The sequence below is a fragment of the Lagenorhynchus albirostris genome, chromosome 7, assembly GCF_949774975.1.
Source record: "Lagenorhynchus albirostris chromosome 7, mLagAlb1.1, whole genome shotgun sequence".
NCBI classification, from domain to species: domain Eukaryota; kingdom Metazoa; phylum Chordata; class Mammalia; order Artiodactyla; family Delphinidae; genus Lagenorhynchus; species Lagenorhynchus albirostris.
This window is the reverse complement of record NC_083101.1, coordinates 19,439,269-19,511,357: the sequence shown is the minus strand read 5'-3', so window position 1 is coordinate 19,511,357 and position 72,089 is coordinate 19,439,269. Positions and strand designations below refer to the sequence as shown.

General features: G+C 42.5%; 1 protein-coding gene across 1 annotated transcript; it reads right to left on the bottom strand.

Annotated features, from left to right (window-relative positions):
- Window positions 1-43,883: 43,883 nt before the first annotated feature.
- Window positions 43,884-63,545, bottom strand: TNFSF15 (TNF superfamily member 15). The gene is made up of 4 exons (XM_060153318.1): window positions 63,306-63,545; window positions 48,818-48,860; window positions 47,824-47,871; window positions 43,884-44,392 (listed from the first exon to the last, which is right to left on the bottom strand). The coding sequence occupies exons 1-4, from the start codon at window positions 63,528-63,530 to the stop codon at window positions 43,938-43,940; spliced, it is 771 nt and encodes a 256-aa protein (XP_060009301.1). The 5' UTR covers window positions 63,531-63,545; the 3' UTR covers window positions 43,884-43,937.
- Window positions 63,546-72,089: the final 8,544 nt, after the last annotated feature.

The following is a 72,089-nucleotide window of genomic DNA, read 5'->3' as shown; positions in this document are numbered from 1 at the left end:
CTCCACATCCTCTCCAGCATTTGTTTGTAGATATTTTTGGTGATGGTCATTCTGACCGGTGTGAGGTGATACCTCATTGTAGTTTTGATTTGCATTTCTCTAATGATTAGTGATGTTGAGCATCTTTTCATGTGTTTGTTGGCCATCTGTATGTCTTCTTTGGAGAAATGTCTATTTAGGTCTTCTGCCCATTTTTGGATTGGGTTGTTTGTTTTTTGATATTGAGCTGCATGAGCTGCTTGTAAATTTTGGATATTAATCCTTGGCCAGTTGCTTCATTTGCAAATATTTCCTCCCATTCTGAGGGTTGTCTTTTCATCTTATTTATGGTTTCCTTTGCTGTGCAAAAGCTTTGAAGTTTCATTAGGTCCCATTTTTTTACTTTTGTTTTTATTTTCATTTCTCTGGGAGGTGGGTCAAAGAAGATCTTGCTGCGATTTATGTCAAGAGAGTGTTCTGCCTATGTTTTCCTCTAAGAATTTTATAGTATCTGGCCTTACATTCAGGTCTTTAATCCACTTTGAGTTTATTTTTGTGTATGGTGTTAGGGAATTCTAATTTCATTCTTTTACATTGTTGCTGTCCAGTTTTCCCAGCACCACTTATTGAAGAGGCTGTCTTTTCTCCATTGTATATTCTTGCCTCCTTTGTCATAGATTAGGTGACCATAGGTGCGTGGGTTTATCTCTGGGCTTTCTATCCTGTTCCATTGGTCTATATTTCTGTTTTTGTGCCAGTACCATACTGTCCTGATTACTGTAGCTTTGTAGTATAGTCTGAAGTCAGGGAGCCTGATTCTTCCAGCTCTGCTTTTATTTTTCAAGATGGCTTTGGCTATTCGGGGTCTTTTGTGTTTCTATACAAATTGTAAAATTTTCTGTTCTAGTTCTGTGATAAATGCCATTGGTAATTTGATGTGTACGGCCCCGGGCATCCCCGGGAGTCCCGACCAGCAGGACAAATCCTTGTGAGTCCGAGGAGGAACCTGTGGGGGTTGAAAAAAGGGGGAAGGGCAGGAGACGCGAAAGAATGGAGGCAAGACAGAATCCTGATCAAGCCTCAAACTTTTATTGCTGCGGTAGCTGTATTTATACACTGCAGAGAAAGGGGGGCGGGATTCAGAATGAGGGAAGTACTTGGCTAATCATCATTGGTGCTGCGTGCGCGGGCTTTCATTTTAGGCGCGAACTTCTATCTCATAAATCAGGAAGAGAAGCAGGGTGTCGGCCATCTTCTAATGGCGAAAACTTCTTGGCTCCCAACAATTTGATAGGGATTGCACTGAACCTGTAGATTGCTTTGGGTAGTATAGTCATTTTCATAATATTGATTCTTTGAATCCAAGAACGTGGTATATCTCTCCATCTGTTTGTGTCATCTTTGATTTCTTTCATCAGTGTTTTATAGTTTTCTGTGTACGGGTCTTTTGCCACCTTAGGTAGGTTTATTTCTAGGTATTTTATTCTTTTTGTTGCAATGATAAATGTGATTGTTTCCTTAATTTCGCTTTCTGATCTTCCATTATTTGTGTATAGGAATGCAAAAGATTTCTGTGTGTTAGTTTTGTATCCTGCAACTTTACTAAATCTATTGATTAGTTCTAGTAGTTTTCTGGTGGCATCTTTAGGATTTCCTATGTATAGTATCATGTCATCTGCAAACAGTGACAGTTTTACTTCTTCTTTTCCAATGTGGATTCCTTTTATTTCTTTTTCTTCTCTGATTGCCATGGCTAGGACTTCCAAGACTATGTTGAATAATAGTGGCAAAGGTGGACACCCTTGTCTTGTTCCTGATCTTAGAGGAAATGCTTTCAGTTTTTCACCATTGAGAATGATGTTTTCTGTGGGTTTGTCATATATAGCCTTTATTTTGTTGAGGTAGGTTCCCTCTATGCCCACTTTCTGGAGAGTTTTTAATCATAAATTGGTGTTGAATTTTGTCAAAAACCTTTTCTGCATCTATTGAGATCATCATGTGGTTTTTATTCTTCAATTTGTTAATATGGTGTATCACATTGATTGATTTGCATACATTGAAGAAACCTTGCATCCCTGGGTGCAATTCTTGTAAAACAAAGAAATTTGAAGGGAAAAAGATATATACACATTCCTAAAATTCCCAGTACATATCCATATCCAAACTACCTTTCTATAAGCTCTATCCAGTCTTTCTGTCTATAATTCTGCTCCATATCTGGCAAAAATAAGAATTCCTGCTTCTGATAAAACTTACGTGGTTAATCCTCTAATAAAAATATTTCCCAAAGGAACATATATTTCTCTACTTTGATATCTAGGACCTTCTTATTTTTTAGTAGCCATTAGTGCTATTTATCAAATATTTCCAGATCTTTGCTTTCTGGGTGTATGGTAGAATTATATTTCCTCTAACTTTGAGTTTAAATGTGGTGATATTACTTTCTTTGACCAAAGAAATATGACCAGAAGTGATGCATGTCAGACGCCTGCAGATCCACACTGAACATGTCGTGTGAACCAGAAATAAACTCTGGTTGTGTTAAGCCATTGAGATTTTGATTCTGTTTGTTAATGCAATGTAGCCTAATTTATTCTGATGGTTACAGCTCAGTCTACATTTCCAATTTTCCCTCCTGTAATTTTCCATTGTAGAACCTTTACTCCATTCGTATTCCTTAAGAATACTTTATAGCCTCCTTTCTCTGACCCTTTGCCACCCTCCTTTCTGTCTTTTTAAATCATCCTTATTTGCTATGGCCATGATGAAGTTATACCTCTTTCAGGAAACCTCTCCAGACCTCCCAAACCGTAGGTAAAATATGTGGCTTCGGTAAACCTAAATTTAAATAAATCTGTTTTCTGCCACTAACAAGTTGGTTGACTTTGTGCAGGTAATGTGGTGTCTTTGAAATCTTTTGTGTTCATTAACAAATGTTAGCTACAGTAATGGATAAACCCCTGAACATTGGTGGCTTATGACAATAGAATTTTCTCACTAACCATGCAGAGATTCCAGGAATCAGACCCAAGGTGTCTCTGTCATCTTCAACATGTGGCTTCCAGGATTCTTCTGGCTGTGACAGAGAGATGAGGGAAAATGAAGGATCACACAGAGTTTCTGTGGACCAGAGTTCCTCTTGGTCAGGACTCATACCCATAGCCATACCTGCAAGGGATTTTGGGAAATGTAGTCTACATGTATGAACAGGTAAAAGAGAAATGAGTTTCCTCAAGGTTTGTCAGTCTTTGCTACACTGAGTTTCTTCTCCCACTGTATATAAAATATGGAAAATAATTTCTATTTCATGGCTTGTTGTGAGAATTGAATGACATGCCACATGGAAAGCACTAATATAGTATCTGGAGTATAGTGGGTGCTCAAAAATGTTTGGTTTCCCCATCTTTTGAATTTATGACTTTAACTTGGGTTCTGTAGACAAAACTGCCCTGGCCGATAATGAGTCTTCTTTATCCTTGAGCTTTCCATTGTGCCAGGCACGATGACTGGCATATGGTAGGTGTTTGATACAGATCTGGTAGTTCATTGCATTTGCTGAGAAAGGGAGAAGGTTGAGGCCTGCAAACTCCAGAACTCCAGGAGTTACAGACATCAGAGAGCATTAGTTGATCTAAGCCCAGCACTGAGCAGAGAGAAGTGGTTTAATAATTGTGGTGGCATGTTACTTCTTTTTGGCGTGCTTTCCTGAAGAAGCAAGGGGGATGAACATTGCTGTGACACCAAGACCACAGTGACCAAGGAACCATGGGTGTGCAAGGTGGAGCTAGGGAGTAGGTGGGGACAATTCCCCCATAAGAGGAAATGCTACCTTTTGCCTGATGTTTCCTCCCTATGTACAGGGACTGTTTTAACTGTGGGTGAAGGGTTGGCAAATTGTGTGGTGGAGATAAAGAAAGTCCAGGCCCCAACCCAGTCTGGTGGGGAATTTGAGCTGGACAGAAATGACTCCGGGTGATGTCTCTTAGATTTTCTTCCTTTGCTCCCCTAAAGGGGAAGTGCGAGCTTCCAGGGTGATGTTAATGACGAGCAGCCCCAAGGTGATCTTGGCAGTTTGGCCTGTTGGGGATCCCTTGTTCCTGGGGGCTCCTACAGTCAAGAGGAGTTCTGTCCCAGCTCCACGTCCTCCTGACTTTATGACTTTTCGCCTCACGGACTGTTAGTGTCTCCATTTATGAGATGGGAAGAGTGTTATCTATCTTACAGGGTTGTTGTGAGTGGTATATAAATAATGTATGATATTAAATACACCACCTTGTTATTCCCTGAGCCAAACACGTTTTACCCCTGGCACCATCTAGCTTTGAAAGTAGCACTACTATGCTTCAGTTGCTCCAGCCAGAACCTGGGCATCATACTTGCATATTCTTCTCCTCCAACCACTACATTCTATCAATTGTCAAAGGCTGCTGAATGCGCCTTCTGCATGTCTCTGGTCTTCATGCTTTTCTTGGTCTCTCTGATGATACTTTAGTCCAGGCCACTAGCCTCCAAATAGATCTTCCTGACTCTACTCTTGTTCCTAACCAATTCTTTATCCTGAGTGCAGCCAGGATAATCTTCCCAAGCTGGAAATCATATCAAGTTCTACCCCTGTTTCAAGCCCATTCATGGCTCCCTAGGACTCCTAGAGAGAGTCCACAGTCATTGACATGGCCCACAGTACTTCTCATCCGTGGTTCCATCTACCTCTTCAGCCTCATCTTTCTTTGTGCCCTCAATCTCTGCCTCTCACCCCAGTGCTCTTCTCTCAGTCAGATTGAATCCCTGTCAGTTTCCCAAACACATCAGCCTGCCTTGTACCTTTAGGCCTTTGGCTGGGCTCTCTCCTCTACTTAAAACTCTCTTTGCCAGGCTAACTCTTATTCAGGCTGGGAGGACTAGCTCATGGTCCGTTCTGCTGGGAAACTTGCCTGTGATGCTCCCTTCACTCTTTCCCGAATCATCTGGTTCCTTGTTATCTCCCACACTAGGGCATAAGCCCCTTGAGGTCATGGCTAGCCATGTGTCTAGGGCACATAAGGTCTTGAACTGATAATTGTTAGAGTGAACTGAAATGAATTTAACAACCTATAGTCTCTTTTCTGAAAGAGTCCCCAGTCAAGACAAGGACAATAACTGCTGGTGTTAATGATCATACGCTAACACTGCGCTCGGTACTTGTTTTCTCTTTCTGAATGAAGCAGATTGGTCTGAAACAGCATATTTTCATGTCACTGGAAGTTGCCAGGTAACATTGGGTTTGCAGTAGAGATAGCACCCTGTTGAGTTGCTAGATTCCTCCAAACCTCGTTTCCAGAAAGTGCAGCTCTTGGTGAAGGACTTCCCGTGTGCTTCCAGGTGCCAGAGCAGAGCAAGTCTGATGGCCTTCATCAGTGAGAAGTGACGGGATGGGGCATAGAGCCCAGAGAGGCACTGGGAGGGGAATCTTGATTCTGTGTGCTCTCAGCTCTCCTTCCTCTCCCCCTTGTCATGGAAGGCCATTTGACTTGGGAATGGGAAGATACTGGGAAAGCCCAACATCTTTTCCCTCACCCTCCTCTCAAAGTTGGGAGGGCAGTTTATTTCACTTCTGAAATCTCTGTGAACATCTGGACCTGTGTAGAACCTAGAACTCTAAGGCTGATGCTGTTGGTTGTAGAGAAAGGGGTAGGTGAGAGTTGGTGGGTCGGAGAGAGGAAGTGTGGGTGAGCTGCGTTCTCACTGTAACGATAGGGGATTCTCTCTTGGGTGAAGTGAACCTCAGAAAGGTGCCTGGGGCTTAAACCTCTGCCCACAGGGGCTGTAGGATGGACTTACCCGGGGGTGGGAGGGTTGAAGGAAGAGGAAGATGTCAAGCCTCAGCTGGGCCTCCCAGCCAGGGGCCTGGGTAGAGAGCAGTCCCCAGAGAGCCCCCCTCCGCAAAGAACTACAAACAGCCTGTACAAGAGAGCCTGCATTTGGACACTGGCCCCTAGAGAGAAACAGCCAGCACTTCCAGAATCAGACTGAGAAGCCGAGACAACCAAAAAGAAGGTCACCCACCTTCACCTCGAAAGATCCCTGTGGGTTTGCTCACAAAAGGGAACAAGAGTTATGAGCAATGTAGAAGAGAAGAGAACAGCCACTCACTCACCAATAGTTGGGTGAGAACAAACATCAACCTCTTTCTCCCTCCTTCCCACCCCAACAGAGGAAGAAAGCCAGGGAAGAAGGAAGAGCAGAGTACGTACCGCATGCAACTCCTGCCCCAGGCTACTGAAAGCACGAGCACAACCTGGGCTGGGGCCCAGGAAGAGAACTTTTAGGAGGTGGCTTCAAAACCAGGTGGACCAGGCTGTAAAAATAGAAACTAGACCATGTTTAATATTTAAGGTGACTGAGAAGTAGTAGAACAGAAGTGAACCATATTTAAGGAAGCTTATTATCCAAAGGGAAGGGAAAGCTGGACAGAGTATAAAAGTAGCAAGAATTAGAAAAATAAAATCTTTCACTGTGTATGTACCAATAAATCGAGAGGCTCTTAATCCTTCCCAAAGCCCTGCAGCATAGGTATTATCGCCTTCATTTCCAGAGATAGAAATTGAGCGTCGTTTAAGCGACTTGCTGAAGATCACCCAGCTGAAAGGCGGATAATCATATTACAGTGTGACAGCAACACACACTGGAGAAAGGCGCAAGGTGGGATTGCTCCTGTCTCGGAGCGGAGTGGAAGAATTAACTGGAAGAATTAACATCTAAGCTGGCTTTAGAGTGACGAAGAGCGTTTTCCTGCAATGAAGAGTGCTGGAGTCAGGAAACCCAGAGAGGTGGAGGGGGTCTGGCAAAGGTCGGATGATGCCGAAGAACAATGGTCTGTGTTTGTAGAGCAACAGTACATCTTACGCAGCTGGATTTTTGATACGTATGTGCTAAATTTCTCTCCATGCTTTCTCTGGCAGTGTATGGAAGTGCCTTTTCCCACGAACCTTGCCTATTTTGCTGTTCACATAAAAGACACTGCCCGTGAGATTTTCAAAACATGCCATTCTCTGATTGCCAATGAAGTTGAAATGTTTTATTAATCTGTTTATTGGCTATTTTATTTTCTTCTTTTGTATATATGTATCCTTTGCCCATTTTCCATTGGGGTGTTTGTTTTTCTTCTTGCTTTGCAAGAATTATTTAAATAGTGATGTTCCTAATACATTTCCTAGTTTTTGGTTGACTTCTTAAATTCTAGTTTTTGATGAATAGAAATTTAAAATATTCATCTGGTCAAAATGTCTTTCCCTTTGTGGCTCCCATTGTCAGAGTTTATAGGAAGGTCGCCCGCTATATCTTCATATGACTTTATCCCTATTTTCTCCTAGTACTTTTGCTGTTTTATATTTTATCCCTACCTAATTTTATACTTCTTAGTTTTGGTAGGTTTGTAAAATGGAAAGTTAAACTTAGCAGAACTACTAGTAGGGTCATAATGAAGGCCTTGCCTTTTTTTCTTTTTTCTTTTTAAGCCAAGTTCGTGAACTTGAGTGCAGGTAATTTTGTTATTTGTGGTTTCTCTCTCCCCTTCCTTGCCTCAAATTCTCCTGTCACTTCCATCAGGCTGTGGTCCTGTGGAAGATTAAAGATGGCCACAGTTTCTTTGCTAACCTCCTATTGGAAGATGAAGACTATTTTCCCTCCCCTTGATTCTGGGCTTACTTTGATTAGTAGGACATTGTAGAAGCAGTGCTTCGTGACTTCTGAAGCTAGCTCATCAGAATCCCTGCAGTTTCTGCCTGGGTGTGTCTCGTGGTCTGGTCCCTCTTGCGACACTCCTTCTCAAAACTGAGATGCCGTGAGAAGCCTAAGCTACGTGGAGAGGCCACATGTAGTCAGTTTGGTCCATAGCCCAAGTGGAGCTCCCAGCTGACTGCCAGCATTAAATTCCATCCATGCTGGATGTTCCAGCTTGATGATTCCAGATGACTGTAATCATCCCAACTCACCACCCGATACTACGTGGAAGAGAGGAACTGCCAGTCAACGCACAGAATGATGAGAAATAATAAATTGTTCTTTTCAAGTTCTTTGTAAGTACTTGGTGATCTGTTACTTAGTGACAGACAACTGAAACAGATTCCCACCACCACACTGAGACACTGCTTTTCAAGTGTACCAACCATCTTCATGTTGTCAGATCCAGTGGTGGGCATTTCTTGGGTTTTACGTTGTGTGGTCTCCCGGAAGTATCCCTTCTTGAAACGCTCTATTTCCCTTGGCTTCTGTGACCTCTCACTCTCCTGGCTTTTTCCCTACCTGACTGGGTGACACTTCTGTTTCTTTTGCCTTGTCTTTCACTCAACCTCTAAATCTTGGGATGTCTCAGAGCAGTCTTGGGCTTCTTTCTCCATCTATATCTATATGAGTCTCTCTAGGTGACCTCATTTAGCCCTGTGGCTTAACAACTATCTCTGTGCTGATGGCTCCCCGACATATAGACTGGTGTTGATTTCTCCCTGGGACTGTAGATTCATATTGCCCATTGCTTGTCTGCCACCTCCACCTGGCTGTTCAGTAAGCGTCCCCAAACTTACACAGTGGAATATAACTCTGGGCTCTCCCCACAGCCAAGGCCATTCCTCCATCTGTTGACTCTAGGAAATGGCAGCAACAGCCACCCAGATGCTAAAGCCCAGAAAACTAGGTGTTAAGGTAACCTTGACTTCTCTCTTCCTTTCAGCACCCACATCCAACCCAGTGTTAAGTCATGTGGGATCTGTTTGAAAAACGTGATCCAAAAGAATCTCCTTCTCTTGAATCTACATCTATAGACTATGGCCCCATTTTCTCTTGCCTTGGATCATCCAAACAATCTCCTAACTGGTGCCCTTTCTCTCCTACTCTTGCACCTCTATCATCTATTCTCTAAACTGCAGACAGATTGCTCTTTGAACATATAACTCAGATTATGTCACTACCTTGTTTACTGTTAATGGATTCCAACTGCCTATAGATTAAACCCCAACTCTTTTCCCTTATACAGAGCCCTACATGACCTGGCCCCTATCTTCCTCTTTGACCCTATCTCCCACTGCATTGCCTCCCTCCTCATTCTTCTAGGGCTACCCTGGCTTTCTCTTGGCTCCTTGAACACTTCAAGCTCATCACACTTAAAGTCTTTGCACTGGTTATTCTCTGTGCCTGGAATTGTCTCTTGTTTGATCAACTCTAATTGGTTCCTTTCTGCCCACTCAATCACTCCTGATTCCATCCATCACCATCTTTAGTTCTCCTTGTAGTGGCTGCTTTGTTACCAGTTTCCCCCACTAGAATATTATCTCCATGAGACCACAGATGTTATCTGTCCTGCCCACTATGGTGTCTCCAGTACTTCCACTAATATCTGGCATATAGTATATACTCAACAAATATTCATTAAAATAACTCTTCTTTTTCATTTTTTCATTCTTCTCTGCTCCCTTTGAGCCAGAGATAAATAAAATGCTGTTTAAAAAGGAAAACAGCAGTGAGCTGTCAGGGCAGAGAGCTCACTAGAAGAAGGGAATCTCCTGGACGCACCATCTTGCCTTGACTCTTATAACTCCTCCAACAAAGCCCGGAATCAAGGAGGGCCACACCCAGTTCCACCTGCCACTTCGATCTTATCCACCATTGCTGCTCTGTGTCACTCTCTCTCCCCAGTAAACTCATCTTCTTCCCTAAATAGCCAATTCTTCTCCCTGTTTCTGTATTTTTCCCATTGGTCCCCAAACCGAAATGCCTGTTCCTTTTGTCTCAACATATCCTGCCAAATCCATCTTCAGCCCCACCTCAACAGGTTGGCACACCTTTATTGAGCTCTCACCACAGGTCAGGCCTGTTTAGTCATTGCTGTCTGGCAGACTCAACAGTGGCAGCCACACCTTACCTGCATTCAACAGATGGCCCAGGACTTGGTCTCTAGAGAGGTGAAGAGAGTCAGGGGAAGCTGCATCAGGGAGGGGGAGGCTCTTGGAGTTTCTCCCAGGTCACTTCATCAGAGCCACTCTGCTTTATCTGTTGTATAGTAGAATCCGATCCTAACCAGGGTGGGGTTTTAAAGTCAGCCTGTGAAAACCCATTCAGAAGGCATGGCTCTGGAGAGAAACTCTCATTAAGCACTGAACAGCCAGTTTTATCTCCGGTAGAGCCGCTGTCCCTTTAGTTGAGCAGCACTGTCCTCCACTGACTGGGCATGTTTTATGGACAGTGCATATCTATACCTTTAAATGACGGAGCTGCCTTCAGCTCACACTCTTAAAGGAAGCGTGGGCTGAGACCACCCCCTGCCCCACGGGTCCAGCAGCATCACACCTGCTCACCTGGTGGAATGACTGGCAGAGCCCCACACGATGAGACTTGCTGATTTTGTGTTTGTGGGCAGTAACCAAAGTAGTTTGGGATCTTGCCCAGTGACTGCCTTGCTTTCAAAGCATCTTATGTTTCATTTAAATATAGGGCTCTGCTATTAACATGTTGCAACCACATGTTGATAGCTGTACTTCAGCAAATTGCTGAATTTGCACTATGCAATATGCATATGTAGTATGTCTTGGAGATGATCTGAGGCCCACAGTGAAATTATTGCTTTCAAGTTATGGGAGCAGGGAATTCATCACCTTGTGCCATAACTACAGCCATGAGAAATGTGGATACATAGGATTAAATCCAGCTGTTTGGGCTAAAAAGAGTGCTATCGAGGTGCTTTTTTTCCTTTTTATTCTAAATTCTCAGAATGTAAGGTTATTAGATCGGCAAGGTCAAGAAAAAAAGGTTCTCAATTGAATAAATTGAAAGCAGCTTCACTAAGCATTGTGTGAACTGAGTAATTAGGATTTCCAATCTCTTGTTAAAATACCTCAGTGACTTTCAGGAGGGAAATTTTCCTGAAATTTACAACATATCAACAGAAAGGACTTGATGATGGGCTTGACTATGCATTTTAGAAGGCCAATGCATTCATTTCTTCATTCACCCAATATTTGTTGAGTGCTTACCTGTTCCAGGCAGTGTTCTATACACATTAGGCTATAACCATTAACAAATAGGCAGGGTCTCAACTCTCAAGGCGCTTACATTCTAGTGGGGATGGAGAGAGGCAATAAAAACAAACAAACATGATTTTTTTAAATTGAAGTATAGTTGACGTACAATATTATGTAAGTTACAGGTGTACAATAGAGTGAGTCACAATTTTTAAAGGTTATACTCCATTTATAGTTATTAAATATTGGTTATATTCCTTGTGTTGTACAATATATCCTTGTAGCTTATTTTTTTTTAAACATCTTTATTGGAGTATAATGGCTTTACAATGGTGTGTTAGTTTCTGCTTTATAACAAAGTGAATCAGCTATACATATACATTTATCGCCATATCTCCTCCCTCTTGCGTCTCTCTCCCATCCCTCTAGGTGGTCACAAAGCACAGAGCTGATCTCCCTGTGCTATGCGGCTGCCTCCCACTACCTATCGATTTTACATTTGTTAGTGTGTATATGTCCATGCCACTCTCTCACTTCGTCCCAGCTTACCCTTCCCCCTCCTGTGTCCTCAAGTACATTCTCTATGTCTTTATTCCTGTGCTGCCCCTAAGTTCTTCAGACCATTTTTTTTTCTTTTAGATTCCATATATATATGTTAGCATACAGTATTTGTTTTTCTCTTTTTGACTTACTTCACTCTGTATGATAGACTCTAGGTCCATCCACCTCACTGCAAATAACTCAGTTTTGTTTCTTTTTATGGCAGAGTAATATTCCATTGCATATATGTGCCACATCTTCTTTATCCATTCATTTGTCGGTGGACACTTAGGTTGCTTCCATGTCCTGGCTATTGTAAATAGAGCTGCAATGAACATTGTGGTACGTGACTCTTTTTGAATTATGGTTTTCTCAGGGTATATGCCCAGTAGTGGGATTTCTGGGTCGTATGGTAGTTCTATATTTAGTTCTTTAAGGAAGCTCCATACTGTTCTCCATAGTGGCTGTATCAATTTACATTCCCACCAACAGTGCAAGAGGGTTCCCTTTTCTCCACACCCTCTCCAGCATTTACTGTTTGTAGATTTTTTGATGGTGGCCATTCTGACTGGTGTGAGGTGATACCTCACTGTAGATTAGATTTGCATTTCTCTAATGATTAACGATGTTGACCATCCTTTAATGTGTTTGTTGGCAATCTGTATATCTTCTTTGGACAAATGTCTATTCAGGTCTTCTGCCCACTTTTGGACTGGGTTGTTTGTTTTTTTTGATATTGAGCTGCATGAGCTGCTTGTCTAATTTAGAGATGAATCCTTTGTCAGTTGCTTCCTTTGCAACGATTTTCTCCCATTCTGAGGGTCGTCTTATTGTCTTGTTTATGGTTTCCTTTGCCGTGCAAAAGCTCTTAAGTTTGATTACGTCCCATTTGTTTATTTTTATTTCCATTTCTCTAGGAGGTGGGTCAAAAAGGATCTTGCTGTGATTTATGTCATACAGTGTTCTGCCTATGGTTTCCTCTAAGAGTTTTATAGTGTCTGGCCTTACATTTAGGCCTTTAATACATTTTGAGTGGATTTTTGTGTATGGTGTTAGGGAGTGTTCTAATTTCATTCTTTTACATGTAGCTGTCCAGTTTGTGCAGCACCACTTATTGAAGAGGCTGTCTTTTTTCCATTGTATGTTCTTGCCTCCTTTATCAAAAATAAGGTGACCATATGTGCGTGGGTTTATCTCTGGGCTTTCTGTCCTGTTCCATTGATCTATATTTCTGTTTTTGTACCACTACCATAGAGTCTTGATTACTGTAGCTTTGTAGTATAGTCTGAAGTCCACAAGCCTGATTCCTCCAGCTCCGTTTTTCGTTCTCAAGATTGCTTTGGCTATTCGGGCTCTTTTGTTTTTCCATACAAATTGTGAAATTTTTTGTTTTAGTTCTGCCAAAAATGCCATTGATAGTTTGATAAGGGTTGCATTGAATCTGTAGATTGCTTTGGGTAGTATAGTCATTTTCACAATAATGATTCTTCGAATCCACGAACGTGGTATATCTCTGCTTATGTTTGTGTCATCTTTGATTTCTTTTATCAGTGTTTTATAGTTTTCTGTGTACGGGTCTTTTGCCACCTCAGGTAGGTTTATTTCTAGGTATTTTATTCTTTATGTTGCAATGGTAAATGAGAGTGTTTCCTTAATTTCTCTTTCAGATTTTTCATCATTAGTGTTTAGGAATGCAAGAAATTTCTGTGCATTAATTTTGGATCCTACTACCTTACCAGATTCATTGATTAGCTCTCATTTTCTTCTCTGATTGCTGTGGCTAAAACTTCCAGAACTATGTTGAATAACAGTGGTGAGAGTGGACATCCTTGTCTTGTTCCTGATCTTAGAGGAAATGGTTTCAGTTTTTCACCACTGAGAACGATGTTGGCTATGGGTTTGTCATATATGGCCTTTATTATGTTGAGGTAAGTTCCCTCTATGCCTACTTTCTGGACAGTTTTTATCATAAATGGGTGTTGAATTTTGTCAAAAGCTTTTTCTGCATCTATTGAGATAATCATATGGTTTTTCTCCTTCAATTTGTTAATATGGTTTATCACATGGATTGATTTGCATATATTGAAGAATTCTTGCATTGTTGGGATAAACCCCACTTGACCATGTTGTATGATCCTTTTAATGTGCTGTTGGATTCTGTTTGCTAGTATTTTGTTGAGGATTTTTGCATCTATGTTTATCAGTGATATTGGCCTTTAGTTTTCTTTCCTTGTGACATCTGTGTCTGGTTTTGGTATCAGGGTGATGGTGGCCTCGTAGAATGAGTTTGGGAGTGTTCCTCCCTCTGCTATATTTTGGAAGAGTTTGAGAAGGATAGGTGTTAGCTCTTCTCTAAATGTTTGATAGAATTCGCCTGTGAAGCCATCTGGTCCTGGGCTTTTGTTTGTTGGAAGAGTTTTAATCACAGTTTCAATTTCAGTGATTGTGATTGGTCTGTTCATATTTTCTATTTCTTCCTGATTCAGTCTTGGCAGGTTGTGCCTTTCTAAGAATTTGTCCATTTCTTCCAGGTTGTCCATTTTATTGGCATAGAGTTGCTTGTAGTAATCTCTCATGATCCTTTGTATTTCTGCAGTGTCAGTTGTTACTTCTCCTTTTTCATTTCCAATTCTATTGATTAAGTCTTCTCCCTTTTTTTCTTGATGAGTCTGGCTAATGGTTTATCAATTTTGTGTATCTTCTCAAAGAACCAGCTTTTAGTTTTATTGATCTTTGCTATCGTTTCTTTCATTTCTTTTTCATTTGTTTCTGATCTTATTTTTATGATTTCTTTCCTTCTGCTAACTTTGGGTTTTTTTTTTATTCTTTTTTCTCTAATTGCTTTAGGTGCAAGGGTTGGTTGTTTATTCAAGATGTTTCCTGTTTCTTAAGGTAGGATTGTATTGCTATAAACTTCCCTCTTAGAACTGCTTTTGCTGCATCCCATAGATTTTGAGTCGTTGTGTCTCCGTTGTCATTTGTTTCTAGGTATTTTTTGGTTTCCTCTTTGATTTCTTCAGTGATCACTTCGTTATTAAGTAGTGTATTGTTTAGCCTCCATGTGTTTGTATTTTTTACAGACCTTTTCCTGTAATTGAGATCTAGTCTCATAGTGTTGTGGTCAGAAAAGATACTTGATACAATTTCAATTTTCTTAAATTTACCAAGGCTTGATTTGTGACCCAAGATATGATCTATCCTGGAGAATGTTCCATGAGCACTAGAGAAAAATGTGTATTCTGTTGTTTTTGGATGGAATGTCCTATAAATATCAATTAAGTCCATCGTGTTTAATGTGTCATTTAAAGCTTGTGTTTCCTTATTTATTTTCATTTTGGATGATCTGTCCATTGGTGAAAGTGTGGTGTTAAAGTCCCCTACTATGAATGTGTTACTGTCGATTTCCCCTTTTATGGCTGTTAGTAATTGCCTTATGTATTGAGGTGCTCCTATGTTGGGTGCATAAATATTTACAATTGTTATATCTTCTTATTGGATCGATCCCTTGATCATTATGTAGTGTCCTTCTTTGTCTCTTCTAATAGTTTCTATTTTAAAGTCTATTTTATCTAATATGAGAATTGCTACTCCAGCTTTCTTTTGGTTTCCATTTGCATGAAATCCCTTTTTCCATCCCCTTACTTTCAGTCTGTATGTGTCTCTAGGTTTGAAGTGGGTCTCTTGTAGACAGCAAATATATGTGTCTTGTTTCTGTATCCATTCAGCCAATCTGTGTCTTTTGGTGGGAGCATTTAGTCCATTTACATTTAAGGTAATTATCGATATGTATGTTCCTATTCCCATTTTCTTAATTGTTTTTGGTTCGTTATTGTAGGTCTTTTCCTTCTCTTGTGTTTCTTGCCTAGAGAAGTTCCTTTAGCAGTTGTTGTAGAGCTGGTTTGGTGGTGCTGAACTCTCTCAGCTTTTTGCTTGTCTGTAAAGGTTTTAATTTCTCTATCAAATCTGAATGAGATCCTTGCTGGGTAGAGTAATCTTGGTTGCAGGTTTTTCTCCTTCATCACTTTCAATATGTCCTGCCAGTCCCTTCTGGCTTGCAGAGTTTCTGCTGAAAGATCAGCTGTTAACCTTATGGGGATTCCCTTGTGTGTTATTTGTTGTTTTTCCCTTGCTGCTTTTAATATGTTTTCTTTGTGTTTAATTTTTGACAGTTTGATTAATATGTGTCTTGGTGTATTTCTCCTTGGATTTATCCTGTATGGGAGTCTCTGTGCTTCCTGGACTTGATGAACTATTTCCTTTCCCGTATTAGGGAAGTTTCCAACTATAATCTCTTCAAATATTTTCTCAGTCCCTTTCTTTTTCTCTTCTTCTTCTGGAACCCGTATAATTCGAATGTTGGTGCGTTTAGTGTTGTCCCAGAGGTCTCTGAGGCTATCTTCAGTTCTTTTCATTCTTTTTTCTTTATTCTGCTCTGCATTAGTTATTTCCACTATTTTATCTTCCAGGTCACTTATCCGTTCTTCTGCCTCAGTTATTCTGCTATTGATCCCATCTAGAGTATTTTTCATTTCATTTATTGTGGTGTTCATCATTGTTTGTTTCATCTTTAGTTCTTCTAGGTCCTTGTTAAATGTTTCTTGCATTTTGTCTATTCTGTTTCCAAGATTTTGGATCATCTTTACTATCATTATTCTGAATTCTTTTTCAGGTAGACTGCCTATTTCCTTTTCATTTGTTAGGTCTGGTGGGTTTTTATCTTGCTCCTTCATCTGCTGTGTGTTTTTCTGTCTTCTCATTTTACTTATCTTACTGTGTTTGGGGTCGCCTTTTTGCAGGCTGCAGGTTCGTAGTTCCCGTTGTTTTTGGTGTCTGTCCCCAGTGGCTAAGGTTGGTTCAGTGGGTTGTGTAGGCTTCCTGGTGGAGGGGACTAGTGCCTGTGTTCTTGTGGATGAGGCTGGATCTTGTCTTTCTGGTGGGCAGGTCCACGTCTCGTGGTGTGTATTGGGATGTCTGTGGACTTATTATGATTTTGGGAAGCCTCTCTGCTAATGGGTGGGGTTGTGTTCCTGTCTTTCTAGTTGTTTGGCATAGGATGTCCAGCACTGTAGTTTGCTGGTCATTGAGTGAAGCTGGGTGCTGGTGTTGAGATGGAGATGTCTGGGAGATTTTCGCCGTTTGATATTATGTGCACCTGGGAGGTCTCTTGTGGACCAGTGTCCTGAAGTTGGCTCTCCCACCTCGGGCACAGCACTGACTCCTGGCTGCAGCACCAAGAGCCTTTCATCCACACGGCTCAGAAGAAAAGGGAGAAAAAGTAGAAAGAAAGAATTAGTAGAAGTAGAAGGAAAGAAAGAAAGGAGGGAGGGAGGGAGGGAGGAAGGAAGGAGGGAAGGAAGCAAAAAAAGAAAGAAGATAAAGTAAAATAAAATAAAGTAAGATAAAATGCAATAAAGTTATTAAAATAAAAAAATAATTATTAAGAGGAAAAAAACCCCCAAAAAACAAAAAAACAGATGGATAGAACCCTGGAACAAATGGTGGAAGCAGAGCTATACAGACAAAATCTCACACAGAAGCATACACATACACACTCCCAAAAAGAGGAAAAGGGGAAAAAATCATAAATCTTGCTCTCAAAGTCCACCTCCTTAATTTGGGATGATTCGTTGTCTATTCAGGTATTCCACAGATGTAGGGTACATCAAGTTGATTTAATCCGCTGCTTCTGTGGCTGCTGGGAGAGATTTCCCTTTCTCTTCTTTGTTCTCACAGCTCCCAGGGGCTCAGCTTTGGAGTTCGCCTTGCCTGTGCGTGTAGGTCGCTGGAGGGCGTCTGTTTTTTGCTCAGACAGGACGGGGTTAAAGGAACCGCTGATTCGGAGGCTCTGGCTCACTCAGGCCTGGGTAGGGAGGGTCACGGAGTGCAGGGCGAGCCTGCGGCGGCAGAGGCCGGTGTGACGTTGCCCCAGCCTGAGGCGCGCCGTGCGTTCTCCCGGGGAAGTTGTCCCTGGATCCTGGGACCCTGGCAGTGGCGGGCTGCACAGGCCCCCCGGAACGGGGATGTGGATAGTGACCTCTGTTCGCACACAGGCTTCTTGGTGGCTGCCGCAGCAGCCTTAGCGTCTCATGTCTGTCTCTGGGGTCCACGCTTTTAGCCGCGGCTCATGCCCGTCTCTGGAGCTCCTTTAAGCAGCGCTCTTAATCCCCTCTCCTCGCGCACCTGGAAACAAAGAGGGAAGAAAAAGTCTCTTGCCTCTTTGGCAGGTCCAGACTTTCCCCCGGACTCCCTCCCGGGCAGCCGTGGCGCACTAACCCCCTGCAGTCTGTGTTCACGCCACCAACCCCAGTCCTCTCCCTGCTCTCCGACGGAAGCCCGAGCCTCAGCTCCCAGCCCCGCTCGCCCCGGCGGGGGAGCAGGCAAGCCTATCGGGCTGGTGAGTGCCGGTCGGCCCTGATCCTCTGTGCAGGAATCTGTCTGCTTTGCCCTCCGCACCCCTGTTGCTGTGCTGTGCTCCGCGGCCCCGAAGCTTCCCCGCTCCGCCACCTACAGCCTCTACCCGCGAAGAGGCCTTTCCTCCTTCACAGCTCCCTCCCACTGGTGCACGTCCAGTCCCTATTCTTTTGTCTCTGTTGTTTCTTTTTTCTTTTGCCCCACCCAGGTACGTGGGGGGTTTCTTGCCTTTTGGGAGGTCTGAGGTCTTCTGCCAGCATTCAGTAGGTGTTCTGTAGGAGTTGTTCCACGTGTAGATGTATTTCTGGTGTATCTGTGGGGAGGAAGGTGATCTCCGCATCTTACTCTTCCGCTGTCTTCCCAGAAGTCCCTCTAATAACCTGTGATCTAATTTCCCTACTTGTAAACACTTGAGGCCAAAGGGGATCATATGGAGAAGTTGCACAGCAGAAACACCAGGAAAGGCTCAACATTCCAATTTTCAAAAGCCTTATAAATCGGAATCTCTAAGATTGGGCCTGGATAAGTATTACTTTACATATTTCTATGTGAGGTGATTCAGAATCTCTGATCTAATCCTTCCTTCTGCAGGGGAATAAGCTGGCGCAGCAAGCAAATAATGAATGATCCCATTCTCTTGCTTAGAACCTTCCAATGGCTTCCCATTGCAATTAGAATTAAATGTCCACTGTGGCGATTTGCTGACTGTGATCTACAAGGCCCTGCATAACAGGACCCCACCTGCCTTTAACCACGCCCCTCCAGGGATTCTCAGGGACTTTGCACTGGCTGTCCTTGTGCTCATAATGCTCCTCCCAGAATTTTTTGTGCCTCACTCCCTCCTATCAGTCTCAGCTCAAAAGTCACCTTCTTGGAGAGGCTTCCCCCAACCGTAGCAAGCCTGAACCCTACCCCTGCTCCCATCACTCTCTCTGTTGTTCCTGTTGTCCACTCAGAGCACGTACCACTATCCAAAATCATGTTTGTTTGTTTCAACCCAATTAAGAAATGGGCAGGAGAACTGAATAGACATTTTTCCAAAGAGGACCTCCAGATGGCCAACAGGCACATGAAAAGAAGCTCAACATCGTTAATCAGAGATGCAAGTTAAAACCACAATGAGATACCAGCTCACACCTGTCAGAATGGCTATCATCAAAAAGAACACAAATAATAAACATTGGCGAAGATGTGGAGAAAAAGGAACCATTGTACATTGTTGCTGGGAATGTAAATTAGTGTAGCCACTGGGGAAAACAGTATGGAGGTTTCACAAAAAAACTAAAAATAGAGCTACCATATGACCCAGCAATTCCACTCCTGAGTATATATTAAAAAAAAAAACCAAAACACTAATTCAAAAAGATACATGCACCCCAGTGTTATTAGCAGTGTTATTTACAATTGCTAAGATAAGGAAGTAACCTAAATGACCATTGACAGATGAATGGATAAAGAAGATGTGGGGTGTGTGTGTGTGTGTGTGTGTGTGTGTGTGTGTGTGTGTATGTATGTATATACATGCACAGTAGAATACTATTCAGCCATAAAAGTAATAAAATTTTGCTATTTGCACCAACATGGATGGACGTGGAGGATGTTATGCTAAGTGAAATAAGTCAGACAGAGAAAGACAAACATGGTGTGATACCACTTATATGTGGAATCTAAAAAATACAACAAATTAGTGAGCATAATGAAAAAGAAGCAGATTCACAGATATAGAGAACAAACTAGTGGTTACCGGTGGGGAGAAGGAAGGGGGAAGGGGCAATATAGAGGTAAGGGGTTAAGAGGAACAAACTATTAGGTATAAAATAAGCTACAGGGCTTTCCTGGTGGTGCAGTGGTTGAGAGTCCGCCTGCCGATGCAGGGGACACGGGTTCGTGCCCCAGTCCGGGAAGATCCCACATCCCGCAGAGCGCCTGGGCCCGTGAGCCATGGCTGCTGAGCCTGCACGTCCGGAGCCTGTGCTCTACACGGGAGAGGCCACAACAGTGAGAGGCCTGCGTACCGCCAAAAAAAGGAAAAAAAAAAGCTACAAGGGAGAAAATGGCAGCCTGCAGGGGACCTCATGAGGAGGAATATTCTCTGGAGCTTCTGCCTTTAGTATCTTTGTCCTCACAGTGAGTCACAGGCACCCCTACCTCCCCAGGAGACCCTCCAAGACCTGCAAGTCCTATGGGAACTTGTCTTCCTGGTGGAACAGTCAAAAGAGCCTGCAGACACTTCATGAAATCCATTTCTTGACCAAGGGCCCTGTCTGTAGGGATTAATGAACCCCCAGAGTTTTGGAGGCTCTCATCCATGAGCCAAGCACTTGGAATGGAAGCCATGTGACTGACAGGGTGTTGGTGCTCCGGCCAGGTGTCAACCCTGTGTCTCTGAGGTCAGAGAGCCGAGTTCAGGACATTGGTCCACCAGAGACCTCCCGGCTCCAAGTAATATTAAACGGCAGAAGATCTCCCAGAGATCTCCATCTCAGTGCTAAGACCCAGCTCCACTCAACGACCAGCAAGCTATAGTGCTGGACACCCTATGCCAAACAACTAGCAAGACAGGAACACAACCCCACCCATTATCAGAGGGGCTGCCTAAAATCATAATAAGGTCACACACCTCAAAACACACCATCGGACGTGGTTCTGCCCACCAGAAAGACAGGAGCCATCCTCATCCACCAGAACACAGGCAGCAGTCCCCTCCACCAGGAAGCCTACACAACCCACTGAACCAGCGTTAGCCACTGGGGTCAGACACCAAAAACAACGGGAACTACGAACCAGCAGCCTGCGAAAAGGAGACCCCAAACACAGTAAGTTAAGCAAAATGAGAAGACAGAGAAATGCACAGCAGATGAAGGAGCAAGGTAAAAACCCACCAGACCTAACAAATGAAGAGGAAATAGGCAGTCTACCTGAAAAAGAATTCAGAGTAATGAGAGTAAAGATGATCCAAAATCTTGGAAATAGAATGGGGAAAATACAAGAAACGTTCAACAAGGACCTAGAAGAACTAAAGAGCAAACAAACAATGATGAACAACACAATACATGATATTAAAAATTCTCTAAAAGGAATCAGTAGCAGAATACCTGAGGCAAAAGAATGGATAAGTGACCTGGAAGTTAAAATAGTCAAAATAACTACCGTGAGCAGAAGAAAGAAAAAAGAACGAATAGACTTGAGGACAGTCTCAGAGACCTCTGAGAGAACATTAAACACACCAACATTTGAATTATAGGGGTTCCAGAAGAAGAAGAGAAAACAGAAAGAGACTGAAAAAATATTTGAAGAGATTATAGTTGGAAACTTCCCTAATATGGGAAAGGAAATAGTCAATCAAGTCCAGGAAGCGCAGAGAGTCTCATACAGAAAAATCCAAGGAGAAACACGCCAAGACACATATTAATCAAAGTATCAAAAATTAAATACAAAGAAAAAATATTAAAAGCAGCAAGGGAAAAACAACAAATAACATACAAGAGAATCCCTGTACGGCTAACAGCTGATCTTTCAGCAGAAACTCTTGTTAGCCAGAAGGGAGTGGCAGGACATATTTAAAGTAATGAAAGGGAAAAACGTACAACCAAGATTACTCTACCCAGCAAGGATCTCATGCAGATTCAGTGGAGAAATTAAAACCTTTACACACAAGCAAAAGCTAAGAGAATTTAGCACCAGCAAACCAGCTTTACAACAAATGCTAAGGGAACTTTTCTAGGCAGGAAACACAAGAGAAGGAAAAGACCTACAACAACAAACCCAAAACGATTAAGAAAATGGTAATAAGAACATACATATTGAAAACTACCTTAAATGTAAATGGATTAAATGCTCCAACCAAAAGACACAGATTGGCTGAATGGATACAAAAGCAGACTCATATATATGCTGTCTACAGGAGACCCACTTCAGACCTAGGCGCACATACAGACTGAAAGTGAGGGCATAGAAAAAGATATTCCATGCAAATGGAAACCAAAAGAAAGCTGGAGTAGCAATTCTCATATCAGACAAAATAGACTTTAAAATAAAGTATTACAAGAGACAAAGAAGGATACTACATAATGATCAAGGGATCAATCCAAGAAGAAGATATAACAATTGTAAATATTTATGCACCCAACCTAGGAGTACCTCAATACATAAGACAAAGGCTAACAGCCAAAAGAGGGGAAATCGACAGTAACAAAATCATAGTAGGGGACTTTAATACCCCCCTTTCACCAATGGAAAGATCATCCAAAATGAAAATAAATAAGGAAACACAAGCTTTAAATGATACATTAAACACGATGGACTTAATTGATATTTATAGGACATTCCATCCAAAAACAGCAGAATACACTTTCTTCTCAAGTGCTCATGGAACATTCTCCAGGATAGATCATATCTTGGGTCACAAATCAAGCCTTGGTAAATTTAAGAAAATTGAAATTGTATCAAGTATCTTTTCCGACCACAACGCTATGAGACTAGATATTAATTACAGGAAAAAATTCTGTAAAAATACAAACACATGGAGGCTAAACAATACACTACTATATAACCAAGAGGTCACTGAAGAAATCAAAAAATACCTAGAAACAAATGACAATGAAAACATGATGACCCAAAACCTGAGAGATGCAGCAAAAGCATTTCTAAGAGGGAAGTTTATAGCAATACAATCCTACGTCAAGAAACAAGAAACATCTCAAATAAACAACCTAACTTTACACCTAAAGCAATTAGAGAAAGAAGAACATAAAAAACCCAAAGTTAGCGGAAGGAAAGAAATCATAAAGATCAGATCAGAAAGAAATGAAAAGGGAATGAAGGAAACAATAGCAAGGATTAATAAAACTAAAAGCTGGTTCTTTGAGAAGATAAACAAAATTCATAAACCATTAGCCAGACTTACCAAGAAAAAAAGAGAGAAGACTGAAATCAATAGAATTAGAAATGAAAAAGGAGAAGTAACAACTAACACTACAGAAATACAAAGGATCATGAGAGATTACTACAAACAACTCTATGCCAATAAAATGGACAACCTGGAAGAAATGGACAAATTCTTAGAAAGGCACAACCTGCCAAGACTGAATCAGGAAGAAATAGAAAATATGAACAGACCAATCACAAGCACTGAAATTGAAACTGTGATTAAAACTCTTCCAACAAACAAAAGCCCAGGACCAGATGGCTTCACAGACGAATTCTATCAAACATTTAGAGAAGAGCTATCACCTATCCTTCTCAAACTCTTCCAAAATATAGCAGAGGGAGGAACATTCCCAAACTCATTCTACAAGGCCACCATCACCCTGATACCAAAACCAGACAAAGATGTCACAAGGAAAGAAAACTACAGGCCAATATCACTGATGAACATAGATGCAAAAATCCTCAACAAAATACTAGCAAACAGAATCCAACAGCACATTAAAAGGATCATACCCCATGATCAAGTGGGGTTTATTCCAGGAATGCAAGGATTCTTCAATATATGCAAATCAATCAACGTGATACACCATATTAAGAAATTGAAGAAGAAAAACCATATGATCATCTCAATAGATGCAGAGAAAGCTTTTGACAAAATCCAACACCCATTTATGATAAAAACCCTGCAGAAAGTAGGCATAGAGGGAACTTTCCTCAACATAATAAAGGCCATATATGAGAAACCCACAGCCAACATCGTTCTCAATGGTGAAAAACTGAAAGCATTTCCACTAAGATCAGGAACAAGACAAGGTTGCCCACTCTCACCACTCTTATTCAACATAGTTTTGGAAGTTTTAGCCACAGCAATCAGAGAAGAAAAGGAAATAAAAGGAATCCAAATCGGAAAAGAAGAAGTAAAGCTGTCACTCTTTGCAGATGACATGATCCTATACATAGAGAATCCTAAAGATGCTACCAGAAAACTACTAGAGCTAATCAATGAATTTGGTAAAGTAGCAGGATACAAAATTAATGCACAGAAATCTCTTGCATTCCTATACACTAATGATGAAAAATCTGAAAGGGAAATTAAGGAAACACACTCATTTACCATTGCAACAAAAAGAATAAAATACCTAGGAATAAACGTACCTAAGGAGACTAAAGACCTGTATGCAGAAAACTATTAGACACTGATGAAATAAATTAAAAATGACACAGGCAGATGGAGAGATATACCTTGTTCTTGGATTGGAAGAATCAACATTGTGAAAATGACTCTACTACCCAAAGCAATCTACAGATTCAATGCAATCCCTATCAAAATACCACTGGCATTTTTCACAGAACTAGAACAAAAAATTTCACAATTTTTATGGAAACACAAAAGACCCTGAGTAGTCAAAGCAATCTTGAGAACGAAAACAGAGCTGGAGGAATCAGGTTCCCTGACTTTAGACTATACCACAAAGCTACAGTAATCAAGACAGTATGGTACTGGTACAAAAACAGAAATATACATCAATGGAACAGTGTAGAAAGCCCAGAGATAAACCCACGCACATATGGTCACCTTATTTTTGATAAAGGAGGCAAGAACATACAATGGAAAAAAGACAGCCTCTTCAATAAGTGGTGCTGCACAAACTGGACAGCTATATGTAAAAGAATGAAATTAGAACACTCCCTAACACCATACACAAAAATCCACCCAAAATGGATTAAAGACCTAAATGTAATGCTAGATACTATAAATCTCTTAGAGGAAAACATAGGCAGAACACTCTATGACACAAATCACAGCAAGATCCTATTTGACCCACCTCCTAGAGAAATGGAAATAAAAACAAGAATAAACAAATGGGACCTAGTGAAACTTAGAAGATTTTGCACATTAAAGGAAACCATAAACAAGTTGAAAAGACAACCCTCAGAATGGTGGAAAATATTTGCAAATGAAGCAACTGACAAAGGATTAATCTCCAAAATATACAAGCAGCTTATGCAGCTCAATATCAAGAAAACAAATAACCCAATCCAGAAATGGGCAGAAGACCTAAGTAGACATTTCTCCAAAGAAGATATACAGATTGCCAACAAACACATTAAAGGATGCTCAACATCACTAATCATTAGAGAAATGCAAATCAAATCTACAGTGAGGTATCACCTCACACCAGTCAGAATGGCCATCATTAGAAAATCTACAAACAATAAATTCTGGAGAGGCTGTGGAGAGAAGGGGACCCTCTTGCACTGTTGGTGGGAATGTAAATTGATACAGCCACTATGGAGAACAGTATGGAGGTTCCTTGAAAACCTAAAAATAGACCTACCATACATACGATCCAGCAATCCCAGTACTGGGCATATACCCTGAGAAAACCATAATTCGGGAAGAGTCATGTACCATAATGTTCATTGCAGCTCTATTTACAATAGCCAGGACATGGAAGCAATCTAAGTGTCCATTGACAGATGAATGGATAAAGGAGGTTTGGTACATGTATACAATGGAATATTACTCTGCCATAAAAAGAAACGAAATTGAGTTATTTGCAGTGAGGTGGATGGACCTAGAGTCTGTCATACAGAGTGAAGTAAGTCAGAGAAAAACAAATACAGTATGCTAACACATATATATGGATTCTCAAAAAAAATAAAAGTGGTCCTGAAGAGCCTAGGGGCAGCACAGGAATGAAGACACAGACCTAGAGAATGGACTTGAGGACACAGGGAGGGGGAAGGGTAAGCTGGGATGAAGTGAGAGAGTGGCATGGACATATATACACTACCAAATGTAAAATAGATAGCTAGTGGGAAGCAGCCGCATAGCACAGGGAGATCAGCTGGGTGCTTTGTGACCATCTAGAGGGGTGGGATAGGGAGGGTGGGAGGGAGACGCAAGATGGAGGAGATATGTGGATATATGTATATGTATAGCTGATTCACTTTTTTATCTAGCAGAAAGTAACACACCATTGTAAAGCAATTATACTACCATAAAGATTTAAAAAAAATTGCCTTCTACGTAATAAAAAAATTAACTCATCATTGGTGAGTGATTTATCGTTGCTTGGCTAACATATGAGCCAATTGGAACTTACTTTTATTGTGGCTTCATTTTCGTTTCTCATTTTTGTGCGGACATTGTGCTGTGAGGACATTTGTTATTTCTAAATTTTCTAGTTCTTCTGACCATTGCTAGCTCACGCATCGGGAATATTGTGACAAATGCTTAGTCTTGTGATGTTGACATATATTGTATTCTTTTCATACAGTTATAGTGCCATTGTATAATAAACACACTATATTGCCATCTATTTGGCAAAAAAATAATCCTCCACTGTATCTTAAAGCGAGACCTCGGAAGTCCACTTGTTTTTTTTTTAACATGACAGATTTGCATTGGTAATATTAGGAAAAGCTGCATTACAGGTATAAGTATGAAACTCAAAATGCTCTAAGTTATGACTGCATTACTGTGATTTACAGTTTACTGCACAGCCGTTAGAGGTGATGGGAGTGGCAAATACCGGTTCTGTTGGTCTGCTGTGCCATTATTGTGCAAAAGCAGCCATAGATGCTGCCTAAGCAAATGAGCATAGCTGTGTTCTATGCAGTGAGTGTTTTTATGGACAGTGAAATTTGAATTTCATATAACTTCCCACATGTTGTGAAATGTTATTACACTGTTGATTTATTTTCAGCTATGCAACATTAAAAAATTTTTATCTTTATCAAGCCATTTTACCTTGTGGGCTGTACAGAAGTAGACAGCAAGCCAGATATGACCTGCTTGTTGTAGCTTGACGAGCTCTACTTTAAAGTCAATTGTCTTTTTTTTTTGGCGTATAATTGCTTTACAATGTTGTGTTAGTTTCTGCATCACAGTGAAGTGAATCAGCCATATGCATACACACGTCCCCTCTCTCTTGGACCTCCCTCCCACCCATCCACCCAACTAGACCATCACAGAACACGGAACTGTCAATGGTCTTTTAAAAAATTAACAAATAAGGGAAAATTTCTTTTATATTCCCTCTTATATTTGCCATTTCTGGTGTTTTCATTTCTTTGCATAGATCTTTGTTTCCTGTGGTTTCACTTCCACAAACCTGAAGAAATTCCTTTAATATTTCTTTCAGTGCAGATCTACTATTGATAAATTCTCAGTTTCAGAATATTTTAAATGGTTTATTTTGCCTTCATTATTCCCACCCCCCCCCCTTTTTTTTTTGATGTGGACCATTTTTACAGTCTCTACTGAATTTGTTACAGTACCGCTCCTGTTCTATGCCTTGGTTTCTTGGGTGTGAGGCACGTGGAATCCCAGCTCCCTGACCTGGGATCCACCCTCCTGCCCTGTCCCCACACTGGAAGGTGAAGTCTCAACCACTGGACTGCCAGAGAAGTCCCCATTATGCCCTTTTAAGTATTTTTATTTTCACAAAGACAAAAGAAAAAAGCAGTACACCAAATAATGACAATATTAATAACATTTTAAGGAAATTAGAAGCAATTTGTAGTTCTATTATGTAATCACTCATTTATATTCCATCTTGGCCGTCATAATATCCAATACTATTAATTTCCAATTAGCATTCACACTGCTTATTAGATACATTTTTCTCCTTTCTTTAGTTCCAACATGATGCTGGTACATTTGTTTATGTGATAATGCACATGTCAAGAGGTGTGTATAAATAGGTGTATGTGTGTGGTATGTGCATGCATGTTTTGGTCCTCTACCCACAAGTTTACGAATGTCAAGAAAATCTGGAGTTCCTCTTTTCTGGATCTTCTTTTGTGTTACACCCTCTCAGTTGTCTCCATCTTCATCAAGCCTTCGTGGAAGCTAAGGTCTGCTTTAATTCCAAAACATTATATTCCTCTGCTCTCAATTTAACTCTTTTTTAAATAACTATCAACCAGTTGAAGTTATTCAGTTAGATGAAAATTCAAATTCTTAAGCTTACCAAAATAAAATTCATGTGTGCTTAAAATTCAGCACATGGAACTCTCCATTAAGGAGAAGAAAGTGCAGAAGAAAGTGCAGTGGCTTTAAAGACTTTTTTTGGTGATCAAGTTTAAGCTGAAATATTTTTGTATGTTTCATAGTTTTCATATACCTCAGGAATAGAATTAACATTTTTTGTAGAATGTTTATACTTCAATTTCAACTTAAAATTTTATCTTACAGACTGGCTATAATTAAAAACTATAAAACTACTTAGTGTAAATATTTAAAAATGTATAATATATGCATTCCTGCCTTTCAGGAAGCTATTTTCCAGTTGAATATTCATTCAACACATTTTTGTTACATAGTCACTATAGTTAGGGCGCTGTGTTAACTGCTGGGATTCTTCAGTGAAACGGCAGATATTCTACCTTATAAGCACTTAAAAATAAACTATGCAAGGTGACATGAAGGAAACAAAAGAGATGCAGGGCTACATGTAGAGTTTCAGGGAACTCTTCACTAAGGTAATCAATGAATTGGACGACTTTGAATAATGACTGATAAAAACATGGGTGAGAGGGATGGTCTCTGTGGGCCATCTGAGACAACAGTAGATTCATTTCAGGTTACTTGTAGCCATATGGAATCTAGTTTCCTTTCGTTCAGTCTTAGAAGCGTTCCTATGTGTGGCTGCTGAACTGGAGCTATTGCCTATTGCTACAGCTGAGCTGTATTACCTGCTGAAATGTTAGTTCATCAGTGCCCTGAAAGAGCTGCTGCTGGGAACTGTGGTCCAAAAGACCTAGGGTAGCTTCTGAAGAGTCCACTGGTACCTGAATACCAAGACTGTCAACTATAAAAAGTCCAGATCAACTTGTTCCAGGTGTCCAGATTCTGTGTTTCAGCATTGGAAAATTCTTCAACTAGGGCTTTATTACCTATAGAATTAGGAAGAGGCCACAGTTCATCTGGGGGGTTAGTACTGGGGCCCAGATGCTCAACTACTTCAGTTGAGAGACTTGATGACTTCTAGGAGTACACTTAAATCTTTGCAATTAACCTCCATTCCATTTGATAGATTTTTAAAATTTATTTATTTTTTGTTTTTGTTTTAAATTTTTAATTTATATTTTTACAGTAGGTCCTTGTTGGTTATCTATTCTAAATATAGCAGTGTGTACATGTCAGTCCCAAACTCCCAATCTGTCCCTCTCCCCGACCCCCAGAATCATTATCATCATCTCCTTTTTTAAGATCTCTGTCCCCAACTCCATCACTTTCTCCATGGCTCCTATTGCCCATATAGAGCATGTGTACTATCCAAATTGTGTTTTTAAAAGATTCTCCACTCCCACCCTACTAGAATGTTAGCTTCTTTTTTTTTTTTTGCTGTACGCGGGCCTCTCACTGTTGCAGCCTCTCCCGTTGTGGAGCGCAGGCTCAGTGGCCATGGCTCACGGGCCTAACCGCTCCGTGGCATGTGGGATCTTCCCGGACCGGGGCACGAACCCGTGTCCCCTGCATCGGCAGGCGGACTCTCAACCACTGCGCCACCAGGGAAGCCCTAGAATGTTAGCTTCTTGAGAGCCGAGACCATGCCTGTGTTGTTAATGGTTATAGTCAGGACACATAGAACACTGTCTGGTACAAGGTAAGCACTCAACAAATACTGGGTGAATGAATGAGCTGAATGCATTGGCCTCCTAAAACGATATCAAGCCCATATGTCCTTTCTGTTGATATGTTGTCAATCACAGGAAATTCACCCTAGTGAAATTCTCTGGAGTATTTTAAAAAGGGAATCCTAGTTACTCAGTTCACACAATGCTTTCTGATCGCAGAGGCAGTATCACATTTACTGCATTGTTTCCATGAAAAAAACCCTGTCCAGATTTTCTCTGTACCATAAACTGGAACACTGAATGATGAGAAGTTTCCCATGCAGTCTCTCTTCATTTATTGTCCCCCAAGAAATGTGCCTTTTTGTCTTTTGTTAAGGCTTTTTGTTAAGGCTCCCAAGGAATCTTTTTCCATAGAAAAAGTTTTCAAAAAATTTTGGTAGTCAAAAGCTATTTCTGGGTGAACAAGTAGAAGAAATTGCCCTTCTGGTCGTGTGTCAGTAAAGTTATCATCATGAGATTTTAACCTGAGATTTTAACCTAAGAGCTTGAGAGTCATGGTTCATTTCATCCACAGACAAACCTAGACTACTGCAATTCTCTCAGGTCTTCCATGCTGAAATCTAATCTCTATTTTGCCTTCATTTCTGAAGGAGAGTTTCACTGAATACAGAATTGTGTGTTGATATATTTTTTCCTTCAGCAATTTAACGATGTTATTCCACTGTCTTGTTTCTGTTAAGAAATCGGATGTCATTCCTATCATTGTTTCCCTGAATGTAATGTGTATTTTTCTCTGACTGCTTTAAGATTTTTCTCTTCTCCATTCATTTGAATATGATAACCTTCGTTTGGTGTTCTTTTTTTCTTTTTAAAAAACATATCCTGTTGGTGGCTTTAAGTTTCTTTGGTTCATGTGTTGCTTTTTTTCCATTAAATTTGGAAAAATTTTGCTATTATTTCATGTATATTTTCTGCTTCAGTGAATTTTCTTTTCTCTTTTGGGGACTCTCATTAAACATATATTGGACCTGATTTTGTCCCGCAGGTCACTGGGTTTCTGTTAATATTTTCAGTATTTTTTCTTCTTCTGTCTTAATTTGGTTCATTTCTATTAACCTGTCTTTGAGTTCACCAATATTTTTTTTTCTGCAATGTCCATTAAGCTGTTAAACCCATCCAGCAAACTTTGAAATTCGTGATGTGGTATTTTTCAGTGCTAGAATCTTCTTTTGATTGTTTTTGTAGTTTCCAGTTATTCCCTGAGAGTCCAGATGTTTACTTGTCATGTCCATCTTTTGATTTAAAGCAATGACCATATATATAATATCAAATAGATATTGTCCCCTATTTCCAACAGCTCTGCCATCTCTGGGTATGTTTCAGTGATTTTTTTTCTTTCTGGCTGCAAGTCACATTTGTCCTGACTTACGCACATGTCTGGTGATTTTTATTGTATGCTGGATATTATGGATGCTAGGTTGCTGAGAGCCTGGATTTTTGTTGTCTTTGAAAAATGTTGAGCTTTTTTGTGTTTTCTTTTGTTTGTTTGTTTTGTTTTGTTTCTGGAAGTCTTGATCCTGTCAAGCCATGTTCAAAGGGCTTGTTAGGATGAGACTCATGTCTACTAACATTTATCCTATTCCTAAATGTGGTCTTTCTAGGGTCTCAGCTGAATGCCTGGGCTTACAGTCATCTGTCTCTACTCTGGTTGGTCAGAATTCCATCCTATCACAATAGTGTGTGACTTCTGTAATCTCCATTCAGCTCTTAAGCTCCCTGTAGCTGTTTGCTGTGATGCTTCCGCATTTGCACAGTTTAATATTCAACCAAAGGGACCTGCGTGAAGATTCCTGCAGCTTCTCTATACAACATCCTTCTTTCCTGTATCCTTCCGCACAAATTCTAGCTGTCCCCAAACCTGCTGTTTCCTCTACCTTGTAAGACTGCTGCTTTCTCTTTGGGTACCACTTCCCTGGGTCACTGTTTGGAAACTGCATAGGCAGGAAGCTGAGATGAATGTGGAGCACATCTCACATATTTCCTTTCTCTCAAGATCACAGCCCTATGTTGTCTGTTGTCCAATGCCCAAAAGCAGTTGCTTCATATACTTAGTCCAGTTTTACAGCTGTGATGACAGGAAGTCTTTTAGTCATTACTCTGCGTGGCTAGAACTGGAAGTCCCAATGTCTTCTTTATCTTTGTTCTCTCAGGGTAGTGCTTAGAGCTAGGTGCTGATGTTGGTTGAATGAGTGCACAATAATTCTGTTAAGTGACCTGGATAAGGGCATGCGGTGGAGCATTACAGGGACCCCATGTCTCTAGCCTCTTGCTTTTCTATGCTGTATTGTAAGGGGCTTCATTTTCTTCTCTCTGTGGTTATGAATTGGGGCCCAGCGTTCACCTTTGCAGAAAGAAGGCTTAAGTTCCCCCTGAATGACTTTTTCTTCCCCATTTTATGAAATTGACAACCACACTTGTGATGAAACCACTTTTAACCTTTCAGGATTCACTTTGGGGGACTATGGGGGAAGCACAGGCAAATGTCCAGTGTTTTTCAGTACTCTCTTCATAGCTTCCTTCTTCATTTACCAAAGCCATGGAACATTGCTTAGAGCATCTGTGTGATTCAATCAGGGGCTGCTTTTCTGTCTTCCTGAATAATCCTAATGATTAGCCTGGTCCATCTGGAGCAGCTATTGACTGGCTCACACTCTTTCGAGTTAACGCTGAGCCATCAATTTCTATTTAAGCCATTTCCTGGGAGTGACTGTGGGGGAAGTCGGGTTAGAAGATTGTGTCAGGTCAGAAATGTAAACCCTGGAAGGAAGAAGGCCTCTGAAAGCTGAGTTCTGTTGCTTATGAGGTGAACAGCAGTGGTCAATTTTCTTACAGCTTTCTAAGCCTCAGTTCCTTCACGTGTAAAACGGGAATATTAATACCTATCTTCTAGGTAAGGCTAAATGAGTTAACAAGTGTAAAGCGCCTTGTGTCACGCCTGCCTCAGGAGAGGTGCTCAGTGATGGCAGATATCCCTCCCTTTCCCTCCTCTCCCCTTCCCCCTCCCCGTCCTTTCTTCTTTTGGACACTTGGTGGAGGATGGCTGTGCCTCTGAAGTGCTAGGGCTCATGAATATATGGACGGGGAGAATATCCTAGGGGGTTCTAGGTATTTTTGCTGTGAGCTTCTTTGCCATAAACATCTTTGCCATGAGCCTTTTTGCCGAAAATATTTTTGCCGCATAACAAATTGATGGTAAGGCAGTTTTGCTGTGAAAGATAAGATAACTGGCTGAGTTTGTTTTGACAGTTTGGTTTCAAATGGTTGGAATGAATAGCGCTCTTCCCAGTTAGCGACGTTATTGATGGCTTTATCAAGTTGACAGAGCGTGATGGTTTGCCCCAAGAGTTGGTTTCTTATTTTGAAACACACTACATTGGAGGTGAAATGGGCCAAGGGCTTTGAAGGCACAGAGTTGAACCCACCTTTCCCATGGGATGTCTATCAACGGACATGTGCCAGTATGTCAAGAATAAGCAACAGGCTCTCACCGTGCAATACAGAGCTCCGTCGCAAATATGCGTCCTAGTATTTGGAAATCTCTCTTAACGACAGAAGAAATTTTAGCAAAAAGGAAAATGTATGACGTGGTGAACGAGGAGACGAATCAATAAGCCAAAAAATGTATATTACTATGAATGAAAGACTTGGAAGACAAGTTCTTAGGTACAACCCACAAAATAAAATCAGTTCTTTGTGCAGTATTGCCATGAATCTACGCACATTTTAAATATATTCAGATATTTTGTATTTTGCAATAAAGTCTTTAACTTTGTTATTCATTTTTCATGTTTCATTATGTTCTTAAGATTTGAGTTTTTTTGAAATTTTTTTATTATTATTATTTTTTTTGCGGTACGCAGGCCTCTCACTGTTGTGGCCTCTCCCGTTGCGGAGCACAGGCTCCGGACGCACAGGCTCAGCGGCCATGGCTCACGGGCCCAGCCGCTCTGCGGCATGTGGGATCTTCCCGGACCGGGGCACGAACCCGTGTCCCCTGCATCGGCAGGTGGACTCTCAACCACTGCGCCACCAGGGAAGCCCTGAAATTTTTATTTTATGTTGGAGGATAGTTGATTAACAATGCTGTTAGTTTCAGGTGTGCATCAGAGTGATTCAGTTATACATATACATGTATCTGTTCTTTTTTAAATTCTTTACCCATTTAGGTTATTACAGAATATTGAGCAGAGTTCCATGTGCTATACAGTAGGTCCTGGTTCGTTATCCTTTTTAAATATAGCAGTGTGTACATGTCAATCCCAAACTCGCAATCTACCTCCCTGTCCCCCACCCTTCCTCTCTGGTAACCATAAGTATGTTCTCTAAGTCTGTGAGTTTGTTTCTGTTTTGTAAATAAGTCATTATGTCCTTTTTTTTTCTTCTTAGGTTTTTTTTGAATTTCTGAATTTTATTTTATTTATTTTTTTATACAGCACGTTCTTATTAGTCATACATTTTATACACATCAGTGCATACATGTCATGTCCTTTTAAATGTCCCTTTTTTTTTTTTTGCTGTACGCGGGCCTCTCACTGTTGTGGCCTCTCCCGTTGCGGAGCACAGGCTCCGGACGCGCAGGCTCAGCGGCCATGGCTCACGGGCCCAGCCGCTCCGCGGCATGTGGGATCTTCCCGGACCGGGGCACGAACCTGTGTCCCCTGCGTTGGCAGGCAGCCTCTCAGCCACTGTGCCACCAGGGAAGCCCTAAATGTCCCTCTTTTTTTAATTATTTTATCTTTTATGGCAAAATTGCCTTACAACCAATTGGCTATGTGGCGAAAAAGCTTGCAGCAAAGATGTCTATGGTAAAAATGCTCACAGTGAAAATACTGGACAAGGTCGTGGAGACGTGAGAAGGTCACAGTGTGTTTGGTCCTTACTCCTCTGTTCCTGCCTGCATCATATCTGCAAGCACTTACAGGGATTTAATTTTGCTGTGTAGACTTCCAGAGTGGGACATGTTTGGCCCTTTTGCTCAGGGACCACACCCTCTAGGGAAGCACTATAGGGGCTGGGAACACTGTATTGGTGTTGCTCAGACATCGCTCCCTTTATTCCTATGAATCCTTGGGCCTGATGGTTTCCTCTCTAGGCCTCAGTTTACTTCTCTATAAAATGGTTACTGTCATCCAGACCCTATTCTCCTCTCAATGGAACTCTTGGGAGAAGGGATACATGCTACTAATTTTTTTATGGTGTCAGATTGTGTTTCTTAATGCCAGGGCAATAACTGGGAGAGTTCCCTAGCACAGGAAGCAAAGTCCAGTTGGGTGTCACTTCTAAAAAACCGCAGAGAGTGCCAAGAAGCGTTCTTGATCCCCACGCAGTGGTACAGGAGAAATGTTTCCCATCTGAGAGCATGGAATGGAGCTCCAGGGATTGCTGGGGTGGTTGTTACCAGCCGTGCCAGAGGAGTCCAAGGTGCAGCTCATTTGCTTTTGGCTCAGGGACAGCTGGCAGCTGGCCAGTGCTCAGTCATCTTTTCTTTGCCCCTGAACCTAGTAATTAGCAATCCCCGCTGGGTGAGTCATGCTTGCTATCAGTCAGTAATTGTGTTGTGGAGCCGTCAGTCCAAATGTTACTAAATCAGACACACTGAATCACCTATGTGGGTCCCTCTTATTCTCTGTCTTCGCACCCTGTTTGTTTCCTTTAGATGATGGCTTATCAGAATGTATTATTATTTTGTAATTCCTTTATTGTACCCCCCCCCTCACGATTTCAACTCAATAGCTTGGAAGCTTGGTGAGCTCAATAGCCATGTCGATTTCACTCACAACTCCCAGCAGGAGCCTAACACATGGAGGGTGCTTGTTAAATATCAGTTGAATGAATGAATAACCAAATCTGCAGCTCATCTACCCTACCCCATTTCATTATAATCTTATAACTTCCGTAATTTGCTTTTGCTTCCTTAAATGCGGAAGAAAAGAAATACAGGGAGCAGAATCTCAGGTCGTTTTCTGACAGAATGTCAGCTGCCATTTATTGAGCTCTGAGCAGGGGCCATGCACCTTCATGGGCAATATCTCATTTTATCTTCACAAGGACACCTGAGGCATGCACGATCATCATTCTCATTTTGCAGATGAGGAAGGTCAGGCTCAGCTAGACTAACTAATCTGTCTGAGGGCTCACAGCTGGAGCAGGGTGGAGTTGAGAACATAAGGCGGATCTGTCTAGCTTCAGGGCCTTGCTTTTTGCTTCATACGCCAGTGCTTCAAAAATTCTGGTTCAACTCTGGCTGCACCTTGGAATTACCTAGGAGTTAAAAAAATACAGTTGCTTGTCTTGCATTGTTGGAGATTCTGATTTAATCAGTCTGGGGTAGTGCCTGGACATCAGGTTTTGTTAATCTAGCCCCATCCCCCACCCCAGCTCTGGCCAAAGCATAGTCAAAATTGAGAACTATTGCCCTGTAAAGCATGAGATAAACATACAGCCAGACAAGCCGCTTTGCTTGGGGACAGAGCCCCCTGGGAAAGGCTTTGATGACGGTTCATCATGGTTCCCTGGGATGAGCGCACAACCTGGAGAGGAGAGGGATCTGGGTAGGATGTCCCCTTAAAAAGAAAGACCTGATCTTACTCATCTATAATATGGGGATGATGACAATTCTGGCATTGCTCAGCTGGGATTCCGAGAATCTTAGGCTGGAAGTGAACTTAGAAATTCACATTGTGGCCCAGAGATGTTAGATGGCTTGCCCAAGGCCACGCAGTGGGTAAGAGGTAGAGACGTGGGCAAAACAGAGAAGCAGAACATGACGGTGGATAAGAGGTTGGGATTAGGCTGACTGATGGATCCAAATCCAGATTTATCACTCTGGCTGTGTGCCTTTGAGAAAGTCACTGTGCTTCCCTGAGCCTCAGATTCCTCATTTACAACCTAGCCATACTGGTAATAGTATCTACCCTCTAGTGTTTTGTGAAAACACTAAAAGGAAATTGTGTTTGCAACATGCTTAGCATCGTGCTTGGCCCTGGGTAGGTGCTCAGATCTTTCTGGGGTTGACAAAAGCAGAATGGAGAATCAAGACAAAGGCAAAATGGGGCTCTAGTGGTAGGTGGTGATATTGCCAAGACCCTGGGGCCAGTAGAGAAGGAAATCAAGTGAGCTGGAGCTGGCGTGAGGGATGAATGTGTCCAGATTTAGGGCCTCCCAGCCGGGGTAAGTTTGAGCTGACAGGACAGTGGTGCTGCCAGTGTTCCTATTCCAGGTAGCAGGATTAGGACATCAAGTGGGACGTGGTATTCAGGAAGGGAGGGCATCCTTGGATCCCTTCTCAGGTTAGAGTGGTTGTTCAATCAGTGGTATTACACTGAACGAAAGACCCAGTCATCTTTGGAGGTCCGTTCCTGAGAATGCCAATCTCTGTGGGAGCAGATGTGTTTTACTGATTTGAGACTAGGAAATCAGCCTCTGACTGAGGATTAAATGAGATGATGCAGTGCTTATCTAAGTGCCCACTAAATGTCAGTGATTGTTATTTACTGCTAACAATAAGCCCTGAGAGTTGGGCACTTTTATCCTGCCTGGGTTCAAATGTTGACTTAGCTGAGTAATTCTGGGCAGGTAAACTTAATCTTTTAGGCTTCATTTCCCTCATATGTAAAATGGGGTAATAGTGCAATCTCATCACATTGGGAAGTAAGATGAACTGTCTGAAGAGTTGAGTTCAATGTGTTCCATAAGGTAAGAACACAAAAAATGCCTGCTCTAAGCACTAGTGTTAAAGTCCAACCTCAGCCCGTGAGGGGCCATCCCTGTTATGTGGAATGGTGAGTGGGCTGCCATACCCGGTGGAGAATTGGGGTGGGAGGGGCAGAGGGGCATGGAGAGTGTTGTCAGCATGGAACAGCGTTCACCGACCCTGGAGTTGAGGTCTCAGTTCCAGCTACCTTTCCATTTCATGCCCCGAAGGGGTAAAAAGTCCCTGTGTGCCAAGTGTAAGGTACATGAAGTGTACAGTACATGGGGAATTTTGCTTTCCCTTGCAGAAACCCTCTCCTCTACCCCCACACACTGAAAAAGGGAAGCTCGTTTGAAAGCATTATAAGCATAGAATATACCAGTTTCTAAACTACAAACGGAAGGGGCTTTAGCTCACTTTATCCACTGCTACTCATGATTCTCACAGGAGGACGTTGAGATTCATAGGAATGAAGTGGTTGGCCCAAGGCCTCAGAATTTGCCAGCTGGCAGACCTGGGCCTGGAACGAAGATCTGTTGACTCCAATCCACTGTGTTTTCTACAATTCCACCCTGGAGCATTGTTATTATTATTACTATTATTTTGGTGTGTACATGTGGGTGAGTGGAAGCAATGTGAACAGGGATGGTAAATAAAGATAGTCAGACTATCTAACAGTTGGTCAGTTTTGTCTCCTTGATCTAAAGTTCCTAGGGTTGAAGAATCTCTGAGAACTGAGTGCAAAAGTTGTGTTTGGTGAGCTGGATTAGGAGAACAATCTTTTTCATCTGGAGAACTGGCATTATGACTTTTGTAGACATTTGGCTTTTAATAAATTCAGGGCAAATAATTCATTTCTTTACATAAGGGTAAAAAATGTTTTGTTCTCATCACTCCCAGGAGTTGGGTACAAACTAAAAGTGAGAACTGAATTTCAGAAGGACACTACTACATGCTTAGATTTCCCACTGGGAGGGGAAATTTTGAGACTGAGTTTTTGGAGGAGAGCGTTATCCTCTTCTCCCTTAATCCATGTCTCATTTTACCTACAGCTATTAGCTGGAAACAAATGAAATTTCAATGTGACCCTTTTTGACCCACAGAAATGGCAATTTAATATGGTCCCACCCTATTATTGGCTGAGCGTCAATGGTGACTCTTAACTACTGCTCTGGGAAATGGAAAGAGATGGATGAGTGGAACCCTTTTAATTCTTGCTGATTGCCATTTCATGAGTGGCAGCATGTATAGTTTCAGAGAGACCTGGGTCCAAATTCTGGCTCCATCAAGTACTAATATGACTCTCTCTGGCCTTTCTTTCTCTTTTTTTAGGGTTGTTTGCTGTGAGTTTAAGCCACTTAACCACAGAGTCTCCTAATTCATAAAAGGAACTAAGTATATTCCCTCCTTCTCTTCCTTTCCCTCATCTGACCAGAGTGGCGCAATCTGTGGGGTTTCATAGTCAGTTTGTCATAGGATTTATTATGAGCTGTGAAAATCAGTTGCCATTTTGAATTCAAATACATGGAGAACTAGAGGCATTTTAAAACCCCAAGAGGTTGTCCTTAGACCTTAATCTAGAAAGAAAAATAAATGAACAGGTGGACAAAAGAATTGATCTGATTATTAAAATTCTGCAGCTTTCAATGCCAATTTATTAAGTTGCATCTATTAAATACTTTAAACACGTACAACATTTCATTCACAGTGATTGGAATCCATACAGTAGTGCTGGAAGACAGGGCACTTACATCAGTTAAATACATATCCAACAACATACAATATGCAATTTACCTTGGGTTTGTGATGTTTTAACATAAAACATAAAATCAGTAAAAGCACATGGGGCTTATCATTAAAACCACATAAACACCTATACTTGTTTAATCTTTTCACCCCTGAAACAAAAGAGGGGAAGTTACATATTTTAATGACTTTACAAATAAAGTCATCTGATTAAGTTCAGCTACTTTATTTACTCAACATTGTGTGCCTCCTTCCTCCTGAAGACATATGCAACATGGTAGTGGGACTTGCCTGTCATACTCCCTCTTGCCTTGGCTCTCCAGCATCTAGGTAAGTGCTGCCATGTGACATATGCTCAAGAAAATAACTGAGTCGTGGATGACATGGAAAGATTGCTGGGCTGGGTGTCAGGAGATATGCATTCTAGCCTCACGCTGCTACTAGCTACTGTCTGGCATTGGGCCATTTACGTCACCTTTCTGAGCCTTGCTTCCTTCATCCTTAAAATGATGTAACTTGGAGCAGATAAGCTCTGCAGATCCCGTCAGCTCTAAAATTCCATGATGTGCTCTATTGGTCAACATCTCAGAGTCACTTGTGTTGGACAATCTCTGAACAGGTGGGAAATGGCAACCACTTCTAAGCTAGAAGTCCAGAACTCTTGACAAGACCTGTCAGGTTCTTAATGATCAAATAGAACACACAGAAGTCAATTGAAAAGACCGTGTAATCAAAGATTTGGAAAAGACCTCAGAAATCCTTTGGCTCAATCCTTTCTCTCACCTCAATGAAGGAATGGTTTCTACAAAAGCCTTGAGATGAGCCCTTTGCTTGAATGTCTCCTGGGACTGAGCAATCACTATCTGGGGACATTCTATTTTGGGGTGGAAAGTTCATTTGGATATCAAGCCAGAAATGGTAACCCTGTAACTTCAACTTATTAGCCCTAGCTTTTTCCTCTAGGGAGACATGGAAGAAATTTCTTCCCCCTTTCTACGTCACCCCATAGATATTTGATAATATTTCTCATGTCTTCCTCCAATTTCTCCTCCAGTTATTATTAATTACTATTTAATAAGGGCAGAGGGTAATTGGGTGAGCCTAGGATTATGATTCAGGGGAACAGTATCTTAGCTCTAGATCACCATTAACTCATTGTGTGGTTCTGAACAAGTAAGTCCTGTCTGAGCTGGTATGGTATTTTCTTCTTAAAATGGGTGATGGAATGGATGGCAGGGGGTAAATGTGTCTCAGAGCTTGGAAAGTTGTAAATATGGTTAACAGAGTGGAGCAGGGCATAGATGTGACTACTCTGACCCTCACTCTCTCACTGCTGGAGCAAAAGCATTCAGGGATTAATAGTCCACTGAATTCTTCCCAGGCCCAGCTGTCAGTGTGATGCAATAGCTCTTAATATCCAGGACAGTGGTACATTGTTTAAAAAATTTCTCCTAAAAATGGCAGAATACTTCCAGGACTCTGGGTCCTGGGAGAGTAAGAAGTCTTGAGGCGAGTGGCTTCTGCATGTGTTTTGCAAGGTGTAACGTGTAAAGAGTCCTGTGCTGAAGAATTAATCCCCAGTGTCACAATCATGGAAACACGACAGGGAGAGGACTTGGGAAAATACCTTGCGAGAGAAACTTGGTAACAGACCTGCCGTGTGCACAGTGAGCTAGTTGAACTTTTATAAGCCAGAGGGGTTATTGACGATCGCAGAGGTGGAATTTCCTCTGGGGTGACATAGCCTAGACTGAAATAGAGGCAAGGGCTCTGGCATGCCTAGTTATTGAACTGAACCAGACACCTTTCTGGATGTGAAAGTGTACTTTTTCACATTCTACAGTATGTTAGTCAAAAAAAGCTAGGAATTTTAGTAGCTTAAGCAATTTTGTTCCAAATAGATCTAAACCAGGGTCAAAATACTAGTGACCCCATGCATTTTGATCATGGCTTCTGTATTGGCTGAGAAACACAGGCTTTTCAAAACATCTGGGTTATCCATAAAGTTCTAATATTTTCATGGGTGTTGATGGCCAAACTCTAGTCCAGGAGATAATAAACCTTTCTCTACATGTGGCTTAAATAATGGATTTTAGCACAGAAAGTACCTTTATTTTCCCCCCTTTTATTTATGGAGAACTATCCTTGAATAGCTATTTAAAAAAACACTTAGAGTAAACACAAGTCATTTTGTTAATGATCATCCTTCATCAAATGTCACCCATTTTCGTAATGAGAAAATATCCATGTGTCTAAAGTTAGCTAATTAATTAGCTAATACAACCAAAATAATAAAGGATCTGCAGACAGTGGAGGTGCTAAGCAGTTAGAATGAATACGTCTGAGACTAAAATAATTTATCTTTGTATCCCCAGGGCAAGTAGGTACTCAGTAAGTGTTTGTGGAATTGATTTGAATTCAGCCTTTTCAGAGACGTGGAATCGGTAAAACATTTTCTCCCTAAATTAACTATTTTCTAAAGCACATAAGCATGCTCCTTTTTCCCTTCCAAATCTTTGGATGCACCCCATTTACTCCTTTTAGGGGACCATCACATTCTTAAAAAGCATTCTCCCACCTCACTCTCCCAACTAGTATGCTAAGTTTTGCTATGGACATAATGCCTAGGAAACAGAAGTTCTGACTTGAGTTCCACTAGAAATGTCTGGCTGGGCCTATCTGAACAGTAAAAGAAATATCAGAGAGAATTTAACAAATTCAGCAGTGAAGACTTGAGCACAATACAATCTTCAATAAACAAGCTTATGACAGGAGCAAAACAAATGTGTGGCAGGGATTTTTCCAAAGCCTCAAGTCTTCTAGGATAGTAGGAAATTCCTATTTGTTGGATAAACTTCCAAATTCACCAGATTCCCTGTGGAAGAGAGGGAAGGTTTGAGGGCCCTTGGTATAGGGGTTCCTTTCAGTGGAGGGGACTCTGGACTCTTCTATGCATGCAGATCCTTTGCCATATCCCAGGTTGCTGGGTGTGCTCATGGAGATGCAGGCAGAGCATTTTCTTTCCCTAATAGGGTGTTAGTTCTGATCTTGGAGCCAGACTGGAGTCATTGATAAAGCATTCCTGATTTAACAATAAATATTGTTCTAGGAGTTGGTTGAGGAAACATTCTCTCATCAAGCTGAGTTTGTAGTTACTGAGGAACGTTTCCTTTCTGCTTTAAGTAAAGGGTAATTAGTCTGTCTGAGATGCCCTTTCCCTGAGGCCATCCGCTGCCTGCCCACCTCCTTTCAGGAGTCACTCAGGCTTCACTCCCCTTGTGAAGTCACTTCTGAACCAGGTGGAGGTGACCGTGCCCTGCTCTGTGCTCATGCTGGGCCTGTGCTGTTTTGAGAAGCTGAGGGCTTTAGAACCTTAACCTCCCAACTCAGAAATTAGAAGTTAATTTTTATTTAATTATAACTCAACAGATATTGATCAAGTACTGCTACACCAGTCATCATGTTCAGGAACCCCATAATGCATGTCTCTGCCGCTGTAGTCTCCTGGTGAAAAGAGTAAGAAAGAGTGATGTCATTGCCAAATTTGCTTTCAGACCAACCTGTGAGGTCTCTCACAATAGGGAACATTTATTATAGAGACCAAGGTGCTGGAGATCACTCCGCATGTCACACTGACATGCTCTCAGACTTCACAGAATGCTTGAAGTTAGCATGTTTCATCCCCATGAGCTCATTTGATCCTGGGAAACAGATTGGTGGATTCCTCCTTTACAGACAAGTCAACAGAGGCTAAGAGAGCAGAAATGCCTCTCCAACCCTTGACATATGAGTGCAGAAAACTCATACAGATTAGAGGATATGAACTCATTGAAGCAATGGAAGGACCTTCTCAGTGTTCAGCCTCTTCTTCAGGAAAGATGCCTTGGCTGGGCTGATTAGCCAATTCCACATTTAAATCTCTTTGAATATTTTAAGAGAAAAATACCCATATAACGCTCTGCATAGAAAGTTGTGAATCAAACCTCAGAGCAGATCTCGGTTAACATCTCCAGATGTGGTGACTGATATTTCCCCCCCAGGGAATAAATCCATTGTCTCTTGGCATCAGTCAAGTTTGTTATATAATTGGTCTGTTAGCTAGAACTCTGTCTTCAAGTTTTTTGAGTGACCTAATCAGCTGGTTATATTACATAGTCAGGAGAGCTTCAGAAATCTTCTGTAACAGTGTCTGATTTGTTAGAACTTAGAATTAGTCCTTGTAATATGTAGAGCGATATTTGACCAGAGCCATCTAGTGTATTCATATACATTTGGGTAGAGTCTGTCTCAAGTCTTCATAGTGTCTTTTGGGTTAAGGTAGCACACACATAAAAGGCGCTCAAGAACACTGTTCTGAATAGATGCTATTGTTATATGTATTTCGACATACACACGTGGAACTCACACTTGCTTGTTTTGATGCATGTGTACATAGTAAAGAGAAAGGTAGTTTTTCTCACTTGCCATAGATGGCGTGAAAATCAGTTTCTTTTTTTGAGAACATTTATGAGAAATATCAGCTCTCTTTTCATTTTTGTAGGCAAGGCATTAAAGTATGTGTTCAGAGGAACTGACGTAGGATTTTGCCTCTCAAGGGTTTACACTGTTTTCTAGGGCATTAGGTTTTGTTTTCAAGGTTCCTGAACCGAAGCAAATGCTTCATAATAAAATTGAACAGTATCTGGGCCCTCTGGTGACAAATGTGTAGTAGGAAGGCGTGGAAATGTTCCGTTCATCTGGTGATCAGTGTTTTAATGTTTAGAAACTCACCACTCTTCCAAGAAACCATGATAATAGGTCTGTTCTCTTATGCCTTTTTCCAATTAGTATTCTCATCAGTAAGGCACATAAAGTGTGAACTTTGGGCCCCTAAATTTCATGGCTTAACCACTGTCTCTATGGATGTTCCCAAAAAACCTTCTAGTTATAATTACATATGAATGAGGAAAATTAGGAGCTAAGAGGCAGAGGACCTTCACACAACGACATCTGCCTTGCCACTATAGCAAGAAGGCTCCGAAGAAGGTTTTATCTTCTTTTGTGTAATCCACCAAAGAGATGTCACTGACGTTCACCATGAGCTTGTCCCCTTCATTCAGGAAGAACATGGCCCCTAGGTAGATGGGTTGGAACCAGTTGCTGCCTATTTCACACACTGACTTGGTCCCCATTAGGAGCTGGGTCGGCTCAGGGTAGCTGTCCGTTACCTTGGTGATGACCACGATGATGGAGTCTGGCTTGTTTAGTCGGCTCCCTTGGCTGATTTCACCACACTCGGATGTGGTCCCTCGGAATGTGACCTGGGAGTAAACAAAGTAGTCTCCTGACTCTGGGATCACCAGAAATTTGTTGGTGTAGTTCATCCGGTTCTTGGTGAAGGCCAAGCCAAGTTCATGTTCCCAATGCAGAGCTGGGAACTGATTTTTCAAGGACTGCGTGGGAGTTTGTCTCACAACTGCAAAGACAAGAGGGAGGTTTCATGTGCTTGCGTCAGAACCTGTGGAATTTGCTAAAAAGAGTCTTAAATCATTTTCAAAGAGTAAAGAGATTGGATAAAACCAACAGCTAGCAAGTTCCTTGAGGAGGAATGAGTAGAGGATGTGTGAGTGGACATACACATCTGTTCAGAGAGTAGCATCTTAGGTAGGTGACCTCAAGCAAATTGCTTTGCCTCTCTGAGCCTGAGTTTTCTTATTTGAAAATCTTGAATTTTTTCCTGAGCCCTGTGATCCTGGAAAAGAGTTAAGGTTAAAAAATCTCTTTACTCCTCTGTGTTTTGGAAAACAGCTTACAACAAAGAACTCCTCTTCCCCAGTGACCTAGATAAAACTGATGGATGACCTCCCTTGTTTAGCTGTGCCAAGGCCAGACACCAGCCCCTCCTAATTCCCATTCTTTGCTTCATAAGTGATTAGCTGGACTGTTTTATCTTCACTGATTCATCGGAACAAAATGTTTTTTAACCAAACTTCAGTTAAGTTTCTCTCCTTCCTCCAGGCCCCTGAACTTTGGCCCACCCTCAACCTGACCCTCAACCTGAACCAGCCTCCTGAAAATAGGCTGGCCTCAGGGTAAAACATTCTCTGAGCCTGTCAAGCCAACCTTTCATCCCACTTCCCCACACCTGGTTCATTTCAGCTTTGTGTCCTCCTCTCTATAAAAGAAAAACCCTTTTAGCCTAACTCTTGAGACACTTGCAGACTTTATGGTCAGAGGTTCTCCTGCCTGCAGTAGTCCCTCACCTCCCCTACCTCCCCACCTTGTGATAATCCTTTTGCTTAAAGTATTTCTTTACTAAGCAAAGATTTGCTTTTTTGATGTACCTTTCCTTAAAAAACAAATAAGAAAAAAAAAAGAAAGGAAAAGGAGATAATAATACCTGTGGAAAGGATTAAGAGGTGGTTAATTTTTTTTTTTTTAATGTGGAATTAGGAATATCCTCTAAACTACATTTACTTTTGTTAGGCTTCTGGTTTCAGAAATGCTCTGCTACAGAAAGAGGGCATTGCAGAGAGAGTGAGTCATGTTCCTTGTTACTCCCTTCCAATGCATGGTCCAAAGCCACATGAAACACAGGCAGTAATTAATAAAAAATTAGCTTGCAGAACACCAGAGATCCAGAAGATTTTGTAAATGCTTCTCCCACATCAACAGGGCCAAAATGTAAGACAAAATATAATTGAGTTGTGGAGTGAAAGGGACTGGGGCTCCGGGCTTCCGACTCTGTATCATGTAGGTTCTTCTCTCTGAGTCTCACTTTCCTGTCTGTGAACTGGAGACAAAGCTCCCTTATAGTGTTGTTCTGAAGATCAAATGAGTGAAAGAGACATGGACATATTTATCATGGTGGCTGGATACAGTGTTACTCAATACATATTTATTTTCTTTCCTCAAATAAACAACATCTTTCATTTTGACAGATTAAAAAATAAGCCTGTTTCATTTTATATATTTTTATATGTTTTTATGTTTGCATTATTTACAAGTATATGTTATATAGAACATATGAATGAATGCTTTTTGTGAGGTTATATCTATAGCAGAAAAAAAAGAATAGAATCACACCATTGATTCAAACCAAATAAGATAACCTGCAATAAAACTAATACTTTCCAGAAAAAATTAAAACACATTTTAATTTCCTACAACCGCTTTTGAAATCCATAGCAATTACCATTATGCGCCGTTGGCCATAGTTTTGGGATAGGTCATATTTAAGTAAGTGTTCAGCAAACTTCTCACCTGGTAATTGACCAAAAACCTGGTTCCTGGATTTTTCTAAAGTGTCTTTCCCATTGCTGACTAGACTATGGCTTCTTTTGCAATTATGACACATGTTCAAAATGTGTGTGTCTCCCCTGGCCCCTGCACTAAGTGGCCCCTGGAGAGCTCTGTTGCTTCTTTGCAAGATCTGTAAAGGGCATTTTTATTAGTCGCCTCTTATAGTCTCTACTCCTTCTCTGTGGGTGATGCAATAGATTTAACAAATTCATCTCAGATGATTAAAAGCAAAAATCATGTATTTTCTAGACAAAGCAAGTTCTATTAACTTGGTATGCAATTAGGCCAACACAGCAGCAAGTAGGAGATTGGGTAGGAAGTATTTGTAATGGAAACAGTTGGAGTCAGTCTCAGATCTCAACCCTCCTAGTCCTATGACTTGGGATAAGTGAATTTAGTTGTCTGAGCCTCAGTTTCCCCATCCTGTTTTGCTGATACGCAGATTAAAAGAGATCCTGGATGTAAACTGCCTACCACAGTGCTTGGTACATATTAAAAGCTCAGTAGAACCTAGATTCCCTTCCCCGTTTCCACTCCCCCCATTCAATAGGAAGAGGATTGGCATCTCCATACTCAGTTTCTAGGATTTTCCTGCCCAGCCTGTTCAATAACCCCCATTCTTAGATGCAAGTGGTAAGTGATGGTGACTGGCATCTCCCTGGTCCTAATCCTCATTCAGGACTCATCGCAGTTCCCTCTTGGTCAAACGTTAAGACAGGTGTTGTGGGCCACAAGGATATCCCCTTCTGGGTTGCAGGTTTTCTTACAGCTCAGAAGAATATGCTTGTTTTTTAACTTTCTAGTTTTTCAATGGATTCAGCAAAGTTTATTTATTTATTTTAAAATTTGTATTGGAGTATGGTTGCTTTACAATATTGTGTTAGTTTCTACTGTGCAGCAAAGTGAATCAGCTATACGTATACATATATCCCCTCTTTGTTGGATTCCTTCCCATTTAGGTCACCACAGAGCACTGAGTAGAGTTCCCTGAGCTATACAGTAGGTTCTCATTAGTTATCTATTTTATATGTAGTATCAATGGATTTTTAACACGTACTTCTGCACTGTCTTGCTCTTTTCTCTGGAGTCATAGAAGTATATGTGACTCCAGATGTGAGGTGTCAGGAATTTCGACACTAGACTTGGGAATCTGGCCAACCGGTGATGTTAAGAGATTGCTCTTAATCTCTTTACATCAATGAAAATTCTTTAGAAATACCTACCTGAATCTAAGTGTCCAATAACTTCTTGAATGGACTCAATAAATTGGCTTAGGGGAGCTTTCATCTTTGACTAGATTCAAAATTACATGAATCTCTGAATCTGAGGAAAGCCATTTCTGAATGACTGAGTGTGAGAATGAAAGAGAGAAACAGTAGATAAGGAAGAGAGCTGATAGAATCTGGAAGAAAATGCCCAAGAAACATGGGACTTTGGACACTTCGAGAGAGGAAGACATCTGAAGACCCTGACTGAGAGGAGGAGTCTGTTACCAAAGGGTGTGGTTTCCAGTTTAAAGCTACAAGAATGAGTTTTGGCAAACACTGAAAGAAACCTCAGGCCCAGGGCCCATAGTCTCCTGGAAAACACACCCGGAAGAATTACCTGTCAGGTGTGCCCTTGGCTTATCCCCGCCGGCTCCAGGAGGTGCATCTGTAAGGAAAGGAGAAAAATGCTTTCTATGAGTCAGAGGGTGATTGGAGTGAAGACAGCCTTTGGTGAGCTGCGCGGTGCCTGCAGCTGGGGGGAACCTTCCTCTCCTGCAGTTTGGTCCAGGTCTTTCTTGGGGGTGGGCAGGGACAAGGCAGCCTCAGGAGAAATAATCTTGAACACAAATTAACCTTGGCCCCATGACTTTGGACAAGTTATCCATCCTGAGACTCTGCTTTCTCATATCTAACATGGGTACGTCAATTCCTCCCATGGATGCTGGGTGCTCAGAACGATTCCTGGCACATGCTTGGTGTTCAGCAAAGCTCACCTCGCCTCTCCTTTGCTTCTGTTGGTTCTGTGGGAGCTGGTTGGCCTTTTGCCTTCTTCGTAGTCCCTTTAACCGTATCCACTGAGCCATCTGGATGTCCTAACAGAACTAGGTGGGGACTACTCTGTAGCTATATGACCTTGGCAAATCCCTTTCCCTCTCTGGACCTCTGTTTCCCTATCAGTTCTCCAGAAGGCCTCAGCATTTCCTTTTGGTTCTCAGAGATGACTATACTGGACAAGTGTGTTCTAACTACAGTGATAAAGATGATGTTATTGATGATAAAAGGAAAAATTATTGCATACTTTTGATGTGCTAGGTATTCTAATATCTTTAAAGGAATTAACTAATTTAATCCACACTAACCCTGGGAGGTAAGTACTATTATAACCACTTTTATTGGTGAGTAAACTGAGACAGAGAAAGGTGAAATTATTTGCCTAAAGGCTGTCTGCTCCACAGGCCATGCACTTGGCCAGGGCACCATTTTGCCTTCTTAGTGACTGGGGAGGAGCCTCTCTTTTCCTCTGGGTCCTGCCTCTTAACTTCCCATGTATCAGACTATGAGAAATGTGCTTGTTCCCCACAAGAAAAGGCATAAAATATGAACACACTTACAAGATCGCTGATGTGAAGGTCCAAGCTCCTGTCCTTTTGGAGTCTATTGGGAAAGAAAGATATGGTTCATATTATCTTGTCAGCATATTATGGTTCATATTATCTTGCAGCTGCCCATGTTATGGGCGTGTTTAAGATGCTGCTGCTACCCAGCCTCAGTACTCAGAGATAAGGGAAATGGGAATGAGAATATTGGGTTGATGGGAATCTTGCACCCAAGCTCTCTTCTTTCATCTTCCAGCACCCCAATGACCTTTCTCTCTCCTATGCTTGTCTCTGAAGCTCAACTTTAAAGTTTTGTCCTGAGAGCTTTTCCTGTTCCATTCTAGGGCACTCTGTCATCTTATCATTGCTTCTTTTATTTGAACAAATAGCCTCACTTGCTTTATTTTCTTTTCTTCAGCACAATTTAAAAATTGGAACTGTTGCAAAAAGTGATACCAAAAAAGGAATAATGACTATGCTCTCTTTCTCATCAACCTCCAAAATCCTGCCTTGTTTCCATGCAATATATGAAGACTTTTTTATTCTTGCAACCCTAGTTTGTGAGCCATTTCAGATACCACATGGTAGTTAAAAAGAGTAACTGATTTGGGGGTAGACAGACCTGAATTTGAATCCTGGTTCCACCATTTATTAACAATATAATCTTGAGCAAGACACTTCCGCTCTGAGTTTTGGTGTCGTCATCTGAAAAATGGGAATAATAACAACCCCAGCGATAGATAACTCCCAGATTTGAGATGAAGAAAATGTATGAGTCAATGCAAAGAATGCATGGAAAATGAAGAACCACCATTCACAAGACCTGCGTATAAACTCAGGAGCAAAACCAAGCTCTTAGTTTAGGAATGACATCACTCTCTTACATTTTCCAATGTTCTCTTCTCTGATACAATTTTGACTCAATCCAGAGTCTTCTCATTTGATCCTCATAACTACACAGTCCCCAAGACCACTGATCCTCATGTCACCATGAACACTTGTCATTTTACATCTTAAAATTCGTGTGTGTTTGTGTGAGTGTGTGTGTGTGTACTTGTGAATGAGAAATTGTATGTCTATGTGAGTATGAGAGAAGACAGCTTCATCAGTGGAAGAGGGTATGAGTCTATGTGTTTTTGCATCTGTGTGTCTACGTGTGTCTATGGTCTGGTGTTGTGTGCATGGATTCTCTACACGCATGTGTGGTTGTGTGGATGCAGCTGTGTCGTTGGTGAGTCTAGGTCTGCGAGCAGTCCTGTGATAACAGTGATCTTATTAGAGCCCAGAGCACCAGGCTCTTTTTACTCCAAGACATGTTACCTAACCTCTATTGGAAGCCCTCTTGAAGGCAGAGATCTTGTCTTTGAATGCCTAACTGACTTTCTCCCCTTTCCAGTGCTCTTTTTTCCACTTCCTAGTTCTGTTGATGGCAACACTACTGCCTCTCCTCAGTTACCAAGCCTGAAATTTCTTTCTTTCTTCTTCCGCAAACCCAAGCTGTCATTTCTATTTTGGAGTTTCTCTCATTCATGCCTCTACCCCAGGCCTCAGCACGCTGCTCTCCGGGATTCTTCCCATAGGCTCCTAACAGAGCTTCCTCCACCTGGTTCCTCCTTTTCCTGAACCCGTCTCTTAGCCTGCCTCCAGAGGGCTTTTTCTAAAGCATCCCTTTGAGACACGTCTCTGTTCATAAACCTTCAATGGCTCCCCATAACCTTTAACACAGTCCCGAATACTTATGTTGGCATTCAAAGTGCCAACTGCCATCCCAGTCTTGGTACCTACTGTTTATCCTTCTCCAGGTTCTCTGTACTCCAGCCATGAGAGGCGACCACGGTGAATGATTCAAGGGACATGAAAAAGGCAGTAAGTGTAGCTACCATTTATTCACCGAGTAGCGGCGCTGGGCTGTGCTAAGCCCTTCACGTGCCTCATCTCCTTCAGCCTGGCAGTGACCCTCCACGGTGGATGCTATTTATATCCTCATACTGAAAATTAGGCCTAGGACATTAAGAAACTTGCCCAGTGTCTTATACCTGGAAAGCGGAGGAGCAGGATTTTAACCCAGGTCAACTGACTCCAGAATCCCAAGCCCTCAGCCATTGCTCCTTATAACTTCCAGGCAAGCCCCTCATCCGCTGAGGTGGATGGATAAGTACTAGTGGTTCCCTGCACTGTGACAGTGGGGGAAACACAGAGACCAGAAAACAGGAACCTGGCCCAGAAGTGGGAGAATCAGGGGGGATTACACCTGAACTGCATCTTATATATACTCACAGGTATATAATACTCATAGGTATTAACCAGGTAATAAAGATAATGACCATTTCAGACAAGGCTAAAAGCTTGTGCAAGAGTTAGGAGGCCCAACAGAGCACAGGAGCAGTTGGGAAACTGCAAGAATTTCTGCTGCCAAGTGAATATATTATACGCTTTTAGCATAGGGTCATGAGTACCATAGTCTTTGAAAACCTAAACCCAATCGACATGACTGCTTATCCAGCATCAGTAACTTTGATGATCTTGGGAGGTGGAGAAGCAGCCTAGAAATGGCCTTATTCTGTAGACTGTTTCCTTACTTGCTATTGACAGAGCTGACAAAGAACTCGATCCTTTGGCAAGGCAGAAAACTGAAGGTGAACTCAAAAAATTTGGAAGAGCCTGGTTGCACCCCCTTGTATAGGAAATGGCTGCCTTGGTTGGCCACCTTCTACTTCATTTAGTTCTCTGCTGAGAAACCTTCTTGAACATCCTACTTATTTTTGTCTAAGCAGACCCTCAGCTAAGAGTCTGGAGCATTTCTTCTGGTTCAGAGTCCCATTGTCATTAGCAAGAATTTGAGAGTGAACACATTTCCTTATTTGCTCTGCTGGATTTCTGTAACTTAGACACTTTATTTTCATATATGGATGGATGTGTGTGGGTTTTAAGTGGCCCACCCGGAATACTACTAAACTTCTGGAGGCTAAGATAGTGCCTGTTGGCAGGTTTGAAGAACACAACATTCCAAGAGTCTCCACGAAGAACATCAGCTGGGACCCTGTTTCCAAGAACAACATCTAAAGGCTTCCATTGCTGTTTCTCTTAATAATCACTCTGTTTGTCATGGGAGGAAGATTATTGTGATAAGAAGCAGGAAAGAATGAAGAGGAGATTTGAGAGGATGAGCTAGTAGGTCTTTGAGGAAAGGTTTATGCATGTGAGCTGGCTCAATGCCTGCTCTCGAGATGGTTGCTTATAAAAAAAGTCAATAAATGGCTTACTGTCTTCCAGCTCTGACTCATGTCCATCACTTCTGATTATTCTGGGATACCAAGGAGATGATGGCTCCCGAGAGATGCTGGTCACTGCAACATTAGCTTCCAAATCTGAATAGACATGGAGTCCAAGAACACCCCTGAAGAATGTGATTTATTTCCCCTTACATACCTTCTCAAATCACTGGCTGAGAACCAGGGTCCAATTTTATTTCCCCTTCGGAACATTTATTACTCCCTCAAGTGATATGACTTATTTGTGTGCTATTGATTTTCTCTCTCTAGCAGAATTCCAGCTGCCTGTAGAATTCTGCCTGTCTTGCTCACCACTATATTTGTAGCACCTCAGACAGTGCCTGGCACTCCCACTGGATTAGCCAGTTGGCAAAATACACTGATGCTCGGGCACCAGTGAGACAGGCAGGAAACAGAGCAGAAGATGGAGTCAAATTCAGCTTCAGTGACTGTAGCCAGAGTTTTACAATTAAAAAAACTAGGAAAGAGACCCTGTAATTTTAGAATACATGCAGAGTTTTGAGTTTTTGTTTCAATTTAAAAACATGATTATGTAGAGGTGGGTAGCCATAATCTTTTAGTACTGGGGCCTCCAGAGTTTTTCATCAGGCTCTGCTTGGAGCATAGCCATGGCTCTAGAAATGCTTGTTGAGAGTCGTGACCGTTGGCCAGGATCAGAGCCAGAAAAGGCAGATGTGTCTGCCGATGGGCATACATATTAGTGGGAGAGTGGGTTGCCTGCCACCCTGGAATTTATTAGTCCGAGCAAAGTAAGCTGGTGCTTTTCACCCCTTAGTTCTTACAGGTCAGGGAATTTTCAGTCTCACTTGATTTTATTTCCTTTTTTCTTCTTGCTTTTTTTTGGGGGGTGGCTGCATATAGATTGGTAAACCCCCACTCAAACTAACCATGACCTATTACTTTAAGCATTTTCGGAATTCTCTAATACTTCCAACAGGGAACAAAGAAGGATGGAGGGAAGGAGGAGACTACTGTCTAGCTGAGGGTTTCCCTGTGCCAGGTCCTTCTGGTGTTTGTGTGGGCTTCTCAGCTAGTAAGTACTCCAGCTGCTCTCAGAAGAGGTTATCACCTGATAATAGTCTTTGTAAGCCAAAGGCAAAGAGTACATGAAAGGCCTGGGAGCTAAACCTTTAGACCAAGTACAGACTGGCACATATCCGGAGCCCCGTAAACGTTAGCTGACTACATAATGGATGAGCCTGAAGCGATGTGGTCTTTGAGATTCTCTTATTGGCATTTCCCCAGAAAAATCCCCTGAGCGTATTTTAACTAATGACCCATTTAGCCTTTCTCCCATATTCTGTACTCACTCTCTAGTATATTCATAAACAGGAAGAGATAGCTATTTCTTGCCGTCATAAATGCCACAATTGCAAAGGCATAAACGTTTTATGATCCATAACATCCTCCCAGCACTTCTAGGAGAAATACACAGACATTTGCCTTTTCCTCTTGCAATTTCCTGTTTATACTTGCACAAGGATACATCCAACCTGGACGTGTTTGATTCCAAGGTGGTTTCATTTCATCCTCCTCTAAGGTGCACTGGACGGTGGTGTTTTTTTCCCCCAGATCTTTATTGGAGTATAATTGCTTTACAATGTTGCGTTAGTTTCTGCTGTACGACGAAGTGAATCAGCTATATGTATACATATATCCCCATATCCCCTCCCTCTTGAGCCTCCCTCCCACCCTCCCTATCCCACCCCTCTAGGTCATCACAGAGTATCTAGTTGACCTTCCTGTGCTGTGCAGCAGCTTCCACTAGCCATCCATTTTACGTTTGGTAGTGTATGTACATCATTTGGTAGTGTATTTATGTCAATGCCACTCTCTCACTTCATCCCAGCTTCCCTCCCCACCCCCATGTCCTCAAGTCCATTCTCTACATCTGTCTTTATTCCTGCCCTGCCACTAGGTTCATCAGTACCGTTTTTTTAGATTCCATATATATGTGTTAGTATACGGTATTTGTTTTCCTTCTGACTTCACTCTGTATGACAGACTCCGGGTCCATCCACCTCACTACAAGTAACCCAATTTCATTCCTTTTTATGGCTGAGTAATACTCCATTGTATATATGTGCCACATCTTCTTCATCCATTCGTCTGTCGATGGACATTTAGGTTGCTTCCATGTCTTGGCTATTGTAAATAGTGCTGCAGTGAACATTGTGGTACATGTATCTTTTTGAATTATGGTTTTCTCAGGGTATATGCCCAGTAGTGGGATTGCTGGGTCATATGGTAGTTCTATTTTTAGTTTTTTAAGGAACCTCCATACTGTTCTCCATAGTGGCTGTAACAATTTACATTCCCACCAACAGTGCAAGAGGGTTCCCTTTTCTCCCCACCCTCTCCAGCATTTATTGTTTGTAGATTTTTTGATGATGGCCATTCTGACTGGTGTGAGGTGATACCTCATTGTGGTTTTGATGTGCATTTCTCTAATGATTAGTGATGTTGAGCATCCTTTCATGTGTTTGTTGGCAATCTGTATGTCTTCTTTGGAGAAATGTCTATTTAGGTCTTCTGCCCATTTTGGATTGGGTTGTTTGTTTTTTGATATTGAGCTGCATGAGCTGCTTGTATATTTTGGGGATTAATCCTTTGTCAGTTGCTTCGTTTGCAAATATTTTCTCCCATTCTGAGGGTTATCTTTTTGTCTTTCTTATGGTTTCCTTTGCTGAGCAAAAGCTTTTGTTTCATTAGGTCCCATTTGTTTATTTTTCTTTTTATTTCCGTTACTCTAGGAGGTGGGTCAAAAAGGAACTTGCTGTGATTTATGTCATAGAGTGTTTTGCCTGTGTTTTCATCGAAGAGTTTTATAGTGTCTGGCCTTACGTTTAGGTCTTTAACTGGACGGGTCTTTACATGCAACACTTAGAGTGGTACAGAGCAAAGAATGTGGTGTTTGCAGCCCAGCAAATGTGGAAATCCCATCTCTATTATTTCCTAGTTGTCACTTAACCTCAGTAAGGCTCAAGTTTCCTCATCAATAAAAGTAAACAATGGGGCTTCCCTGGTGGCACAGTGGTTGAGAGTCCGCCTGCCAATGCAGGGGATGTGGATTCGTGCTCCGGTCCGGGAGGATGCCCCGTGCCGTGGAGCAGCTGGGCCCGTGGGCCGTGGCTGCTGGGCCTGCATGTCTGGGGCCTGTGCTCCGCGGCGGGAGAGGCCACAGCAGTGAGAGGCCCGCATACCCCCCCCCCACACACAGTAAACAATGATTCTTTCCTCCCAGGACTGTTGTGATGGCTAAGAAAGACCAGACGCATAGAGTGGATAGCCAATTCATTTTCCTTCTGTGTTTGTGCTCAATCAATCCTTGTGGTATGTATTTTTGGTTCCATATACCTTCCCCTTGGTCCCACCACTGTAGTGGTAAACAGAAGCCACCTGTGTGTCTCTTTATGACCAGCGGCACAGAGATCATTTCGGAGCTCTGGATGGCTTCCCGCTTCTCCCAACAGGAGGGGCCTCCTCAGTCCACAGTTTGCTTCTGGACTCCTGCCGTTTCACAGTCTCCAGGAGTTTAGGGAATGGGATATCCCTCCACCCGTTCATACTCCATGCTTGTTGCCGCTGTCAGCTCCTGGGCCTCATTAAGGACACCAGGCTGGGAGATGACCTCTTACAGCCACGGTGCTGCGGCTGCTGGGCTGCCTGTGGTCTGTTAGATGAGGAAGCTGGGGTTGAGCGATGTGCGTGTTGATTTTAAAGGGGGAATGAATGGATCGTGGAATCACCAGCCAGGAGCTGCAGCGGCGGTGTGGGATTCACTCTCCCTGCTCGCTTGCCCTCCCTTCATTTCATTTCGACAGCGCACCCTCACCTTCTCTGGATTCTCTGTCCTTTGCCCCTGGCCTGACCTTGGGAGTGAGCTGGGCTTCTCCTCCAGCTGTGCCAGGGCTCCCTGAGGCTACAGCAGAGGCAGCCACTGAGTGCTCAGTGTTTTGCAAAGGGGCTTATCGTTACCATCCTCATCCAACAGAGGGAATAGCTTGAGTGAAATAAAAGACTCAGATGTGGAGTCTGTAGAGAAGTAATGTCTGTGGAGCATTTACCTTATGGCAACAGCTTTCCGGACTTGTCCTTGCAGAATTCTCAGCAAAATGATATGAAGAAAGTGTGTTACACTCCCCATTTTGTAGACAGGTAGTATGACTTAGGGAGGTCAGGTACCTTGTGCACCTCTCCATCCTTCTCTCCAACCGGGGAATGCTTAGTGAGTGCCTCTGTATGCCAGGGATAGCTAGGTGTCCCCAGGGGAGGAAGGGAACTAGCATTTATGAGCACTTACTATGTGAAAGGTATTTTCTAGGGTATCATTTTTAAATCCCCCTGACCACCGCCAGCAAGTGAATAATTTGCTGGGTTTACACTCAGAGGCACACTAGCGTAGTGGCTAGGAGGAGCATACACGTGGGTTTGAATCCCAGTGTCACACTCTGTGTGACTTTGGACATGTGGTTTCGATTTTCTAAGCCTGAGATTCATCTTCTTTAAAGTGGAGATAACAGTAGTACTTTCTTCATTGTGCAGTTTCAAGGATTAACTGAGATGATGCATGAAGTACCAACGGTAAACATGTAGTACACGTGTTATATGCCAGACCTCACATTAAGAACTTTATATCATGATCTCATGTACTCTTCTCAAAACGCTAAATATGAAAAAACTTAGAATGGAGTCTGATATATAATAAATTATTATAAGGCCACAGTTGTGATGTGGTGGGGCCATGGCTTTCCTTCTAATCTGTGTACCTCTGAAGCCTGAGCTGGCCTCACTGTGGGGTCCTGCTGGTCTGGATGGAAACCAGGGCCTCTCAGGGGAATGTGTAGGAGAAAGGAGGTGCAGGGAACAAGGACTAGGAGCCTTGCGTGGATTTTCGGGAAGGGTCGAAAGTGAGATTGGAGGGGACCAAAGAGAGGTGAGGAGAATGTGTGCAGATGATTCTAGAAGTAGGACTTGGAGGGAAGGGCAGAGACTGACAGTGGTGCAGCCCTGGGAAGCAGTGCCTCCCTTGGCATCCCTGACTCTTCATTGCACAGTGCTGAGTCCCCGTTCTGTGCTGGGCTTGGGCTGAGCCAGTGTGGTGCATTCAGTTATGCCTGGAGCATAGAGTCCTGTGTTCTGGAGCAGTGCTCGGGGAAGACAAAGGCCTGGCCTCTGGGGACCTGTGGGCCAGAGCGGGGGCGGTGGACCTGTCCTGAAGGCAATGGATGCCACTAAGGACCAAAAGAAGGCCCAGGCCATGGTCAAGTGCAGCCGGTAAAGGATGGATTGGAGCGTGGGTTGAGGGTACAAGACCAGGGTGGAGAAGGAGGCACGAAGATAGCTCACAAATATCAGGGGCCAAGAAAAGCCCTCCAGTGCCAGAACCTGCTCCCTGGACTGGTGATGGCAGATTCCAGGGCAGCTGCAGAATTCGTTCTCTTTGACATAATTTCCATGAGCAGGGAAGTTCCGAGGACATAACTGTTACACTTGCTAATCCTCCACCCCCTGCCAGATACTTTAAGGGTTTTATTTCTAATTATCTCTGTTTCATACATTAAAAAACGGAGGCCAGGAAGCTTAGGTAACATGGCTAAGAAGTGGCTAAGCCAGAAATCAAACTGGGTTTGAACTTTTGACCCATGGTTTTTCCACGTTGCAAATCTATCTAGCATTCTCCAGGAGTCTAAAGATCCTAAAACATTTTACTGTGTCGCTCTCTCTATATTTTATATATATATATATATATATATATATATATATATGTGTATTTTTCTGTATAGGTAACATATACATTTTGTACAAAAGGATATAGGTTCAAAAATGTGTCCCCATTTCCCTTGTTACCCAGCCACCCAGTTTCCCCATCTGGATGCTAACAGAGTTACCAGACTCCTTGTTCATCTTCCTGAAATAGTCTATGCCTTTATAAATACATTCATATATATTAATGTACATTATTTTTTCAGAAAATGAAGTGTTTCACATTCTATATGCTGTTAATGTACTTTGATTTTTTCACTTAATATACATCTTCAAGAAATTCCCTATCCTTACACGTAGAGATGCTTCATTTTAATTTTCCATTGCATGAAAGGACCATGATATATTTAATCGATGCTATATTTATGGTCACTTCACCTAAAGGCAGTTAACCCAACCTTCTCAAATCTAATTTTGATTTCTGCTCTGCAACTTACTGGATAATAAGTTTGTCATGTTGAATCTTTCCTTACACAACCCCTGAAGGAAGAGTCCAGTTTAAAATATTTTTTAACAGTCCTGGTGACCGTTTTTGTTGCTGCTAATAAAATCCTGGAACATTACTCACAAGTTGCTGTTGCTTTTCCACAGTCTGGTCTAGGGACCCAGCAGGAAAGGAGTTGGTCCTGTTTTCTGGTAGAAGGAGGCCAGGCAACATAGAAATAGTATCTAGTTCTAGGTCTGCCCCCAACCTGCTCTGTGACCCTGAACTTTTCCTTCCCTTCTCTGATCCTTGGCTTCTTCAAGTGTAAAACGAGGAGATTAGACTAGATCAAGGGTCAGCAAACTTTTCCTGTAAAGGGCCACATAGTAAATATTAACTTTGCAGGTCATATGGCCTCTGTCACAAATACTTAACTCCTTTGTTTAGTGTGAAAACAGCCAAGGCAGTACGTAAGCAAGTGGGTGTGGCTGTGTTTCAATAAAACTTTGTTTATAAAACATGCAGTGAGTGAGATTTGGCCCACGGGTCATAGTTGCTGGCCCTGGGACTAAGGGCACTTCCATCTCTTAATTTCTATAAATCTGTGAAGAGCTTTTCCACTTAGGGGAAAGAAAGGGACAAATACCCAGCTAGTGCCCATATTGCGAGCACTTGTGAGGGGCTTTATAGAGATTCCTTAGAACCCTCACTGCACTTCAGTAGGGTGGGTATTATGGGAAGACTGAAACTCGGGGAGCTTCTGTACTTTGCTCACTCTCTTCCTTTCAAGTCCTTTTGAGCCTTCTCTTCTCAAGCCTCAACTCCCTCCTAAATTAGAGTAGGAAAGATTCTCAGGGATGCTGGCCTCCCCTGGTTGCTACAAGGATGGAATGAGGAAGTCCCTTAGGGCAGCCCTGGCAGAGGGAACGGCCCCGCTGAGGACTGGGGACAGGAGAGCACTGGAGTCCTGAGGGAACTGAGGGAAGCCGGGGTGGCTGAAAGGCCAGAGGCAGGAGAGAAGGGAAAGGGGTAGAAGATGAAGCCACAGAGGTGACACAATGCAGTGAAAGCTTCCAAGGAATAATTTTGGCTCCTGTGTGGAGAATCAAGACCAGGCCCATCTTTACAGAATTTCCTGTTTCACAGAATACTCCTGTTTCCTGTCCTCCTCAACACATGAGGGTGATCCCCTCATTCATCCACAAAAAGGGCAGATGGAAAGTATTTTCGTTGATCGAGAGCTTGACTGTGGTTGGGGAGGAGGTGGAAGGGAGGCAACAGGGAAGCCGAGAGAAACCGGATTTGCCAGCTGAGACTTGGCTCCGTCCCTCCCCACTGCGACCTTGGGTGCTCACGCAGACGCTCTCTCTCCAAAGTTCCTCGTCTGCCACACGCCACTGCTCACCGTCTTACTGCATCTCTGGGTTGGTGTGAATATCCCGCGGGATCATGTTTGGGAGAGCTCTCTACGAGTCTGAGGTGGGAGCTCATATCGTGTCGTTATTATTGTCATTATTATCATCAGCTTATCCTCTGCTGCTGCCGAGCCAGCTCTTCAGGCCTGTGAATGTATCTGAAGGTCTGTGTGGCCCTCCTCTCTCAGTTTTTCTTGTGTTAGGATTGAATTGCCTTTTGCCTGGCCACTGTGGGAATGGAAACCTCATTCCATAAACAATCTCAGATTCCATGGATCTCATGAAGGCTGTGGGCAGAAGAGGAGGACTGTGGGGCTGCGTGCGGGAGGTGAAGAGGAGGGGGGAGCAAGGCTGGGACACGGGGGAAGCGGGTGTAGGTGGCGGCGAAGGTGGCTATTGGCCCCTAGGTGAGTCTGGGGGAGTCCACGTGGGCAGATCACAGTGGGGCTTTGTATTTGCAGAGCTCGTGGAATGTTCCAGGCTTTGAGGGAGACAGATCTGAGTTTGAATTCTGGATCTAGGTCTTACTAACTGTGGGGTCTAGATCATAAGAACAAGTGCAAATGAAAAATAAGAGGCTTAGTTCCCCCTGTTGAAAATAAGGGACGAGATTTCTTTCCCTTCCTTTTTCCTAGAGCATTTAGGTTAGAAAACTTGTAAGTACTTTCTTCTTGCTTTGAAATGTATTTAAATCCTTTTGAAGAACAGATAGGCCTTTTCTTCCCCCCCTGCCCCCGTGACCTGGGAGCATCTCTCTGAAATGTGAACACCAGGAGAGGTAATGCCCCCACCTCCCAGTTTCTGTAGGAAGACAGGTGCCTAATTTAGGTGGGCACCTTGCTCCAATTTGCCAAACTACCATAAGGAAATTAGAAGTTGGTTTTTCCCCTGGAGAAAGCCAATTACCTAACACAGATGGTCACTTCAATTAAGAGGAGAAGTTTGGACGAACTCTGCGTGACAAATGGTGCTGTCGAGTCCTGTTACTGCGTAATTGTAGCTCTCCCCACATTCCCAACATATAAACTGCTCCTACACATACCTTATTAGTGCTGTCAGAGAACTGATATTAGTATCTTTTTTTGGTAGAAAGAGAAACAGACGCCAAAAAAAAAAAAAAAAAAAAAAAGCCATGTGCTTATTTACACAGCTGGAGGTTATGGAGCTGGGAGTCAAACTCAGGTGACTAAGAGTCCTGACATTTCATTGTTATGTCCCCAGGCTGTCCCGGTGACCTGGTTTTCCCACTTGAATCCCATCTTCTTGCATCTCTTTTGAGCTGGTTATTGTCTGTTAGCCCCTGCGGATCCACTCTATGCCCTGAGCCCTCACTGACCTCCTGGCACACTTGCTCCTTGGCTCTTTCGAGCCCAGCTTCCAATTGAGTCTGGCCAAGGGGATGAGAGGCTGGGGGCAGACTGGTCAGAGTTTTCCCTCGCTGCTTTCTGTTCCCTCCCTGCTGCTTTGGCAGATGGCCTTCCTCAACTCAACCCTCAGCTCCTCCAGGCAGGCCTTCTCCTACGTTTTAGGTCTCCTTGGGTTCCTCTAAAACTTTTCCCTCTATTTGCCTCTTCAGGCCAAGGGGTGGTGACGAGCTTCATACTGTGGTAACCCCAGGATGCTTCCGGCCCTGCGGTTCTCATTAATCTGTCTGCAACTCAGTAAATTGACCTTTCTTTGAACTCTTTAAGCACTCTTACTTAAATCTCTTCTTTGAATGGGCCAGGTGTTTCTTTTCAGTACTCCCTTTGTTTCATGTGCCCCAGCCTTAGCCCCATTTTCCTTTCTTTTTCTTCTGACTAAGTTATATAGCTTGGCCAAACCACAGCTCCAAAGGTCCCCATGACAGAATGGGGTATTGGCCTTTGCATCTCTTTTTTTTTTTCCGGTACGTGGGCCTCTCACTGTTGTGGCCTCTCCCGTTGCGGAGCACAGGCTCCGGACGCGCAGGCTCAGCGGCCATGGCTCACGGGCCCAGCCGCTCCGCGGCATGTGGGATCTTCCTGGACCGGGGCACGAACCCGCGTCCCCTGCATCAGCAGGCGGACTCTCAACCACTGCGCCACCAGGGAAGCCCAGCCTTTGCATCTCTTGAGTGCCTGCAACAGGGCAGGCATGCAGCTCCTTCCCTCAAGGGGCTTCCTGGGCAGCGCCAGCTTGTGCCTCACACTCTCTTCCTAAGCACATCACTGGCCTCCACTGTACCGTGGCATTGCACCTGATGGACTTCTAGATCAACACAACATGGGCAATCTCAGACATCGTTTGGGGCAGAGGGAGTGTTTTCATCAGAACGCAGGAGAGCTCAGGTTACCGGAAGCCACTTAATGCCTCATTCAAGAACAGCCATCTCTTTCTGGCTAAAGAGGGACTGAGTCCAGAATGCTGACTGCACGCTGCAGTTTGACTTTGTTGGAACCAGCCCCATGGCGGTCTAGGCATCACAGCCTGAACCCCCGTGCCCTCCCATTCTCCTGGAACATGAACAGCATTTCCAGTTGTCTGCATATTTCTACATTTCCTGAATGATGGCATGTGGCCATGGATGTTGCTGTCTGAATCTCAGTCTGTTTGCTGACCCTCATGGGTGGTGAAAGTTACACATTAACCATGGCTTGCTCATGGTCTCTGCTTTGAAGTTGCCAGCAGTGCTTAGAAAACAGATTTCCAATTAAACCAACTGAAAAACCTGTTTTCCCCTCTGGAATTTAATACTTTGGACCGAGGTTGAATTGCCTACCAGAGATTATGTAGGAGAGTTGTTTTTGGTTTTTTTTAAAGGGTATCCCTTGAATGACACATTCTTCAGGTTTTAAGGTTTTTGAAGTTCCTAGTCTAGAACTATGTTTTCCCCATCACCTGTCAGCACCTGCCCACCACTGCACCATTGTTTTCCCTAGACCCTGTATTCTTTTTTGACTAAGCTTCCTGACATCCCACCCCTACCAAGACCAGAGATAAATAATCAGGTGGGAGATTCTTTCTTGGGCTTCGAAAAAGAATATTTCTAAACCCAAGAAAGGGGAGTTGATTGAATTACAGCATCTACATACATAAGAATACAATACAACCATCTGTATCATCATGCTGCTGTGAATTTACTAACAATAAACAAAATCATAATAGGAGACTCAAAACAATCCCATCTTATTAAAAAGTATGAAATTATATATCCCCAAATGTTAATAATGGTCACTCTACGCAGTTATGGGTAATGATAATTATCTTCTTTTCCTTATCTGTGTTTTCTACCTTTTTTCAATGACTATGTATTAGTTTTGTAATTTAGGTTTTTTTTTTTAGTTTTTCATTTTTTTTAGAGAAAATGAATGTTCCCAAATTATCAGTGCACTATGATTATAATTATTTAAAATAAGTGGCTTGTGGTTGTTTCCATATAAACCTAAAAAGGCACAATTCATCCCCCAGAAATACTGAGAATAAAAACCAAATTGGAGTTCTCCACCTTTCACATTCTACCTTTCCTTTGCATATGGAAGCAGGGACCATGATGGACCAAGAAGCTCTGTCCAGAGCTGCGATAGCGGCCAGGTGGCCCCAGGGGGGTCTTCTGATCCCCCAGGTCACTGCGGAGTCTTGCTTACCTGAAACACACAGGCCTCTCCTTGGGCCCGGAGCTGGCCAACGAGCAGGTAGGCGGTGAGTCCTGCCAGGATAGGGAGCAACACGAGGCAGCAGGTCAGAGCGCAGCGTGCACTGTTGCTCCTGGATGCTAGCCCAGCTCTGGCCTTGGGCCTGCAGCCTCCGTCCTCGGGCAGCATTTCGACACTGACTGTTTCCCCAAAACCCGGCCCTAGATCCTCTGCCATGCCCCTGATGGTCCTAGAGTTGCCTCTAACTCCTTCAGAGCAGAGAGACCCCCCCATTAAATAGAAACCCAGCTCTCACAGTGGGTGAATTAATCACTGCCTACTCCTCCCCCTGCCCTCCCCACTCCACTTACCACAGCACACTGTGCCCCACCCTACCCTGCTAGGGAATGCACCGCCTACAACAGAAACCAAGTTTGGTTTAAGAAAAAAAAAAAAGAGAAGGAGAGAAGAAGAGGAAAGCTTTCCCAAGCATATTTATATATACAGTGTGCTCATGTGCACCTTCCTTCATTTACAGAAGGAAGTTAGGAAAGTCCCTGGAGGAGGAGAAAATAAATTCATCAAGTCAGTGGGAGGGGCCGATGAAAATATACCTGCTCCCTGAACTGGAGGCCTGGCAGTGTGCCAGTCTGGGGCGTGTGCTTCTTCCGGAAGTGAAGGTGAGCATGGGTGGTGTGGCTTGCAGACTGGGAGATGGAAACCACGTTTGCATCACCAGTTTGCTAAGTGCCGCCAAGCCCTCTGTCTTCTTGAGTCTCCTAGGAGCTCGTTCCCATTGCACAGATGGGACTACTGACGTTCTGGAAGGAGAAGGCACTTGCCCTAGGTCAGCCAGGGATTAAGACGGAGGAGCCAGGAAGAGGATCTAGTTTTTCCAAATCATGGTTTAAGGTTCTTGCCTCTACTACACGGTTGCCTGTGAAAGGAAAGCGTATTTCTAGCTTGTGTTGACCAATTGCCTGAGGAAAGAGTATGAGGTCATAGAGGTGACTGTCCATAAGGGGAGGACATTGACTTCTACTCTCTGATGAGTCCAAAGTTGACTGAGCTTACAGTTGGGTGTGTACGGGGGCCACAACATGTAACAAAGGCTAAGACTGATTAAACGCTGGCTTTGGGCCAGTCACTCTTCTGAGTGAGTTAAATGTATCCATGAAATTATTCCACCCTGAGATAATCTTTTGACATAGAAATGTTGTTATTTCCACCTGACAGATAAGGAAACTGGAGCGTAGAGAGTACGCAGTAAAGCCAGGCTCGGAACTGGGGCAAGCTGGTCCTAGAGCATCCTGCTGATTACGCTATACTGTATGTGATGCTATACAGCGCACCTGCACAGACACCCATACCCACTCTACCCGGAGTCGGTCATATCCTGATGATTACGCTATACTGTATGTGATGCTATACAGCGCACCTGCACACACACCCATACCCACTCTACCCGGAGTAGGCCATCCCTTCCAGTGAGGGGTTGGGAGGCTTCCTAGAGAAAGAGGTGTATTGGAACAAGGTCTGGAAACTTAGGGACGGTGATAGTGGACAAGAATAGAGGGCCCTGCAAAAAGATGGGTTACAGAAAGAGGAAAGCTTAAGGATGTCCTGTGGCATTTGGTAGAAACCAGTCTGACTAGTGCCTCCATTCAGTGGCTGTATCTGCTTATATCATAGCCTAAACCCTTCAGGCTACTTGGAAAAGCCTTTCATGACCTGCCCACCATCATCCCTCCTCGGCATCCAGCTCTTCTCTTACTACGTTCTAAGCTGCAGTTTCTCCAAATGCACTGTGGACTAGCTGCACTGTTATATCTGCTGTTCCCTCCACTGGGAAATCTTCCATTCCTTTCCTTTCATATCACCAAGCTCCCATATTTTTTTCAACTTCATGTAGAAAACTTTCCTTCATCTCCCTGCCTCCAAGATGGGGTGAGATGCTCATCTATGTTCTTACAGCTTCCCATTCTTCCTCTGTGATTGACTACTTCATACTGGACTGTGATTGATTGTTTTTCATCACCCTGATTAAGGTAGCAAATCTAAGAGGGCAGTCACAAGCCTTCCCTGTAGCTTCTAACATAGTAACTGTCACACAGAAGACTCTTAACCAACATCTATTGAAATAAGCATCTAACATATTTTCAAAGAATTCCAGCAAAGGATGATTTTTTTTGTGTTCCGTGGTTACCCATTCTTGGTTTAACAAATCAAATAAGAAACTTTTCTTTGAAACTAACCTAACTCTTTGCTGTTGTAACTTTTAAACACAAAATCACACTTAACATCAAATCATCTTGAAGGGATTTACAGGTGTGTTCTTACCCTTGTATTTCTTTTTTAGAAAGTTGCTGTGCTTGATCAAACCAGGGTCTCAAACGTGGTAAATGTATGGGTTCAAATGAAGAGATGTGTATTCTCATCCATAATGCAAGAAGGCCTTAAAAGATGGTGAATACTAAAAACACCAGACTGGGGATTTGGATACCTGGGTTTTAGTCCCTTTATTGTGTGACCTTGAGAACTCTAGCAGGCTCTCCTCATTCTAATGTATCTAGCTATCTGCAAAAGGGTTTGTGCCTGGGGAACTTCTGTGGGAAGAGGATAAGAGTTTTAGGGCATGGACCTACAGACCTTTATTTGAGATAACTGTAGAGGTAGATTTACATATAGTTGTAAGAAAAAATAGAGAGAGATTCTGTATACCCTTTACTCTGCTTTCCCCAAAGACAACATCTTGCATAACTATAATATTGATATAATACTACAACCAGGAAGTTGACACTGATATTCAGATTCTATCAGCTTTATATGCGCTTTTTTGTGTATATGTATTTAGTCCTGTGATGTTTATCACATGTATAGAATCCTGTGACCAACGCCACAGTCAAGATACAGAAAATCTCCATCAGAAAGATCCCTCGCGCTGCATTTTATGGTCACAGCTGCTATCCTCCCCCTCTTCCTCCCTTAATTCCGGGCAACTACAAATCTACTTTACAGCTTGGAGTTACCTTATTTGCCAATGTAATATAAATGAATCATGTGGTCTGTGTCTTTTGGGGACTGGCTTTTTTTTCCCCACTCAGCATCACTTCCTTGAGGTCTATCCAAGTTATTGTATGATTAATACATCATATCTTTTAATTGCTGAATGGTGTTCCATGGTATGGATGGACCACAGTTTGTTTAACTAGTTACCCACTGATAAACATTTGGGTTATTCCCAGTTTAGAGTTATTATGAATAAAGCTGCTATGACTACTGCTGTACAGGTTCTTGTGTGAACACGTTTTTATTTCTCTCGTGTAAATGCCCAAGAGTGAGATTGCTGGGTCATGCAGCTGGCGCATATTTAGTTTGTAGGTAACTGCCAGACTCTTTTCCAGAGTGGTTGTATCATTTTATTTCCCACCAGCAATGTGTGAAAGAACCAACATCCTGTCAGCATCCTCTCTCTAGAATTTGGGGTTACTACTCTTTTTTTTTTTTTTTTGCGGTACACAGGCCTCTCACCATTGTGGTCTCTCCCGTTGTGGAGCACAGGCTCAGCGGCCATGGCTCACGGGCCCAGCCGCTCCGCGGCACGTGGGATCTTCCTGGACGGGGGCACGAACCCGCGTCCCCTGCATCGGCAGGCGGACTCCCAACCACTGTGCCACCAGGGAAGCCCCTACTACTCTTTTTTATTTTAGCTGTTTTGTTAAGTGTAGAGTGATATCTCACTGTGGTTTTAATTTGCATTTCCCTAATGGCTAACAACATTGAACATCTTTTTCATGCACTCATTTGCCATCTGTATAACCTTTTTGGTGATACAGACATCTATTTTGGCTGCTACAAGGTACTTCTCCCTTCCTTCTTGATTCTCAGTGGATTCTAAGGCAGAGGTAAATAGCTTACAAATAAATAATGAGCTATTGTACTTGAGTGCTTACTATTGGGTACAATATAGTGTTCTAGGTGATGGGGTAAAGCAGTGATGAAAACGGATAAAAATCCCTGGTTTCATGAAGCTCATATTCTAGTGGGCGGAGATGGCCAGTAGACAGCAAAAATAAGTTACATTTATAGTATAGTAGATGACCTTAGTGCTTTAGAAAAAAATTAAAAAACAGAAAAGAGAGCCAGGGAGTTACCTTAGTTGCAGTTTAAAATAGGGTGGTCAGAAGAGGCAACCTTTCCTGAGAGTGGACATTTGAGTGAAGACCTGGAGTGAGGGGAAGCTCTGTGGGTGTCTGGTAGAAGATTTCTCCTGGCCTTGAAGCAGGTGTGTTCAAGGAGCATCAAGTTGGCCAGGATGGCTGGAGCAGTGTTGGAGGAGGGTGACCACACAGGACTTCTGGGGTGAGAGTTGGGTAGGACTTGGCTTCTCCTTCAGTGAGTTGGGGAGGCTTTGGAAGGTGTGGTGCAGAAGGGTGGCAGGTTCCGATTTCAGCTTCAAAAGGATGATCCTGTTTGCTCTGTTGAGAGTGGCCTGAAGACAGGAGGGTGGCATCAGGGAGACCACGTTGGAAACTACTGCAGTTTCCTAGGTGAGGAATGATGGTGGATTGGATAGGGTGGTGGCAGGGAGGATCGCAAGAAATGGCAGATTCAGAATATATTTTGTAGTAGAGCAGATATAATTTCTTATTGAGCTGAATGTGAATGAGTGGGAAAGATAAGAGAGAAGTCTGAGTCCAAGTTCTTGGTTGGAACATCAGAAGGATGGAAATGCCTTTCATGGAGACAAGGAAGACTGGGGGAGGGAGTTCAAGATCTCGGATCAAGATGTGCATCCTTGGGGCTTCCCTGGTGGCGCAGTGGTTGAGAGTCCGCCTGCCGATGCAGGGGACACGGGTTCATGCCCCGGTCCGGGAGGATCCCACATGCCGCGGAGCGGCTGGGCCCGTGAGCCATGGCCGCTGAGCCTGCGCATCTGGAGCCTGTGCTCTGCAACAGGAGAGGCCACAACAGTGAGAGGCCCGTGTACCGCAAAAAAAAAAAGAATGTGCATCCTTTAAGGTGATTTAGACACCAAGTGGAGAGGACATGATGAGGAGGCAGTTGGATGACTGGGGTCCTGGAGGGGAGAGGCTTGGGTGGAGATATTAAATTTTGGGTCACTTCTGAGGCAGTACCTATCACATAGTTAGTGATTTAAAATGGAGGCTTCTTTTGTAATCACAGGTCCTCATGTCCTTAATGCAAAATCCTCGGGACCAGGTTTTAGAAAAGCATTAAATTGAATATGAAATTGCCAATATCTGACTATTCTTGACGTACAATAATAATAATTTTATTATTTCACTGTACTATTTCACTGTAATAGTACATTCCAAATGCCTTATATTATGTAACACTCCCAGTGCGGTCTGGAAAAGTACTCTATAGTCAAGCATGGAGGTATTTCTGTAAGTCCAACGTACTCATACTGAGTGGGATTTATCTACACACACACACTCACCCTTGCAGGTCAGCTTTGCTGCCAAAGGCATCATAACAGTGTTTTACATTTGTGTCTCACATTTTTAGATTTTGGATTGTGAACTTGTATTATTATCATTGTTGTTATTATTATTTTACCATTCTGTGTGGCATCCACAGAGTTGAATGAGTGGAAGCTACTGAGAGGCATATTTCAGCTCAATTTTAAGCCTGTGTCAGTACTCTTCAATGATAAATCATGGTGCTTCCAAAGGTGGGAGCTCTCTGTCTTATCAGTAAATACAAGACCTGAATAACCACTTATTGGGGGATATTTTAGGAGAAATTCAATCATTCGAGAGATGATTGGAGTTGATGTCTTTTACAGTTCTTGATCTCACTGAGACAGGATGACTAAATCCTTTCTACTCTTCAGGCCTCATTCTCTGCATCTGTAAAATGGGGACAGGGAGTTGAACTTTGTGAATGCTGAGGTGCTTTTGGCATTAACGTTTTCAGGGTCTCTCTGATTCTCTGTATCTTCTCACTGGTTTCCCCCCCCCACACCATCTCTACACATCCTTGTCTGCTAAGTAACCCTTGTCCATACTGTACCATGGCAATTTCCCCACGATGTGCAATGAGGGATTAGCATGGGCAGCTGGGAAAGGGAGGCCGAGGTTCCCCTGTTGCTTCCCAAATTGGGAAGAAGTCATTTTTCAGGAATTACTTCTTGACCTCTAAGTGTGTTTTGACTTGTGCAGCATCCGCAGTCTTCCTGGGAGATCGCTAATCCAGGGCACAGCTTCACCTTCCTGGAATGGTGTTCTTGTTGCAGGGCCTCCCCTTTCCAGTTCTGTTGGGAAATGAGTTATTTGATGAAATAATTTTTCTTTTTTTAAAAAAAATATTTATTTATTTATTTATATTGAAGTAGAGTCGATGTACCATATTATATAAGTTACAGTGTACAATATAGTGATTCACAATTTTTAAAGGTTTATAGTCATTATAGAATGTTGGCTATCTTCCCTGTGTTGTACAGTGTATCTTTGTAGTTTATTTTATACATAAGTTTGTAGCTTTTAATTTCCCATCCCTATATTGCTCCTCCCCTTTTCCCTTTCCCTGCTGGTAGCCACGAGTTTGTTCTCTCTATCTGTGAGTCTGTTTCTTTTCTGTTATGTTCACTAGTTTGTTGTATTTTTAAGATCCACATATAAGTGATATCACGCAGTACTTGCCTTTCTGTCTTACTTATTTCACTTAGTATAATACCCTCCAAGCCCATCCATGTTGTTACAAGTGGCAAAATTTCATTCTTTAAAATTTTTTTTGGCTGAGTACTATTCCATTGTGTGTGTGTGTGTGTGTGTGTGTGTATGTATGTGTGTGTGTGTGTGTATATATATGTATGTGTGTGTATATATATATATATATATATATACACACCACATCTTCTTTATCCATTCATCTGTTGATGTACTCTTTGGTTGCTTTCATATCTTGGCAATTGTAAATAATGCTGCTCTGAACATTGGGGTGTGTGTATCTTTTCAAAGTAGTGTTTTTGTTTTTTTCAGATATATACCCAGGAGTATGTATCACATGGGTCATATGGTAGTTGTATTTTTAGGTTTTTGCGAGCCCTCCATACTGTTTTCCACAGTGGCTGTACCAATTTACATTCCACCAACGCTGTACGAGGGCTCCCTTTTCTCTAAATCCTAGCCAACATTTGTTATTTGTGTTCTTTTTGATGATAGCCTTTATGACAGGTGTGAGGTGATATCTCATTGTGGTTTTGATGTGCATTTTCCTGATGATTAGTGATGTTGAACATCTTTTCATGTGCCTGTTGGCCATCTGCATGTCCTCTTTGGAGAAATGTCTATTCAGGTCTTCTGCCCATTTAAAAAAATATATTTAATTAATTAATTAATTTTCTTGTCTGTGTTGGGTCTTAGTTGCAGCACGTGGGCTCTTTCTTTGCAGCACACGGGCTTCTCTCTAGTTGTGGCGTGCGAGTTTTCTCTCTCTTATTGAGGCGCATGAGCTCAGTAGTCATGGCTTGTGGGCTTAGTTGCCCCACAGCATGTGGGATCTTAGTTCTAAGATCAGGGATCGAACCCGTGTCCCCTGCATTGGAAGGCGGATTCTTTACCACTGGACCACCAGGGAAGTCCCTTCCGCCCATTTTAATTTTTTAAAAAAATTTTTTTTTAATTTTTAATTTTTTTTTTGTGGTACACGGGCCTCTCACTGCTGTGGCCTCTTCCGTTAAGGAGCACAGGCTCCGGACGCTCAGGCCCAGCGGGCATGGCTCACGGGCCCAGCCGCTCTGCGGCACGTGGGATCCTCCTGGTCCAGGGCACGAACCCGTGTCCCCTGCATCGGCAGGCGGACTCTCAACCACTGTGCCACCAGGGAAGCCCCTGGCCCATTTTTAAATTGGGTTGTTTGTTTTTTTTGATGTTGAGTTGTATGAGCTATTTATATATTTTGGATGTTAACCGTTTATTGGTCATATCATTTGCAGATATTTTCTCCCATTCAGTAGACTGTCTTTCATTTAGTCAATGGTTTCCTTTGCTGTGCAAAAGATTTAAGTCTAATTAGGTCCCATTTGTTTATTTTTGCTTTTATTGTCTTTGCTTTAGGAGACAGATCCAAAAAAATATTGATACTATTTTATGTCACAGAGTGTTCTGCCTGTGTTTTCCTCTAGGAGTTGTATGGTTTCCAGTCTTACATTTACACCTTTATGCCCTTTAGACTTATCAAAATTCTCAAGCAGGTTAGAGCCAACTGGTCCACTCCTAGGCACCTGCTCGAGAGAAACTCTTGCACACATTCAACAGGAGGTACGTACAATGACCTTTGTCATAACAGTCACCACGGTAGAAAAAACCTGGGTGTCACCAGGAAAGGTGGTGAATAAAGTATGGCAAAGCCACCCAGTGGGGCATTATACAGCCTTCCAAATGGAGGAACAACGCAACATGCCTCAATATGGATGAATCTTAGCAAAATGATATAAAGTGAAAGGTTATATACAGCAAGGTTATATAAAGAGGTTATATCCAGCAAGATTATATAAAGTTAAAAACAATGCATGTGCCTGTACACACACAGAAATACATACGATACAACTAATTAAAAAGGAGAATAAAGCAATGATGAACACAGGACCCAGGATGATGGATACCTGAGCTGGGGCAGTTAATGGGTGGCTGCAAGAGGTTTCATGTAGTGTCATATGATCCCCTCAAGGTCCTGGCTTTCATTTTACATCATTGGTTAATTGGTATTTACAACGTTATAACTAATTAATTAATTACAAGGCAGTCCAAGCATGGACCATGATGTGTG

Excerpts from the sequence above, each read along its gene's own strand:
- TNFSF15 (XM_060153318.1), bottom strand. The coding sequence starts at position 63,530 with ATGGCAGAGGATCTAGGGCCGGGTTTTGGGGAAACAGTCAGTGTCGAA. Across the intron at positions 48,861-63,305 it reads GAGAGGCCTGTGTGTTTCAG|ACTCCAAAAGGACAGGAGCT; the intron begins GTAAGCAAGACT and ends CTTTCCCAATAG. Across the intron at positions 44,393-47,823 it reads GCCAAGGGCACACCTGACAG|TTGTGAGACAAACTCCCACG; the intron begins GTAATTCTTCCG and ends TTGTCTTTGCAG.